This window comes from Pelobates fuscus, chromosome 3 (genome assembly GCF_036172605.1).
Source record: "Pelobates fuscus isolate aPelFus1 chromosome 3, aPelFus1.pri, whole genome shotgun sequence".
NCBI lineage: Eukaryota > Metazoa > Chordata > Amphibia > Anura > Pelobatidae > Pelobates > Pelobates fuscus.
Genome location: NC_086319.1, coordinates 355,639,543 through 355,710,357, shown reverse-complemented (window position 1 = coordinate 355,710,357; position 70,815 = coordinate 355,639,543). Strand labels below are relative to the sequence as shown.

The following is a 70,815-nucleotide window of genomic DNA, read 5'->3' as shown; positions in this document are numbered from 1 at the left end:
AGTGGAAACAAAATTTTGGTTGTAAAAGCACGCTATAGAGACACCAGATATGAGTGGCAACTGTCAAAGTACGCTGGCAGGGTTGTGCAGGGCACACGCTGAAGGAAGGCCTGACAGAGCCGCTTGAAGGACACTGACTGGCTGCTATTAGCTTACACTGGAAACCTTTTTTCTTTGTAAAAGCACGCTAAAGAGACACCAGATATGATTGGCAACTGTCAAAGCACGCTGGCACAGGTCTGCAGAGCACACGCTGAAGTAGGCCTGACACCCAGACGCTTGCAGACAACTAACTGATCTTCTATTACAGTGAAAAAAAAATGATTTCTTTAAAATTTAAAGCTTAAGCTATTGTTAAAACAGATATGAGTGGTGGCACTGGGCAAGTAGGCACAGTATCCAATGTGAACCTCACACAGAAGCTGGCAGGCAGTCAACTGCTCTTCTATTACAGTGAAAACAAATTATTTATTTTAAACCTAAAGCTTAACCAATTGTTAAAACAGATATGAGTGGTGGCACTGACTGTGCAAATGGGCAAGGCATCCAACCTGACACAGAAGCTGGCAGGCAGGCAAATGCTCTTCTATTACAGTGAAAACAAATTATTTATTTTAAATCTAAAGCTTAACCAATTGTTAAAACAGATATGAGTGGTGGCACTGACTGTGCAAATGGGCAAGGCATCCAACCTGACACAGAAGCTGGCAGGCAGGCAACTGCTCTTCTATTACAGTGAAAACAAATTATTTATTTTAAATCTAAAGTTAACCAATTGTTAAAACAGATATGAGTGGTGGCACTGGGCAAGTAGGCACAGTATCCAATGTGAACCTCACACAGAAGCTGGCAGGCAGGCAACTGCTCTTCTATTACAGTGGAAACAAAATTTTGGTTGTAAAAGCACGCTATAGAGACACCAGATATGAGTGGCAACTGTCAAAGTACGCTGGCAGGGTTGTGCAGGGCACACGCTGAAGGAAGGCCTGACAGAGCCGGTTGAAGGACACTGACTGGCTGCTATTAGCTTACACTGGAAACCTTTTTTCTTTGTAAAAGCACGCTAAAGAGACACCAGATATGATTGGCAACTGTCAAAGCACGCTGGCACAGGTCTGCAGAGCACACGCTGAAGTAGGCCTGACACCCAGACGCTTGCAGACAACAAACTGATCTTCTATTACAGTGAAAAAAAATGATTTCTTTAAAATCTAAAGCTTAAGCTATTGTTAAAACAGATATGAGTGGTGGCACTGACTGTGCAAATGGGCAAGTAATCCAACCTGACACAGAAGCTGGCAGGCAGGCAACTGCTCTTCTATTACAGTGAAAAAAAAATGATTTCTTTAAAATCTAAAGCTTAAGCTATTGTTAAAACAGATATGAGTGGTGGCACTGGGCAAGTAGGCACAGTATCCAATGTGAACCTCACACAGAAGCTGGCAGGCAGGCAACTGCTCTTCTATTACAGTGAAAACAAATTATTTATTTTAAATCTAAAGCTTAACCAATTGTTAAAACAGATATGAGTGGTGGCACTGACTGTGCAAATGGGCAAGGCATCCAACCTGACACAGAAGCTGGCAGGCAGGCAACTGCTCTACTATTACAGTGAAAACAAATTATTTATTTTAAATCTAAAGCTTAACCAATTGTTAAAACAGATATGAGTGGTGGCACTGGGCAAGTAGGCACAGTATCCAATGTGAACCTCACACAGAAGCTGGCAGGCAGGCAACTGCTCTTCTATTACAGTGGAAACAAAATTTTGGTTGTAAAAGCACGCTATAGAGACAACAGATATGAGTGGCAACTGTCAAAGTACGCTGGCAGGGTTGTGCAGGGCACACGCTGAAGGAAGGCCTGACAGAGCCGCTTGAAGGACACTGACTAGCTGCTATTAGCTTACACTGGAAACCTTTTTTCTTTGTAAAAGCACGCTAAAGAGACACCAGATATGATTGGCAACTGTCAAAGCACGCTGGCACAGGTCTGCAGAGCACACGCTGAAGTAGGCCTGACACCCAGACGCTTGCAGACAACTAACTGATCTTCTATTACAGTAAAAAAAAAATGATTTATTTAAAATCTAAAGCTTAAGCTATTGTTAAAACAGATATGAGTGGTGGCACTGACTGTGCAAATGGGCAAGGCATCCAACCTGACACAGAAGCTGGCAGGCAGGCAACTGCTCTTCTATTACAGTGAAAAAAAATGATTTCTTTAAAATCTAAAGCTTAAGCTATTGGTAAAACAGATATGAGTGGTGGCACTGGGCAAGTAGGCACAGTATCCAATGTGAACCTCACACAGAAGCTGGCAGGCAGGCAACTGCTCTTCTATTACAGTGAAAACAAATTATTTATTTTAAATCTAAAGCTTAACCAATTGTTAAAACAGACATGAGTGGTGGCACTGACTGTGCAAATGGGCAAGGCATCCAACCTGACACAGAAGCTGGCAGGCAGGCAACTGCTCTTCTATTACAGTGAAAACAAATTATTTATTTTAAATCTAAAGCTTAACCAATTGTTAAAACAGATATGAGTGGTGGCACTGGGCAAGTAGGCACAGTATCCAATGTGAACCTCACACAGAAGCTGGCAGGCAGGCAACTGCTCTTCTATTACAGTGAAAACAAATTATTTATTTTAAATCTAAAGCTTAACCAATTGTTAAAACAGATATGAGTGGTGGCACTGGGCAAGTAGGCACAGTATCCAATGTGAACCTCACACAGAAGCTGGCAGGCAGGCAACTGCTCTTCTATTACAGTGGAAACAAACTTTTGGTTGTAAAAGCACGCTATAGAGACACCAGATATGAGTGGCAACTGTCAAAGTACGCTGGCAGGGTTGTGCAGGGCACACGCTGAAGGAAGGCCTGACAGAGCCGCTTGTAGGACACTGACTAGCTGCTATTAGCTTACACTGGAAACCTTTTTTCTTTGTAAAAGCACGCTAAAGAGACACCAGATATGATTGGCAACTGTCAAAGCACGCTGGCACAGGTCTGCAGAGCACACGCTGAAGTAGGCCTGACACCCAGACGCTTGCAGACAACTAACTGATCTTCTATTACAGTGAAAAAAAAATGATTTCTTTAAAATCTAAAGCTTAAGCTATTGTTAAAACAGATATGAGTGGTGGCACTGACTGCGCAAATGGGCAAGGCATCCAACCTGGCACAGAAGCTGGCAGGCAGGCAACTGCTCTTCTATTACAGTGAAAAAAAAAATGATTTCTTTAAAATCTAAATCTTAAGCTATTGTTAAAACAGATATGAGTGGTGGCACTGGGCAAGTAGGCACAGTATCCAATGTGAACCTAACACAGAAGCTGTCAGGCAGGCAACTGCTCTTCTATTCCAGTGAAAACAAATTATTTATTTTAAATCTAAAGCTTAACCAATTGTTAAAACAGATTTGAGTGGTGGCACTGACTGTGCAAATGGGCAAGGCATCCAACCTGACACAGAAGCTGGCAGGCAGGCAACTGCTCTTCTATTACTGTGAAAACAAATTATTGATTTTAAATCTAAAGCTTAACCAATTGTTAAAACAGATATGAGTGGTGGCACTGGGCAAGTAGGCACAGTATCCAATGTGAACCTCACACAGAAGCTGGCAGGCAGGCAACTGCTCTTCTATTACAGTGGAAACAAAATTTTGGTTGTAAAAGCACGCTATAGAGACACCAGATATGAGTGGCAACTGTCAAAGTACGCTGGCAGGGTTGTGCAGGGCACACGCTGAAGGAAGGCCTGACAGAGCCGCTTGAAGGACACTGACTGGCTGCTATTAGCTTACACTGGAAACCTTTTTTCTTTGTAAAAGCACGCTAAAGAGACACCAGATATGATTGGCAACTGTCAAAGCACGCTGGCACAGGTCTGCAGAGCACACGCTGAAGTAGGCCTGACACCCAGACGCTTGCAGACAACTAACTGATCTTCTATTACAGTGAAAAAAAAATGATTTCTTTAAAATCTAAAGCTTAAGCTATTGTTAAAACAGATATGAGTGGTGGCACTGACTGTGCAAATGGGCAAGGCATCCAACCTGACACAGTAGCTGGCAGGCAGGCAACTGCTCTTCTATTACAGTGAAAAAAATGATTTCTTTAAAATCTAATGCTTAAGCTATTGTTAAAACAGATATGAGTGGTGGCACTGACTGTGCAAATGGGCAAGGCATCGAACCTGACACAGAAGCTGGCAGGCAGGCAACTGCTCTTCTATTACAGTGAAAAAAATGATTTCTTTAAAATCTAAAGCTTAAGCTATTGTTAAAACAGATATGAGTGGTGGCACTGACTGTACAAATGGGCAAGGCATCCAACCTGACACAGAAGCTGGCAGGCAGGCAACTGCTCTTCTATTACAGTGAAAAAAATGATTTATTTAAAATAGAATGCTTAAGCTATTGTTAAAACAGATATGAGTGGTAGCACATACTGTGCAAATGGGCAAGGCATCCAACCTGACACAGAAGCTGTCAGGCAGGCAACTGCTCTTCAATTACAGTGAAAACAAATTATTTATTTTAAATCTAAAGCTTAACCAATTGTTAAAACAGATATGAGTGGTGGCACTGGGCAAGTAGGCACAGTATCCAATGTGAACCTCACACAGAAGCTGGCAGGCAGGCAACTGCTCTTCTATTACAGTGAAAACAAATTATTTATTTTAAATCTAAAGCTTAACCAATTGTTAAAACAGATATGAGTGGTGGCACTGGGCAAGTGGGCACAGTATCCAATGTGAACCTCACACAGAAGCTGGCAGGCAGGCAACTGCTCTTCTATTACAGTGAAAAAAATATTTATTTTAAATGTAAAGCTTAACCTTTTGTTAAAACAGATATGAGTGGTGGCACTGGGCAAGTAGGCACAGTATCCAATGTGAACCTCACACAGAAGCTGGCAGGCAGGCACCTGCAATTACATTACACAGGAAAAAAAAAAAAAAAAAAAAGCAGCCTGATGTTATAGCCCTAAAAAGGGCTTTTTGGGGTGCTGTCCTTACAGCAGAGATCAGATGAGTCCTTCAGGATTGTAGTGGACACTGAATCCCCTAGCCTAGCTATCAATTTCCCTATCTAATCAGCAGCAGCTAAACTTTCCCTCCTCTCACTAAGCATGCAGCTTCAGAATGAATCGAAAATGGATGCTGGAAGGGAGGTTGGAGGGTGTGGAAGGGAGGGAGTGCTGCTGATTGGCTGGAATGTGTCTGCTGACCGAGAGGCACAGGGTCAAAGTTTGCCCAATGATGACGAATAGGGGGTGGATCGAACTGCGCATGTGTCCGCCCGCCGCGGCGAACGCGAACACGCTAAGTTCGCCGGGAACTGTTCACCGGCGGACAGTTCGGTACATCACTAGCGTGCATTTAAAACCAAAAAAAAACTTTTTTCACTGTTATAGATTGAATAGCAGTTACTTGTCTTCAAGCGGGTGTGTCAGGCCTACAGCCTGTGCTCTGCATACCTGTGCCAGTGCACATTGCCACTCATATCTGGTGTCTCTTTAGCGTGCTTTTACAAAGAAAAAAAGGTTTCCAGTGTAAGCTAATAGCATTCAGTGTCCTTAAAGCGGGTGTGTCAGGCCTACAGCGTGTGCTCTGCCGAACTGTGCCAGTGCACATTGCCACTCATATCAGGTGTCACAATTTTGTGCATTTAAAACCAAAAAACGTTTTTCACTGTTATAGATTGAATAGTAGTTACTTGTCTTCAAGCGGGTGTGTCAGGCCTACAGCCTGTGCTCTGCACACCTGTGCCAGTGCACATTGCCACTCATATCTGGTGTCTCTATAGCGTGCTTTTACAATGAAAAAAAAGGTTTCCAGTGTAAGCTAATAGCAGTCAGTGTCCTTAAAGCGGGTGTGTCAGGCCTACAGCGTATGCTCTGCAGAACTGTGCCAGTGCACATTGCCACTCATATCTGGTGTCACAATAGCATGCATTTAAAACCAAAAAACTTTTTTCACTGTTATAGATTGAATAGCAGTTACTTGTCTTCAAGCGGGTGTGTCAGGCCTACAGCCTGTGCTCTGCAGACCTGTGCCAGTGCACATTGCCACTCATATCTGGTGTCTCTATAGCGTGCTTTTACAAAGAAAAATAGGTTTCCAGTGTAAGCTAATAGCAGTCAGTGTCCTTAAAGCGGGTGTGTCAGGCCTACAGCGTATGCTCTGCAGAACTGTGCCAGTGCACATTGCCACTCATATCTGGTGTCTCTATAGCGTGCTTTTACAAAGAAAAAAAAGGTTTCCAGTGTAAGCTAATAGCATTCAGTGTCCTTAAAGCGGGTGTGTCAGGCCTACAGCGTGTGCTCTGCCGAACTGTGCCAGTGCACATTGCCACTCATATCAGGTGTCACAATTTTGTGCATTTAAAACCAAAAAACTTTTTTCACCGTTATAGATTGAATAGCAGTTACTTGTCTTCAAGCGGGTGTGTCAGGCCTACAGCCTGTGCTCTGCACACCTGTGCCAGTGCATATTGCCACTCATATCTGGTGTCTCTATAGCGTGCTTTTACAAAGAAAAAAAGTTTTCCAGTGTAAGCTAATAGCAGTCAGTGTCCTTAAAGCGGGTGTGTCAGGCCTACAGCGTATGCTCTGCAGAACTGTGCCAGTGCACATTGCCACTCATATCTGGTGTCACAATAGCATGCATTTAAAACCAAAAAACTTTTTTCACTGTTATAGATTGAATAGCAGTTACTTGTCTTCAAGCGGGTGTGTCAGGCCTACAGCCTGTGCTCTGCAGACCTGTGCCAGTGCACATTGCCACTCATATCTGGTGTCTCTATAGCGTGCTTTTACAAAGAAAAAAAGGTTTCCAGTGTAAGCTAATAGCAGTCAGTGTCCTTAAAGCGGGTGTGTCAGGCCTACAGCGTGTACTCTGCAGACCTCTGCCATTGCACATTGCCATTCATATCTGGTCTCACAGTAGCTTGCACGCATAGTACCACTAATCCCCCAAAAAATGACAGGCAGAGGCAGGCCTCCCCGCAGGGGCCATCGTGCTCGTGGTGCTGTGATTCCCTTTGGCCCTAGAATAATGCCCAGTTTTCAGAGGCCACGTACCCTGAACTTGAAAAGTTCTGAGGACATAGTTGACTGGCTAACACAGGACACCCAATCTTCTACAGCCTCCGCTCGGAACCTTGACGCATCATCCTCCTCCAGCTTAGCTTCAGGCACCTTTCAAGATACAACTCACCCGCCTGCCGCCACCACCAAAACTAGCACCACAGCCGCTTTACTTGGTATGTCAGAGGAGTTATTCACAAATCCGTTTGAAGAAATGAGTGATGCGCAACCATTATTGCCAGAGGATGTAGATAACAGGGATATGTCTCAGGCAGGCAGCATTACACACATGGACGTACGGTGTGATGATGATGATGATGTTGTACCCGCTGCTGCTTCCTTTGCTGAGTTGTCAGATACAAGTGAAGCGGTTGATGATGAACATGTGGGTGCCCGCTCGGCAAGAAGAAGAACAGGGTGAAAGTTCAGATGGGGAGACAGAGAGGAGGAGGAGGAGACAAGTTGGAAGCAGGGGGAGGTTGTCGCAAGGAGCTAGTGGCACAGTCAGACAGCATGCATCGGCACCTGGGGTCAGCCCGACAGCACGCCAATCAACGCATGCTGTGTCCACCACCAGAATGCCGTCATTGCAGAGCTCAGCAGTGTGGAATTTTTTTTGTGTGTCTGCCTCTGACAACAGCGATGCCATTTGCAACCTGTGCCAAAAGAAAGAGTTGTGGGAAGTCCAACACCCACCTAGGTACAACTGCATTGCGTAGGCACATGATCTCACATCACAAACGCCTATGGGATCAACACATGAGTACAAGCAGCACGCCTACTCTAAGCCGCCATCCTCCTCCTGGTCCAGCATCTTCAGCCACGTCAACCACTGCTGTCCTCCTTGCCCCATCTCAACCATCCACCACTCCGTCTCCCGCCTTGAGCAGTTCCCGCTCATCTGCCCACAGTCATGTGTCTGTCAAGGACATGTTTGAGCGTAAGAAGCCAATGTCACAAAGTCACCCCCATGCCCAGCGTCTGACAGCTGGCTTGTCCGAACTATTAGCCCGCCAGCTTTTACCATACAAGCTGGTGGAGTCTGAGGCGTTCAAAAAATGTGTAGCTATTGGGACACCACAGTGGAAGGTACCCGGCCAAAATTTATTTTCACAAAAGGCAATCCCCAACCTGTACTCGATTGTGCAAAAGGAAATAATGGCATGTCTGGCACACAGTGTTGGGGCAAGGGTCCATCTGACCACTGATACCTGGTCTGCAAAGCATGGTCAGGGCAGGTATATCACCTACACTGCGCATTGGGTAAACCTGCTGACTGCTGCCAAGCATGGAATGCATGGCTCTGCAGAGGAGTTGGTGAAACCGCCACGACTTGCAGGCAGTCCTGCTGCCACCTCCTCTACTCCTCCTACTCCATCCTCTTCCATAACCTCCTCGGCTGAGTCCTCTTCTGCTGCTGCGTCTTGCTCCACATCAACGGCACCCCCCCCCCAGCTCCCCAGGTACTATTCCACATCCCGGATACGGCAGTGTCATGCCGTCTTGGGTTTGACTTGCTTGAAAGCAGAGAGTCACACTGGACAAGCACTCCTGTCCGCCCTGAACGCACAGGTGGAAAAGTGGATATCGGCAAAGTGGTTTGTGACAACGGAAAAAAATTGTTAGTGGCATTGAAGTTGGGCAAGTTGACACATGTGCCATGCATGGCACATGTGTGTAATCTGATCGTACAACGCTTTGTGCATAAGTACACAGGCTTACAGAACGTCCTGAAGCAGGCCAGAAAGGTCTGTGGCCATTTCAGGCGTTCCTACATGGCCATGGCTCACTTTGCCGATATCCAGCGGCGAAACAACATGCCAGTGAGGCGCTTGATTTGCGACAGCCCAACATGTTGGAATTCAACACTCCTATTGTTCGACCGCCTGCTCCAACAAGAAAAAGCTGTTAATGAATATTTGTATGACCGGGGTGCTAGGACAGCCTCTGGGGAGCTGGGAATTTTTTTGCCACGTTACTGGACGCCCATGCGCAATGCCTGTAGGCTCATGCGTCCTTTTGAGGAGGTGACAAACCTAGTCAGTCGCACCGAAGGCACCATCAGCGACATCATACCATTTGTTTTCTTCCTGGAGCGTGCCCTGCGAAGAGTGCTGGATCAGGCCGTAGATGAGCGTGAAGAGGAAGAAGAAGAGTTGTGGTCACCATCACCACCAGAAACAGCCTTATCAGCATCGCTTGCTGGACCTGCGGCAACGCTGGAAGAGGATTGTGAGGAAGAGGAGTCAGAGGAGGAATGTGGCTTTGAGGAGGAGGAGGAGAAAGACCAACCACAACAGGCATCCCAGGGTGCTCGTTGTCACCTATCTGGTACCCATGATGTTGTACGTGGCTGGGGGGAAGAACATACCTTCATTGACATCTGTGAGGAGGAGGAACGGGAAATGAGTAGCTCGGCATCCAACCTTGTGCAAATGAGGTCTTTCATGCTGTCGTGCCTGTTGAGGGACCCTCGTATAAAAAGGCTGAAGGAGAACGACCTGTACTGGGTGTCCACGTTACTAGACCCCCGGTATAAGCAGAAAGTGTCGGAAATTTTACCAAATTACAACAAGTCGGAAAGGATGCAGCATTTGCAAAATAAATTAAAAAGTTTGCTTTACATAGCGTATAAGGGTGATGTCACAGCACAACGGGAATCTAACAGGGGGAGAGGTGGAAGTCATCCTCCTCCTCCCACAACCACGCCGGCAAGGACAGGACGCTTTAAAGACGTGTTGTTGATGGAGGACATGTGGACCTTTTTAAGTCCTACGCATCGCCACAGCCCTTCGGGATCCACCCTCAGAGAGCGACTCGACCGACAGGTAGCAGACTACCTCGCCTTAACTGCAGATATCGACACTCTGAGGAGCGATGAACCCCTTGACTACTGGGTGTGCAGGCTTGACCTGTGGCCTGAGCTATCCCAATTTGCGATAGAACTTCTGGCCTGCCCCGCTTCAAGTGTCCTGTCAGAAAGGACCTTCAGTGCAGCAGGAGGTATTGTCACTGAGAAGAGAAGTTGCCTAGGTCAAAAAAGTCTAGATTACCTCACCTTTATTAAGATGAATGAGGGATGGATCCCGAAGGGACTGACACTGGGCGATACATTCAATTAAAAAAGGCCTGATGAGATGAGCTGCCTTGGGCTAAAAATGGTCCACACGCTGCTGTATTTTAGCTCTGAATGCCGGTTGACTTGCGTGACTTATCCGCCACCAACTAGGGTTCAAGCCACCATGTTTTAGGGCACTTTCTGCCTGTGAAACAAACATCATTTTTTCTGGCCGCTGCAACAATACCACAATTTTAAGGAATGTGTACATGCCTAATTTTTAGGCCCTTTGGTGCTGCACTGTGGCTTCAAAAAACAAACCAAAAAAAAAAAAGATGCATAAGATGCCTGGGATGTGTAACCTGCGGTCACTTGATCCCCTGTAAAACTTTCAATCACCCACATACGGGACAAACCTTTAAAATACAACACAGAATCACCTGCCGGACGGACTTTGTAATTTATAAACTCTCATGCCCATGCGGACTCAACTACGTTGGGAAAACTGAGACGGCCCTCTGTGAGAGGATCAGGGGACATAGGTCCAGCATCAGACTGGCCTATAGGGACAACAAGTCTGACAAACCAGTCGCACGTCACTTTTTGGAAAAAGGGCATCCTCTCACAACATTGAAGTGTGTGGCCATAGATCATGTCCCCGTCTCAAGGAGAGGTGGTAATAGACAGGAACGTTTACTACAAAGAGAAACATGGTGGATCAAGAAGTTGGGAACATTAGCCCCACATGGACTAAATACAAAATTGTCGTTTATAGCCTTCTTGTGATAAAATTTACAAGAGAAGGGGCCTTAGAAACCATGTTACGGTAATCTATGGAATGGGTCTTGGTATCCAGCTGTGTAAGGGTGCCAACCCCTCCTTGTGATGAGTTTAAATTTTCCTCTATTTTTAATTCACATTAATTAGGATTTAATGTTTAATATTATGCTCACTCTATCTCTTGGATTGGGAAACCCCATTTGGGTATCTGGTCGCCATACTATAACTCTCTTTACATTGGTCTCAGTATAGGTATTCGCATGGGAGGTGTTAGCCCTCTCGCTTGGGAGTCTGGGACTACCCTTATCTTAACTTCTTAGGAAGGATGGAACGTTAACCCGTTCAGCTGCTCACTGCAGTATATTTCTCGGGCACTTTTTTAGTTCACGTTTGAATTGGTTTTTAGTTCACGTTTGCATTCTTATCTACACTGCAGCACTATGCACCTTATGTGTAAATTAGCACTCACATATATATTAGTAAAGTTGCATTTTTGTAACTGATATCAGTATACATTGAGATTACATCCACCAGGATGTTTACCACACATGGTGTTACACACGCTTAAAAAGCAGGCATGATTTTATCCTGCTGACTATGACACTTTGGCAATAATCCTCAATATGGTGGGTGATACTGCCCTTTAATAGCTCTGTCCATCCCTATTGGGATGGCTCACCACATAGTAATAGCATTGAGCACTGTTTTATAGAAGACCTGAATGATGTGTCTTTGATTCCACTATACCTTTAAATAAAAAAAAATTTGTCACGGGAGGATATGTCCAACTCTTGGTACTATTGGGGTAGCTAGAAGTCCATAGGCACCTCTCTGTATATATTTCTCTAGCTTTGTCTATGTTTGAAGCCAGATACTTTGACAGATACCTACTCGTATTCATTACGAGAATGTATCCGGATTACGGAATAGCAGACCTAGTGCGCATGCGCAGTACGTTCCCATAGTGATGGGAAACGCGATCTACCAGGAAGTAACTGGAGGGCGGATCATTAGACGCAAATGGCGTCTCGATCTCCATAGTGATCGGTTACGTCACGTGGTCACTCGGATCACGTGACAGCGCGAGCAATAGCCGGAAGGAGATGTTTCCCGGCGTTTTGGCGTCTAGAGGCTGGAATCTATCATGAATTAGCTGGCGTCAGACCTGAATGGTGAGTCCCAATCTAATTGATGTTCTTATTTAAGCAATGTATTTTCATTTATGTTTTGTATGCTGTCCTGATGAAAGCACACAAGAGGTGCTGAAACGTTGACTACGGAGTAAAGTAATATTTTTCAATTTATTTGAAAATCCTGAGAGTGCTGGTCTTTTTTGGCTTTATATATATATATATATATATATATATATATATATATATATATATATATATATATATATGTGATATGTTATTGTTCAAACACGACCCCCTCCTCCTCCTTCCTCAGATATGCCTCCCATATGTTCCTGGCTTCTACTATGTGGTGTGGGCGGTGTAGCCGCTGGCAGGTTTTTGTTTCATATGCTAGGTTTAGGGAGATCTGATGGAGAAGGCTAGATCTCTCCGGTGGCTGTTGTTGTTTCCACCCTCTGGCTATTAATAAGTTGGCAGCAATCAAAATATGATATGTTAGGTCGGCATGTGCTTTTGGGAATGGGTCAATCGAGATGAAGAGTAGGGCATTTTCTGATCTCAGGTTGGTTCTCGTGACCAGTGCCCCTTGTATCATCCCCTTAACTGCCTTCCAGTATCCTCTGATGGCCGAGCAGGCCCACCAGATGTGGAGAATTGTGCCCTACTCTATTAAACATCTCCAGCAAAGTCTCGAGGTGTTGGGATATATGGTCGCTAGTCTAGTCGGTACCAAGTACCACCTATATTGTATCTTGCGCATTAGCTCTAGGTGGGATGCGCATCTGGATCTACCTTTATGGGCTATGAAGGCTTGGTTCCATTGTTCTTCTGAGAAGACTGTACTCAAATCCTTATGCCATGCCTCCCAGGTGTGCGGTTCCTAAAATCGCTGCCATATACACGTCCACTGATAGGAGACGCAACAGGTATTAAACTGATAAGAATAATACTAAACACACCACTCCTATCTGGTGGCACATTAGATTGCACGCGCAGTGCCCCAAATTTGAAGTAGGAGGACCGACCAAGCATCTTCTTCCATCTCGCTGTTCCAAAAATCGCTACCATATACACGTCCACTGAGAGGAGTTTGGTCTGTCACTGTGAAGCGGGCGTAACCCTTACACTGCCTGATCGATACAACATCATACAGTAGGTCCCCCCCCTCATTATTTTTATGGCCCCCACTCACCGCTCTCGGGTGGGGGCGGGGGGGAGGACAGTAGGTCCCCCCCATTGTGATTTATGCCCCCCACCCACCGCGCAGGGGTGGGGGCCGGGTGGGAGGACAGTAGGTCCCCCACCATATCCTTATTTACTGAATATTATATTTTTTGTGTGCCCACACAAAGCTAGTGAGAGTCCATTGTAGACGTCGCAAGTACACATTGGGTAATGGGATCTGTAGCGTTCTAGTCAGGTATTGGAATTTTCGGCAGCAGCCGTTTCCACTTTTTTTTAAGAATTTGCCAGTAATCTTTTTTTGAAGTTGTTCCCCTCCTCTTGACACGATCAATGACCTGAGAGTCTCCGTAAGCAGGGTTGACCTGTTAGTCCCGTTTTCCATTCAAGTTGTGCATGATGTCCAGGCTAGGTTTCCAGGGACAAATGTTGTAGCCTGTTGAACGAGGTAACCTTGCTCGGGTCCCAGGTGTGCGGTTCCTAAAATTGCTGCCAAATACACGTACACTGATAGGAGACGCAACAGGTATTAAACAGATAAGAATAATACTAAACACACCACTCCTATCTGGTGGCACATTAGATTGCACGCGCAGTGCCCCAAATTTGAAGTAGGAGGACCGACCAAGCATCTTCTTCCATCTCCCTGTTACAAAAATCACTGCCATATCCATATAAGTTGTACATGATGTCCAGGATAGTTTTCCAGGGACAAATGTTGTAGCCTGTTGAACGAGGTGACCTTGCTCGGGTCCCAGGTGTGCGGTTCCTAAAATTGCTGCCATATACACGTCCACTGATAGGAGACGCAACAGGTATTAAACTGATAAGAATAATACTAAACACACCACTCCTATCTGGTGGCAAATTAGATTGCACGCGCAGTGCCCCAAATTTGAAGTAGGAGGACCGACCAAGCATCTTCTTCCATCTCCCTGTTACAAAAATCGCTGCCATATACATATAAGTTATGCATGATGTCCAGGATAGTTTTCCAGGGACAAATGTTGTAGCCTGTTGAATGAGGTGACCTTGCTCGGGTCCCAGGTGTGCGGTTCCTAAAATCGCTGCCATATACACGTCCACTGATAGGAGACGCAACAGGTATTAAACTGATAAGAATAGTACACCACTCCTATCAGTAGGTACCCCCCATTGTGATTTATGCCCCCCACCCACCGCCCAGGGGTGGGGGCCGGGGGGGGAGGATAGTAGGTCCCCCACCTTATCCTTATTTACTGAATATTCCCCTGTATAACAATGTTTGGCATTTAGTGAATATTACCCATTCTGCTCTGTGTCAGTGTGTATCAGGGGCTTTGAGGACCGGTGTCAATCCATACCTGCCAAGTGACCCTATGTATGGGGAACAGTCCCTATTCTGCTCTGTGTCCGTGTGCATCAGGGGCTCTGAGGACAGGTGTCAATCCATATGTCAAGGTGTCAATATGTCATATGTCAGGTGTCAATCCATATTCATTGCGATTTAGGAATGTTAGGTGATTTCTGCTCTTTATGGATTAAAGCCAGACTCTGCATCAACTGTGTAATTTCCCATGGGAGTTTGGCCATGGATCCCCCTCCAGCATGCCACAGTCAAGGTGTTAGTCCCCTTGAAAATTTTGTGTTCGCGACATCACTACTGAGAGGTCAGTTTATAGGGAAAACTGTTGCCTGGAGGAAATTCTAAAACAATTTCCATATGTCCTTTGCAGACTTTACATGCTGGAAAAGCACAGGTGCCAACTGCTGTGGCTTTCTGCAGTGTGCATACCGGCAAGGAGGGCAGGGTTGAGGAGTGGGTGGAAGATGATGTGGAGGATGATGAGGTCCTAGACCCCACATGGAATCAAAGTCATACGAGTGACGTGTGCAGTTTGGAGGAAGATGCGCTGTGGCACAGAGGCACCAGCACAGAGGGAGCAGGGTGCAAAAGCGGAGCGGCCGTCCCCTAGCGCTCGTTGGCATGTATTAGCTCGAGAATTACCAGTTATCCAAGTAATCCATGTAGCAGTGGCGGATCCAGAGACTGATCTCGGGAGGGGCACTTTTATATTATTATAAGTATTTCTTAATATATTAAGAAATAATCCATGCACAATAACCATTACAGCTCTGTGTAGTGGTTATGGTGCCAGGACCCCCTCCCAGAGTAAGTAGTCAAACTGTTTAAAAACAGTTTGACAACTTACAGTGTATGTGTGTGTGGGGGCAGTGTGTGTATTGGGGGGCAGTGTGTGTATGGGGAGGCATTGTATGTATGGGGGCAGTGCATGTGTATGGGGCAGTGTGTGTATGGGGGACAGTGTATGTGTATGGGGGGCAGTGTGTGTGTGGGGAGGGCAGTGTATGTGTGTGGGGGCAGTGTATGTGTACGGGGTGGCAGTGTATGTGTATGGGGGCAGTGTGTATATGGGGGGCAGTGTAAGTGTGGGGGGGCAGTGTATGTGTGTGGGGGCAGTGTATGTGTATGGGGTGGCAGTGTGTGTATGGGGGCAGTGTGTGTGTGGGGGGCAGTGTATGTATTTGTTGGTTAGTGTGTGTATGGGGAGGCAGTGTGTGTGTGTGTGTGGGGGGGGCAGTTTATGATGGGCAATGTCTTGCCACGGTCACCGCCTTCTCAACCTATGGGTCACTTAGTATAAGCTAGGTACACATTAGCAGAGGCTTGTGAAGGCCTTTTCTCCATGCATCAGGACTGCAAGAAATGCACCGCAGGCCACACATGTTTCTTTATTTGTATGTCCCAATATTTTGTGGGCAACCACAATTAATAAACAAACAAAAAAAAACCATAAAATACAGTGTTGGCTACCTCATCCTCCTCCTCCACCGCTGCTTCCTCTTCCACCGCCATGGTCACCACCTCCTCAACCTATAAGTTTGGGCGACAATGTTCCCCAATACAGGGATCCTTAGGACAGGTGTCAATCCATATCTGCCAAGTGACCCTATGTAGGGGGGAACAGTCCCTATTCTGCTCTGTGTGAGGAGGAGGAACGGGAAATGAGTAGCTCGGCATCCAACCTTGTGCAAATGGGGTCTTTCATGCTGTCGTGCCTGTTGAGGGACCCTCGTATAAAAAGGCTGAAGGAGAACGACCTGTTCTGGGTGTCCACGCTACTAGACCCCCGGTATAAGCAGACAGTGGCGGAAATGTAACCGAATTACAAGTCGGAAAGGATGCAGCATTTGCAAAATAAATTTAAAAAAAGTATGCTTTACACAGCGTATAAGGGTGATGTCACAGCACAACGGGAATCTAACTGGGGAAGAGGTGAAAGTCATCCTCCTCCTCCTCCCACGACCACGCCATATCTGCCAAGTTTCCCTATGTAGGGGGAACAGTCTCTATTCTGCTCTGTGTCAGTGTTTATCATGGTCTCTGAGGACAGGTGTCAATCCATATCTCCCAAGTGACCCTATGTAGGAGGAACAGTCCCTATTCTGCTCTGTGTCCGTGTGCATCATGGTCTCTGAGGACAGGTGTCAATCCATATCTGCCAAGTGAACCTATGTAGGGGGAACAGTCCCTATTCTGCTCTGTGTCAGTGTGTATCAGGGTCTATGAGGACAGGTGTCAATCCATATGTCAAGGTGTCAATATGTCAGGTGTCAATCCATATCCATTGTGATTTAGGAACGTTAGGTGATTTCTGCCCTTTATGGATTAAAACCAGTCTCTGCATCAACTATGTAATTTTCCATGGGAGTTTTGCCATGGATCCCCCTCCTGCATGCCACAGTCCAGGTGTTAGTCCCCTTGAAACAACTTTTCCATCACTTTTGTGGCCAGAAAGAGTCCCTAAAGAGTTGGTTTTAAAATTCGCCTGCCCATTGAAGTCAAAGGCGGTTTGCCCGGTTCGCCGGTTAGCGAACATTTGAGGAAGTTCGCGTTCGCCGTTCGCGAACCGAAAATTTCGGGTTCGCGACATCACTACTCAGCACACTCTGTATTCCCTCTCCAGCTGCAGCTCACATTCCCAAGACCCGCAGTTGTCAGAGCATTGCTAGGGTTACCATGGCAATGCTCCGCACAGAACACAGGCAAGTCTTGCGAGAGTTAGAGATGGAGAGGGAACACAGAGTGTGCTGGGCCCCCGTGTGCAGCGGCTGGCTCCCTCCACCATACCACTAGACCACCAGGTGATCTCCCTCCTCCCTGACAAGGTAAGAAGCAGGGAGGAGGGAATACATTAAAAAAAAAATACACACCCATAAATTGGAAAACATAAATGCTTCCCCCCCCAACACATACACACATCATCCAGCACACACACACACACACACACACACACATCATCCAACACACACCATCCAGCACACACACACACACACACACATCATCCAACACACACACACACACACACACATCATCCAACACACACACACACACACATCATCCAACACACACACACACATCATCCAACACACAAACACACACACACACATCATCCAGCACACACACATACACACCATCTAGCACACACACACATCATCCAACACACACACATCATCCAACACACACACATTATCCAGCACACACACACATCATCCTGCACACACACATCATCCAGCACACAGACACACAAAAAGCCCTTTCTCCAGTCTAATACATGGGACATAGTCATGGGGCAAGAGGCTGGCAACCAAGCCCCTACAACAACTTGTGACAAACTCACAGGAAAAGGGGAGTTTGTCACAGGGTGTTGTTCAGGCATATTCGAGAGCCATGCATTATGTGCTATGGTTCGATTCAGGCGGCTATAGGCATGTAGTGATGCTTTGGTCATTGACTAATAATAGAGATATAGTTGTAACACGCTGCCTATGGAATACATTGTGTCTGTGTGCACCGTATCCAGTTAATAGGTAGTTTTGATGCTCCATTACTTGTAGCAATTTATGTTAGTTTCAAGTCATTTCTGACTGACACCCTGTGCTGCTAGTTCATCTGCTACAATTGTTACAGATTCGACTTTTGAGCTACAGTTGCAATATATTTCCTGCTAAATACCATACCTCCTTTATCTACAAGTTGGCTGATATTCACATGTTGAACAATATGCAACCAGAATTTAGGTAGGATAAACAGTTTTTTTTCTACCGACTGTAATCTCCAACAACATCTGCTTGAGCTATACCTACTGCCGGGATTAATGATACAAAGACATGGTAAGACTGCATTCCTTTACTCGGAACAATATATAAGAAGATGTTGCCAACCAAAAACAAACATTTCTCTAGGCAAAGAGAGTCTGTTAAAGCTACATTCTAAGTATATGTGGTTTAAATACTATTACTAATACTACACATATTGAGTCACAATTTACAATCTGAGCAGTGATTTGGTATCTGCCCCTCACCCACGTGCTCTCACAGGAGAGTCTGTATATGGCTTTCGTTTTGAGCGCCAAAAGGACAATGACTCTCTTTCGCCCTTCCTAGTTGTTGTGCAGTTCCCCATCAGGTCCGTCTGCACGCTATATAAAGCCTCGCTCGGGACTCGGGCTCTTCATTCGTCTGTCATCATTACAGAAGCAAGTCATGTCTGGAAGAGGCAAAGGCGGAAAGGGTCTCGGGAAAGGTGGCGCTAAGCGTCACAGGAAGGTTCTCCGTGATAATATCCAGGGTATTACCAAGCCTGCAATTCGCCGCTTGGCTCGCAGAGGAGGTGTCAAGCGAATCTCCGGTCTCATCTATGAGGAAACCCGCGGAGTGCTCAAGGTCTTCTTGGAGAATGTCATCCGCGACGCTGTCACGTACACCGAGCATGCCAAGAGGAAGACTGTGACCGCCATGGATGTAGTCTACGCTCTTAAGCGCCAGGGCCGCACTCTTTATGGCTTCGGAGGTTAAAATTAAGCTGCACCCGGTTTCCGTGATCCTCTATAAAAGGCCCTTTTAAGGGCCACCCACCCAATCTTAATAGAGCTTTGTCTGTCACTGCACTGCCCGCTTTACATACTGTGTGTGTGTGTTAGCACGCTTTAATGCTGCTTTCCTCTTACTTGGTTACACTGGAGAGAGCACCCGCCGGTCACTGCACATCCTCTTTTCTGCCTTCACTGAGGGTTTGTAATACTCCGCAGTTCGTTGTAAAGAAGCCTTTAACCCCATCCGTTTCGTGTGTACGTACTCTGTGCTCTTTAACGAAACCCGCGGGAAGCACTAAGTGCGATCCATTGCCGCCACCTTGTGGTAATCTGTGGGATCCCCCCAGTGAAGCTGAGCAGAGAGAAGAGCATTTCCCTTGTGAGCACTTCAGGATTCATGATATTCTGATCGGAGACCAATAATGAATTGCGCGTGTTTTCAGAGCTGGGGACAGCTCGTAATGTGACTATTTTGAGGCAAAAAAAGGTTTCAATGATTTAATTAAAGCATCGTTGAACAGGCAGTTGGCAAATAGCGATTGGAGACAGACTAAGCCGTGCATGAATAGAGCAAGAGACATGATTTGTGTGTGTGACTTACTAGATAGATAATTGGGAGACAGCATGCATACCTAATACTGGATGGTTTAGATGAGGAGGATTAAAGCTCTGAGACAGACCATGTGGGTGGCTCTTAAAAGAGCCTTTGTGTTAACAGAGGGGGGGAATAAGGCGATTACTTGGCGCTGGTGTACTTGGTGACAGCCTTGGTGCCCTCGGACACGGCGTGCTTTGCCAGCTCTCCGGGTAGCAGCAGGCGCACGGCGGTCTGGATCTCCCGGGAAGTGATGGTGGAGCGCTTGTTGTAGTGAGCCAGGCGAGAGGCTTCTCCTGCGATGCGCTCAAAGATATCATTAACAAAGGAGTTCATGATCCCCATGGCCTTGGAGGAGATACCGGTGTCGGGGTGGACCTGCTTCAGCACCTTGTACACGTAGATGGCATAGCTCTCCTTCCTGGTCTTCCTACGCTTCTTGCCATCTTTCTTCTGAGTCTTGGTCACGGCTTTCTTAGAGCCTTTCTTGGCGGCTGGTGCAGACTTGGCTGGATCAGGCATGATCTACCCTGTTTGCTGGATATACAATGACGGTCTGCGCGCTCCGGCGGCTCTATTTATAGGCATGCCATGCAAATCAAGCCCTTCCACTTCCCGTGATGGGATTGGTCAACACAGACAGGTGACATAACGATGTCATAGTTTCAGCAATTGATTGGTTCCCTGTACAGCGAGTGTCTAATTGGCTGCTTGTAAAGCCATCCAATCACAGAGCAGAGTGTGTCTATAAATAGCCCGTGTTAGGGTGGGAGGAGTCATCATTAACAGCGACATTCTACAACCAACATGTCAGGCCGAGGAAAGCAAGGAGGAAAGACCCGTGCAAAGGCGAAGACTCGCTCATCCCGAGCTGGCCTTCAGTTCCCAGTCGGCAGAGTCCATCGTCTGCTGAGGAAGGGGAATTATGCAGAGCGGGTGGGAGCCGGTGCCCCCGTCTATCTGGCTGCAGTGCTGGAGTACCTGACCGCTGAGATCCTGGAGCTGGCAGGCAATGCCGCCAGAGATAACAAGAAAACCCGCATCATTCCCCGCCATCTCCAGCTCGCTGTCCGTAACGACGAAGAGCTCAACAAACTGCTGGGAGGAGTGACTATCGCACAGGGAGGTGTCCTGCCCAACATCCAGGCTGTGCTGCTGCCCAAGAAAACCGAGAGCCACAAGTCAAAGAGCAAGTAAATCATCAAACACAGATTCTTCATACCCAAAGGCTCTTTTAAGAGCCACCCACTATTTCCTAACTGAGCTGAATGATCTTACCACTGACTCTGCACCATTTAAAAAAAAAAAAAAATTATATCATCCGTTTCAGGCTGATTTCAACCACTGAATAAATATAAACAATGAGAAATACTGTGTAATCTAGTTGGAAGAGACGGCAGGGGGTCATTTAATAGAATTTTAAGATTCTAAACTGCAAATTTTACATTTGAATTCCGTGCTTGCTATTCTTCCCTTAGACGGTTATTCACTAAATAGCTCCAAGTCAGCTATTTCTTCCGTCCGAGTAACTGAAAGCACTCATGGCAGTTCCTGTGTTTAGGATTATATTCACACAGGTGTAAAAGGGCTACATGGAGGGGGAAGGATTTAGGCTCATTCGAGTGCAGATTTGGTGGCTCTTAAAAGAGCCTTTGTGGTGTTTGTGTGAGCAGGTTAAAAGTTTAAGCTCTCTCTCCTCGGATCCTACGGGCCAGCTGGATGTCTTTGGGCATGATGGTGACCCTCTTGGCGTGAATGGCGCACAGGTTGGTATCCTCAAAGAGACCCACCAGGTAAGCCTCGCTAGCCTCTTGCAGAGCCATGACGGCAGAGCTCTGGAAGCGCAGATCAGTCTTGAAATCCTGAGCGATCTCACGGACAAGACGCTGGAAGGGCAGCTTGCGGATGAGCAGCTCAGTGGATTTCTGATAACGGCGGATCTCCCGGAGAGCCACAGTTCCCGGCCGGTAACGGTGAGGCTTCTTCACTCCGCCGGTAGCTGGAGCGCTCTTCCTGGCAGCTTTGGTGGCTAGCTGCTTGCGGGGAGCCTTGCCTCCGGTGGATTTACGGGCGGTCTGCTTAGTTCTGGCCATGTCTTCGCGATCACAGAAAGGAAAATCGAATGAATACAAAGGGCCACAGTCTTCTATTTATAGGCCGCAGGGCGCATTCTGATTGGCCCGTTCTCTGTACTCATTCTGATTGGCCCGTTCTCTTTACTCATTTTGATTCGCTGCTTTTTATCCGCATTCTGATTGGACGACAAAATTAACTGTTCCTGAGTTCAAACTGGGCGCCAAAATTTCCATCCTCACAGATTATAGAGACGGAACTAGATCTGCTTTTATATAAGTGGTACTATTAGCGCTCTATCCGCTGCAGTGATTCATTGAACTATTCCGCGATTAGGGAGAAGGGAGATTAAAGCGGACTCCCTGACATATCATCAGTCCTACTCCTGCGTGTTTGTAGATTTGTGTCAGTGGGCGTTCATTATGGGCCGGGCCAGGCCGGCCCGGTCCCTCTGTTTATGGCTCTTACAGCTTTGCGTTTCAGCATAAAGTGACTCCTTACAATAGGCCGCTAGATGGCGACATTGCATTAAATATGCCAGTGGAAAACACCGTTGCTTGGGGGAAATGTACTTTTATTACAAGTCTCCAAACTGAGACGGGGAGTATCTAATTCCTTTCAGAACTCCGTCACACATTGTAATGGCACCAACAGCATGATAGATACTCCCAAATCTGTATTGTAGGCAATGGATGTGTTTACAAAACTAAACCTATTGGCAGCGATAGCTGAACAATCTAAAGTGGAACGTCCGAGCATTCCATTCCTAATCTAAACGAATATCCCCTTCCTCAACATACAGCGTGTAAAAGCTAATACACTCAAAACCCACGATTCCCCTGTGGTCATAGCTCTGAAAGGACAAGGTGGTGGCTCTTAGAAGAGCCTTTGGGGGTTTTCTAAAAAGTAAAATACACAAGCAGTTCTTATTTCTTCTTGGGAGCTGCCTTTTTAGCCTTTGCTGGACTCTTAGCGGCTTTGGGCTTGGCTGCCTTTTTAGCCGGGCTCTTTGTTGCTTTTTTAGCCGGACTCTTCACTGCCTTCTTGGGCTTGGCGGCTTTGACTTTCTTGGGGCTCTTGGTGGCTTTTTTAGCGGAGACTGCCGGCTTCTTGGCCTTCTTCGGGCTCTTCGCGGCTACCTTCTTGGCTTTAGCCGGAGACTTGGAGGCTTTCTTTGGGGCGGGCTTCTTGACTTTAGCCGGTGCCTTCTTGGGTTTTGCAGCCTTGTCTTTGCTCTCCGCCTGCTTCTTGTTGAGCTTGAAGGAGCCGGAGGCTCCGCTACCTTTGACCTGGACGAGAGTCTCTTTAGTCACCAAGCCCTTGAGAGCCAGCTTGAGGCGGCTGTTATTTTTCTCCACATCGTAACCAGCGGCGGTCAAAGCCTTCTTCAGGGCTGCCAGGGACACCCCGCTGCGCTCTTTAGAGGCGGACACAGCTTTAACAAGGAGTTCGGACACGCTGGGACCGGACGGCTTGGCGGCTTTCTTGGCGCTGGATGCCTTCTTGGGCTGCTTCTTCTTGGAGTCGATTTCAACCGCAGGAGCAGTTTCAGCCATTTCTCTTTTTCTCTGAGATTAGACGATAATAAGAATTAAACCTTGGCCTGTGCCAGTCTCTCTTATATAGCTCCAACTGACACCCGATTGGCTGTTCAGCACCATTTCTGATTGGCTCAAACTGACAGACTCAGCTCCCCGCACTCTCTCCCATCTCCTGCTTCACATCGCTCTCTGCTCTGGCTCCGTGTTTCCTGCTCTGTAAAACTTATGTTTTATGTTAAATGTGGCCACTAAAATCGAGGCATTTTCCCCTGAAATGCACGAAGACACCGCATTTGACCTTCCATAGGAATTGCTTGGCTGCTGCCTGCTAAGAGATCATAATTCACTCAGTGAAAGTTTGCAGAAAACAAATGGAGTCTGCTCGATTCATTTCAGACCTCTGACTTTATATACATTTAAAATACAATACGGTAAATGTTTTACCGCTCAATGTCATGCAAGATAAAGAAGGCCCCCCTGAGGATGTAATGTGAGGATTAAAGTGTTAGGAAGACCAGAGCAGGATAATGTGTTTCTCTTATTCTTTCACACAGTTAACACAGGCAGCAGTGATTCTTGCTGGTGCTATCTCCAACTGCCTTCATACATATTTAGTTGTCTGTTCCAGTTGTGGATAATCAATTACATTTGTATGTCTATTAAATAACATTAACCGTGTTCATCAGTTGTAATACATTTGATTGTTAGAATGGTTTCTACTCAGTGATATAAGAGGAGTAACAGGGAGGGAGCAGTGTAGCTGAAAGAGGGCAAACCGCAACAATCTGTCTCTTGCCTTTTATTATAAGGAGGCCAGTAACAAGCCCCAAACCCAAAATGTTACTATTTAACAATTATTATTTTTTGGTTAGCCATTGCTTCTTTCGAATTAAACATCACTCCTTATCTCTCGTTTGATCAATCTTTTTTGTCTTCTGATTGTATGATATGCTAATTTGTTTAATCTCAGATGGTCAGATACTTGTCTCTTCTCTGTAAACTTCATGCACATTCAGTCCCCCCATTAGATTTGTAGCTCCCATAAATGTAGGATTTTTTTAGAGAGCCCCAGAAGGATAATGGTTATCACAATTTACAGGGTTAAGGCAGCAGGTTTCTCAGATTGGATGAGCTTACTCATTCTAAAATAAATACATTTAAACCGGTATATAAAATGTAACAGGGGCAGAAATGGAACCCAGATCAACATTTTACAGGGGAGTGAGGTTCCCCAATACACCACCAATGAAGCTTCAATTCAAATGTTTGAAATAAGGAATGTAATGCAATCATGTTTCATATAGTACAAGTAAATATAAACGCTCTTAAATTAATCGCATGAACAAATATTTTTGTGATGCCAACTTTACACTTAAAATTATTCAAAATTAAAAGTTATGTGCTCCCTGAATTCTGTAAACGAGATATTAATTCAGAGAAACAATGTGTTGTAGTTCAGATACAGCTAGTGGAGTTTGAGATGCATTGCCTGCAATAAAGGATGTCGCATTTTCCTGCAAAACAAACCGATGATCAATTAAAGTGTAGGATAAGAGCATAAGACTGAACATAACTAAGAAAGGTCAGCACTACCACGTGGTCAGAATCAAGCTTTTTTCCGATGAAGTCTGGCTTTGCATGTCTGCCTCGGTCGGCTGCCGGACCCCGCCCCTATGTCTGTTGATTTTTATAGACGCTATGTTTTTTTTATTATTTTTATTAACGCTACGCCTGTTGATTTTTATTGACGCTATGTCTGTGGATTTTTACTGACGCTATGTCTGTGGATTTTCACTGACGCTAGATCTGTTGGTTGATTTTCACTGACGCTATGTCTGTTGATTTTCACTGAGTTATGTCGCTTGATTTTCACTGTCGCTATGTCTGTTGATTTTTATTAATGCCATGTCTGTTGATATTCAGTGACGCTATGTCTGTTGATTTTCACTGATGCTATGTCTGTTGATATTGACTGACGCTATGTCTGATGATTTTCACTGACGCTATGTCTGTTGGTTGATATTCACTGATGCTATGTTTGTTGATTTTTATTTACGCTATGTCTGTTGATTTTTATTGACGATACGCCTGTTGATTTTCACTGACGCTACGTCTGTTGATTTTTAGTGACGCTATGTCTGTTGGTTTTTACTGATTAGGGGGGTGCCCAAGTTTAGTCTTATCTAGGGCAGCACAAAACCAAGATACACCACTTCCTGTAGCCCCTCTAGCAGCTGGTCTGTCAGATAGGTAGCTGGGACGCTATTCATCCCGAACAGCATGACCTTTAATTGGTACAAGCCGAACGGAATGATGAAGGCTGACTTGGGGATGGCATCTGCTGTCAGGCGTATCTACCATTAACCCCGGCTCAGGCCAAGAGTGGAGACCCCGGCAGCGCTAGACAGTCGGTCAAGAAGTTTGTCCATTCAGTGCATGATGTAGGCGTCGGTAATAGTTTTGTCATAAAGCCACCTATAATCCACACAGAACTGGGTCGTTGCATCCTTTTTGGGTACCTGAACAACTGGGGATGCCCAGGGGCTGTGTGACGGCTCTATGACCCAGAGTGCCCACATTTCCTCTAGCACCTTGCGGATTTGCCCCCTAATTCCCTAACCCCCTTAACTGCCTTAATGGTGAGCAATTGTAGTGGCTCCTGATTGGGCAGAGAACAACTGGGGCTGCCACTGTAAAATAGCCTGAATCTGGGATTGTTCCTCGGGGCTCAGTTGGAGTCATATCTTCATCTGGGCAAGGTCTCTTCCGGCCTTTGCCTCAGCTAGTGGGCTAAAAAAGGGGGCTCCCTCCATTTCACTGGGAGCGATTGTTCAGGAGGATTGGGTTAACATAACTTTCAAAGATCGCCTTCATAGCTCTTTGATACAAGGGTGAAAAGGGAGTGGGGTGAGGTGGTTGCCCATAGCCGCTCTAGAGTTCCAGAGAGAGAGAGTTCATATCTCCTGCTGGTCGGGTAAACATTCTGATTGACTCACGGCTGAGATGGGCTGAAACACAGGGTTTGCTGAAATAGTTGTATGTGGGGAAAGGTGTAACAGGGAGAGAGTGAGAGGGAATATAGTCTTTTGAGACAGAGTTTCTTACACTAACAAATGCTTTATCGTCCATATAGACGCTTCCGTGTTTGGACTGGGGGCAGTTTTGAGTCAAGTCGGCGAGGACGGCAGGAAACATCCAGTTGCCTATCTAAGCCGAAAGCTGTTGCTATGAGCAGTAAGCTATGCAGCAATTGAAAAATAATGTTTAGTTCTGGAATGGGCTCTGAATAAATTTACTCCATACTTATCCGGACAAGCTTTCACCCTGATCACTGACCACAACCCGTTGGTGTGGCTTAACTGGGTCACAGGAGACAATGCAAACCTACAAACCTTTGACTTTACTATTCATTAGCGACCCGATAAGCAGAATGAGAACGCTGATGGGTTGTCCCGGCAGATCGAGCTTGTGAACTAAAGAACTTTTCCAGAACATCCCCAAGTTGACCCAAACGTGTCAAGCTGTGTCTGCCAGAGTACTGACAAGGGGGAGAGCAGCAAGACAGTGTCCTCATGTTAAAGACTAGTTTAAGTTCGAACACTCAAACTATAGACTGTAACTAGATCCCGTTCAGGTGTTAACTTGCCCTACCTCCCCGCGAGTCAGATCCATGGTTCCCCTGGTTCTCTGCCTTCCCTCTCCTGAATTCATCTTAACACTCGCTCTCTGGCAGTCGTTTCTGCGTAACATTTTGTGAACAGGCTTCAGCGGGACATAGCTGCGACCGCTGTGGAACTCAAATCAGCTATGGGTTGTCGCGGTTCCTGGTTATTTTTACCTAATGTACTGACCCGTTTACCCACGTGCCAGAAGAGCGCTTTTTGGAGAGAAGGTACCTGAAGGGGAGGAGAACAATTGCTCCCTGAGTCGGGAGGGATACTATTTACTTTGGGCACTGGAGCCACCTGACAGTTGACCAGCCAAAGCTCTGATGACTCTGGAACTCTTTTGGGCATGGACCACGTGTGCGGCCAGTCAAACCATTACCACAGTGGCATTTGGTCAATTCTCCATGGATCCATGGGTGCTATTTAGACAGATTAGGTGTTCAGAGGCAAGCTATCCTGTGGTATAGGACATGTTTGATACTGTATTGCATGAATTTTCAAGGTTTTTGTATGTTGAAACCTCTATGTTCGGGCAGTAATTGGTCTACCGGTTATCAACTCAATTATACCCCAGACACAGAGATGCCTGGGTGGGTTTATGGGTCCATAAATGGAGACCCCATGCTGGAGGTCTGTGTATAAATTTTGTGTGCTTTGCCTGAATAAACCAGACCTACTCCCAGCATTAAGTCTCGGCTAATGCATGGGGGGGGAAAGCTATGTCAGCTATAACCACTACTTCATCTGTACAGGGATATTACACTACAGGAAAGGGAATCTACCTAGACAGGTCCTGTGGTTCCCGAAATGTGCGACAGCTTTCCAAGCTCTGAAGCAAGCACTAATTATTGCCGCTGTCCTGGCTGCCACAGATCATAATAAATGTTTTATCAACCATACAGACGATTCCATGTTTGGACTGGGGGCAATTTTGAGTCAAGTTTGCAAAAATGGCGGGATGCATCCGGTTGCCTATCTAAGCTGAAAACTTTTTCCTTGAGAATTAAGCTATGCAGCAATTGAAAAATAATGCCTGATCTTGGTATGGGCTCTGAAAAAGCTTACCCCTTATTTATACAGAAAAGCCTTCACCCTGATCATCGACCACAACCCATTGGTGTGGCTCAACCAGGTAGCAGGAGACAACGCATGGTTGCTGAGGTGGAATCTGGCCCCTACAACCATATGACTTCACCATTCATTATTGACCTAATAAGCAGAATGGGAAAGCCATTGGATTGTCCCGGCTGACCATGCTCGTGAACTAAACAACTTTTTTCACCGTCTGTTCACCGTCCACAGAGACCATGATACACACTGACACAGAGCAGAATAGGGACTGTTCCCCCTACATAGGGTCACTTGGCAGATATGGATTGACACCTGTCCTCAAAACCCCTGATACACACTGACACAGAGCAGAATAGGGACTGTTCCCCCTACATAGGGTCACTTGGCAGATATGGATTGACACCTGTCCTCAAAACCCCTGATACATACTGACACAGAGCAGAATAGGGACTGTTCCCTGTCCACAGAGTCCATGATACACACTGACACAGAGCAGAATAGAGACTGATCCCTGTCCACAGAGACCATGATACACACTGACACAGAGCAGAATAGAGACTGTTCACCGTCCACAGAGACCATGATACACACTGACACAGAGCAGAATAGGGACTGTTCCCCCTACATAGGGTCACTTGGCAGATATGGATTGACACCTGTCCTCAAAACCCCAGATACACACTGACACAGAGCAGAATAGAGACTGTTCCCTGTCGGTATCCTTCGGTAGTGTCTAGCAGCCAAATGGGACACAGGACTCCAGGTGAGTAATGGTAGAAAATATTTGTAGTTTTATTTTCTTTAAAAGGTGATACAAAACCAAGCAGATAAAATATAAAAGTGCAGCAGTAGGTCCGTAGGAGGGCCTACTGCTGCACTTTTATATTTTATCTGCTTGGTGTTGTATCACCTTTTAAAGAAAATAAAACTACAAATATTTTCTACCATTACTCACCTGGAGTCCTGTGTCCCATTTGGCTGCTAGACACTACCGAAGGATACCAACATCCCCCCATATTTCCTGGGGAGGCACCTTGAATGCTGTTTTACCTTTACTATCTCGTGAGTGCATCCATTTAAGCGCACATTTTCACTGTATATACTGTATCACACTATTGTTTTTTTTTCCTTGTATGTTCCCTATATAGACTGTACAGCCGTATCCCACTTCTGTTTGTGGTTCTATAATCCACACAGAACTGGGTCGTTGCATCCTTTTTGGGTACCTGAACAACTGGGGATGCCCAGGGGCTGTGTGACGGCTCTATGACCCAGAGTGCCCACATTTCCTCTAGCACCTTGCGGATTTGCCCCCTAATTCCCTAACCCCCTTAACTGCCTTAATGGTGAGCAATTGTAGTGGCTCCTGATTGGGCAGAGAACAACTGGGGCTGCCACTGTAAAATAGCCTGAATCTGGGATTGTTCCTCGGGGCTCAGTTGGAGTCATATCTTCATCTGGGCAAGGTCTCTTCCGGCCTTTGCCTCAGCTAGTGGGCTAAAAAAGGGGGCTCCCTCCATTTCACTGGGAGCGATTGTTCAGGAGGATTGGGTTAACATAACTTTCAAAGATCGCCTTCATAGCTCTTTGATACAAGGGTGAAAAGGGAGTGGGGTGAGGTGGTTGCCCATAGCCGCTCTAGAGTTCCAGAGAGAGAGAGTTCATATCTCCTGCTGGTCGGGTAAACATTCTGATTGACTCACGGCTGAGATGGGCTGAAACACAGGGTTTGCTGAAATAGTTGTATGTGGGGAAAGGTGTAACAGGGAGAGAGTGAGAGGGAATATAGTCTTTTGAGACAGAGTTTCTTACACTAACAAATGCTTTATCGTCCATATAGACGCTTCCGTGTTTGGACTGGGGGCAGTTTTGAGTCAAGTCGGCGAGGACGGCAGGAAACATCCAGTTGCCTATCTAAGCCGAAAGCTGTTGCTATGAGCAGTAAGCTATGCAGCAATTGAAAAATAATGTTTAGTTCTGGAATGGGCTCTGAATAAATTTACTCCATACTTATCCGGACAAGCTTTCACCCTGATCACTGACCACAACCCGTTGGTGTGGCTTAACTGGGTCACAGGAGACAATGCAAACCTACAAACCTTTGACTTTACTATTCATTAGCGACCCGATAAGCAGAATGAGAACGCTGATGGGTTGTCCCGGCAGATCGAGCTTGTGAACTAAAGAACTTTTCCAGAACATCCCCAAGTTGACCCAAACGTGTCAAGCTGTGTCTGCCAGAGTACTGACAAGGGGGAGAGCAGCGTGACAGTGTCCTCATGTTAAAGACTAGTTTAAGTTCGAACACTCAAACTATAGACTGTAACTAGATCCCGTTCAGGTGTTAACTTGCCCTACCTCCCGGCGAGTCAGATCCATGGTTCCCCTGGTTCTCTGCCTTCCCTCTCCTGAATTCATCTTAACACTCGCTCTCTGGCAGTCGTTTCTGCGTAACATTTTGTGAACAGGCTTCAGCGGGACATAGCTGCGACCGCTGTGGAACTCAAATCAGCTATGGGTTGTCGCGGTTCCTGGTTATTTTTACCTAATGTACTGACCCGTTTACCCACGTGCCAGAAGAGCGCTTTTTGGAGAGAAGGTACCTGAAGGGGAGGAGAACAATTGCTCCCTGAGTCGGGAGGGATACTATTTACTTTGGGCACTGGAGCCACCTGACAGTTGACCAGCCAAAGCTCTGATGACTCTGGAACTCTTTTGGGCATGGACCACGTGTGCGGCCAGTCAAACCATTACCACAGTGGCATTTGGTCAATTCTCCATGGATCCATGGGTGCTATTTAGACAGATTAGGTGTTCAGAGGCAAGCTATCCTGTGGTATAGGACATGTTTGATACTGTATTGCATGAATTTTCAAGGTTTTTGTATGTTGAAACCTCTATGTTCGGGCAGTAATTGGTCTACCGGTTATCAACTCAATTATACCCCAGACACAGAGATGCCTGGGTGGGTTTATGGGTCCATAAATGGAGACCCCATGCTGGAGGTCTGTGTATAAATTTTGTGTGCTTTGCCTGAATAAACCAGACCTACTCCCAGCATTAAGTCTCGGCTAATGCATGGGGGGGAAAGCTATGTCAGCTATAACCACTACTTCATCTGTACAGGGATATTACACTACAGGAAAGGGAATCTACCTAGACAGGTCCTGTGGTTCCCGAAATGTGCGACAGCTTTCCAAGCTCTGAAGCAAGCACTAATTATTGCCGCTGTCCTGGCTGCCACAGATCATAATAAATGTTTTATCAACCATACAGACGATTCCATGTTTGGACTGGGGGCAATTTTGAGTCAAGTTTGCAAAAATGGCGGGATGCATCCGGTTGCCTATCTAAGCTGAAAACTTTTTCCTTGAGAATTAAGCTATGCAGCAATTGAAAAATAATGCCTGATCTTGGTATGGGCTCTGAAAAAGCTTACCCCTTATTTATACAGAAAAGCCTTCACCCTGATCATCGACCACAACCCATTGGTGTGGCTCAACCAGGTAGCAGGAGACAACGCATGGTTGCTGAGGTGGAATCTGGCCCCTACAACCATATGACTTCACCATTCATTATTGACCTAATAAGCAGAATGGGAAAGCCATTGGATTGTCCCGGCTGACCATGCTCGTGAACTAAACAACTTTTTTCACCGTCTGTTCACCGTCCACAGAGACCATGATACACACTGACACAGAGCAGAATAGGGACTGTTCCCCCTACATAGGGTCACTTGGCAGATATGGATTGACACCTGTCCTCAAAACCCCTGATACACACTGACACAGAGCAGAATAGGGACTGTTCCCCCTACATAGGGTCACTTGGCAGATATGGATTGACACCTGTCCTCAAAACCCCTGATACATACTGACACAGAGCAGAATAGGGACTGTTCCCTGTCCACAGAGTCCATGATACACACTGACACAGAGCAGAATAGAGACTGATCCCTGTCCACAGAGACCATGATACACACTGACACAGAGCAGAATAGAGACTGTTCACCGTCCACAGAGACCATGATACACACTGACACAGAGCAGAATAGGGACTGTTCCCCCTACATAGGGTCACTTGGCAGATATGGATTGACACCTGTCCTCAAAACCCCAGATACACACTGACACAGAGCAGAATAGAGACTGTTCCCTGTCCACAGAGACCATGATACACACTGACACGGAGCAGAATAGGGACTGTTCCCCCTACATAGGGTCACTTGGCAGATATGGATTGACACCTGTCCTCAAAACCCCTGATACACACTGACACAGAGCAGAATAGAGACTGTTCACCGTCCACAGAGACCATGATACACACTGACACAGAGCAGAATAGAGACTGTTCCCCGTCCACAGAGACCATGATACACACTGACACAGAGCAGAATAGAGACTGTCCCCCCTACATAGGGTCACTTGGCAGGTATGGATTGACACCTGTCCTCAAAGCCCCTGATACACACTGACACAGAGCAGAATAGGGACTGTTCCTCCTACATAGGGTCACTTGGCAGATATGGATTGACACCTGTCCTCAAAACCCCTGATACACACTGACACAGAGCAGAATAGGGACTGTTCTCCCTACATAGGGTCACTTGGCAGATATGGATTGACACCTGTCCTCAAAACCCCTGATACACACTGACACAGAGCAGAATAGAGACTGTTCCCTGTCCACAGAGACCATGATACACACTGACACAGAGCAGAATAGAGACTGTTCACCGTCCACAGAGACCATGATACACACTGACACAGAGCAGAATAGGGACTGTTCCCCCTACATAGGGTCACTTGGCAGATATGGATTGACACCTGTCCTCAAAACCCCTGATACACACTGACACAGAGCAGAATAGAGACTGTTCCCTGTCCACAGAGACCATGATACACACTGACACAGAGCAGAATAGAGACTGTTCACCGTCCACAGAGACCATGATACACACTGACACAGAGCAGAATAGGGACTGTTCCCCCTACATAGGGTCACTTGGCAGATATGGATTGACACCTGTCCTCAAAACCCCTGATACACACTGACACAGAGCAGAATAGAGACTGTTCCCTGTCCACAGAGACCATGATACAAACTGACACAGAGCAGAATAGAGACTGTTCACCGTCCACAGAGACCATGATACACACTGACACAGAGCAGAATTGGGACTGTTCCCCCTACATAGAGTCACTTGGCAGATATGGATTGACACCTGTCCTCAAAACCCCTGATACACACTGACACAGAGCAGAATAGGGACTGTCCCCCCTACATAGGGTCACTTGGCAGGTATGGATTGACACCTGTCCTCAAAACCCTTGATACACACTGACACAGAGCAGAATAGAGACTGTTCCCTGTCCACAGAGACCATGATACACACTGACACAGAGTGTCCGCGTGAAATAGGGCCGTGAGTAATGACGTCACGGGTAGCCTGCCCATAGTATCGCATAGGGTGGAAGAGCTGATAGGACATCTGAAACGTATTGGGATGGAGATGCTTAATTGTTCTCCAAAATGCTTGACACCACCCCATAGTGAATCTCTGCAAACTTTAATACCATCAGAGGAGGAAGAATGTGGCAGCCCACTGGGATTATTCGAAAAATTTCAAATTGATGATTTTCCAGACCCTGGGGTTGACATTGTCCAGATTTACATCTAGTGACCCATGAGGATGTTCCAGGCACTACTTGTGAAATAAAGACAGATAATAAAGTGAATGATCCTTCTCCTTGGGACTTGCACCCTGTCGTTGAACGTGGAGTAGGCAATGGCAAGAGCATGCTGTGGGTAGTCAGTGCAAACACTCTCTTCCCGGTGAATAATGAAGAGACTAACTATGATGACGTTATTTGCGTTGAAAGTAATGATGCCAGAGATCTTTTGAAACCATATGGAAGGAACGAATTGGTTAAAAGAAAGGCAAGAGACCACCTGCATATAGACAAGAATATGCATAAGAGAAAGAAGAGAACAGGTGAAAAAGAGAAGCTGCAGACTGCCTATCTGCAAATAGTTGAGTTATGTCCTGAAGATGTCCGTGTTACCACAGTGCAGACTCTGTTTGATACACTACTGAGGAGAGTCAGAGAAACCCCAGATCTTCACGTATTGGATGAGTCGGTGCGTGGAGTTGCAGAGAACGTAGAACAAGAAATATTTAAACTTTTCCTGTGTACTGACAGCAGATATAAGAATAAATACCGGATCCTCCTTTTCAATTTGAAGGACCCTAAAAATCAGATCCTGTTCCATTGTGTGGTCCTTGGTGAAATCACCCCACAGTGTTTGGTTCTAATGAGTGCAACGTAAATGGCTGCACAGGAGCTGGCCAAGCTTTGTGTTGTTGAATTTCAGTGATTTCTTTTCTGTTGCATGTGTACAGTTGTACTGTAAAATGGGTAAAGCATGGAATATGTTTTTACATTTGTATACTAAAAATTTTAATATACGTTGAAAAAAAAAAAAAAAGGATGCATGAGCCTACAAGCATTGCGCATGAGCGTCCAGTAACGTGGCAAAAAAATTCCAAGCTCCCCAGAGGCTGTCCTAGCACCCCGGTCATACAAATATTCATTAACAGCTTTTTCTTGTTGGAGCAGGCGGTCGAACATTAGGAGTGTTGAATTCCAACGTGTAGGGCTGTCGCAAATCAAGCGCCTCACTGGCATGTTGTTTCGCCGCTGGATATCGGCAAAGTGAGCCATGGCCGTGTAGGAACGCCTGAAATGGCCACACACCTTCCTGGCCTGCTTCAGGATGTCCTGTAAGCCTGTGTACTTATGCACAAAGCGTTGTACGATCAGATTACACACATGTGCCATGCACGGCACATGTGTCAACTTGCCCAACTTCAATGCCGCTATCAAATTTTTTCCGTTGTCACACACCACTTTGCCGATATCCAGTTGCTGCGGAGTCAGCCACTTTTCCACCTGTGCGTTCAGGGCGGACAGGAGTGCTTGTCCGGTGTGACTCTCTGCTTTCAAGCAAGTCAAACCCAAGACGGCGTGACACTGCCGTATCCGGGATGTGGAATAGTACCTGGGGAGCTGGGGGGGTGCCGTTGATGTGGAGCAATAAGCAGCGGCACAAGAGGACTCAGCCGAGGAGGTTATGGAAGAGGATGGAGTAGGAGGAGTAGAGGAGGTGGCAGCAGGACTGCCTGCAATTCGTGGCGGTGTCACCAACTCCTCTGCAATGCCACGCATTCCTTGCTTGTCAGCCATCAGCAGGTTTACCCAATGCGCAGTGTAGGTGATATACCTGCCCTGACCATGCTTTGCAGACCAGGTATCAGTGGTCAGATGGACCCTTGCCCCAACACTGTGTGCCAGACATGCCATGACTTCCTTTTGCACAATCGAGTACAAGTTGGGGATTGCCTTTTGTGAAAAGAAATTCCGGCCGGGTACCTTCCACTGCGGTGTCCCAATAGCTACAAATTTTTTGAACGCCTCAGACTCAACCAGATTGTATGGTAAAAGCTGGCGGGCTAATAGTTCGGACAAGCCAGCTGTCAGACGCTGGGCAAGGGGGTGACTTGGTGACATTGGCTTCTTACGCTCAAACATGTCCTTGACAGACACATGACTGTGGGCAGATGAGCGGGAACTGCTCAAGGCGGGAGACGGAGTGGCGGATGGTTGGGAGGGGGCAAGAAGGACAGCAGTAGTTGACGTGGCTGAAGATGCTGGACCAGGAGGAGGATGGCGGCTTAGAGTAGGCGTGCTGCTTGTACTCATGTGTTGATCCCATAGGCGTTTGTGATGTGAGATCATGTGCCTACGCAAAGCAGTTGTACCTAGGTGGGTGTTGGACCTCCCACGACTCAGTTTCCTTTGGCACAGGTTGCAAATGGCATCGCTGTTGTTAGAGGCAGACACACAAAAAAAATGCCACACTGCTGAGCTCTGCAATGACGGCATTCTGGTGGTGGACACAGCATGCGTTGATTGGCGTGCTGTCGGGCTGACCCCGGGTGCCGATGCATGCTGTCTGACTGTGCCACTAGCTCCTTGCGACGACCCCCCCCTGCTTCCAACTCGTCTCCTCCTCCTCTCTGTCTCCCCATCTGAACTTTCGCCCTGTTCTTCTTCTTGCCGAGCGGGCACCTCGTGACATCCATGGACGCATCGTCATCATCAACCGCTTCGCTTGTATCTGACAACTCACAAAAGGAAGCAGCAGCGAGTACAACATCATCATCATCACACCGTTCCTCCATGTGTTTAATGCTGAATGCCTGAGACATATCCCTGTTATCTACATCCTCTAGCAATAATGGTTGCGCATCACCGCTTGAAGACAAGTAACTGCTATTCAATCTATAACATTGAAAAATACATTTTGGTTTTAAAAGCACGCTATAGAGACACCAGATATGATTGGCAATGTGCACTGGAACAGTTCTGCAGAGCACACGCTGAAGGAAGGACTGACACACCCGCTTGAAGACAAGTAACTGCTATTCAATCTATAACAGTGAAAAATTAATTTTGGTTTTAAAAGCACGCTATAGAGACACCAGATATGATTGGCAATGTGCACTGGAACAGTTCTGCAGAGCACACGCTGAAGGAAGGACTGACACACCCGCTTGAAGACAAGTAACTGCTATTCAATCTATAACAGTGAAAAATAAATTTTGGTTTTAAAAGCACGCTATAGAGACACCAGATATGATTGGCAATGTGCACTGGAACAGTTCTGCAGAGCACACGCTGAAGGAAGGACTGACACACCCGCTTGAAGACAAGTAACTGCTATTCAATCAATAACAGTGAAAAATAAATTTTGGTTTTAAAAGCACGCTATAGAGACACCAGATATGATTGGCAATGTGCACTGGAACAGTTCTGCAGAGCACACGCTGAAGGAAGGACTGACACACCCGCTTGAAGACAAGTAACTGCTATTCAATCTATAACAGTGAAAAATAAATTTTGGTTTTAAAAGCACGCTATAGAGACACCAGATATGATTGGCAATGTGCACTGGAACAGTTCTGCAGAGCACACGCTGAAGGAAGGACTGACACACCCGCTTGAAGACAAGTAACTGCTATTCAATCTATAACAGTGAAAAATAAATTTTGGTTTTAAAAGCACGCTATAGAGACACCAGATATGATTGGCAACTGTCAAAGCACGCTGGAACAGGTCTACAGAGCACACGCTGAAGTAGGCCTGACACCCAGACGCTTGCAGACAACTAACTGCTCTTCTATTACAGTGAAAAAAAAAAATATTTCTTTTAAATCTAAAGCTTAAGCTATTGTAAAAACAGATATGAGTGGTGGCACTGGGCAAGAGGGCACAGTATCCACTGTGAACCTCACACAGAAGCTGGCAGGAAGGCAACTGCTCTTCTATTACAGTGGAAACAAAATTTTGGTTGTAAAAGCACGCTATAGAGACACCAGATATGAGTGGCAACTGTCAAAGTACGCTGGCAGGGTTGTGCAGGGCACACGCTGAAGGAAGGCCTGACAGAGCCGCTTGAAGGACACTGACTGGCTGCTATTAGCTTACACTGGAAACCTTTTTTCTTTGTAAAAGCACGCTAAAGAGACACCAGATATGATTGGCAACTGTCAAAGCACGCTGGCACAGGTCTGCAGAGCACACGCTGAAGTAGGCCTGACACCCAGACGCTTGCAGACAACTAACTGATCTTCTATTACAGTGAAAAAAAATGATTTCTTTAAAATCTAAAGCTTAAGCTATTGTTAAAACAGATATGAGTGGTGGCACTGACTGTGCAAATGGGCAAGGCATCCAACCTGGCACAGAAGCTGGCAGGCAGGCAACTGCTCTTCTATTACAGTGAAAAAAAATGATTTCTTTAAAATCTAAAGCTTAAGCTATAGTTAAAACAGATATGAGTGGTGGCACTGGGCAAGTAGGCACAGTATCCAATGTGAACCTCACACAGAAGCTGGCAGGCAGGCAACTGCTCTTCTATTCCAGTGAAAACAAATTATTTATTTTAAATCTAAAGCTTAACCAATTGTTAAAACAGATTTGAGTGGTGGCACTGACTGTGCAAATGGGCAAGGCATCCAACCTGACACAGAAGCTGGCAGGCAGGCAACTGCTCTTCTATTACAGTGAAAACAAATTATTTATTTTAAATCTAAAGCTTAACCAATTGTTAAAACCGAAATGAGTGGTGGCACTGGGCAAGTAGGCACAGTATCCAATGTGAACCTCACACAGAAGCTGGCAGGCAGGCAACTGCTCTTCTATTACAGTGGAAACAAAATTTTGGTTGTAAAAGCACGCTATAGAGACACCAGATATGAGTGGCAACTGTCAAAGTACGCTGGCAGGGTTGTGCAGGGCACACGCTGAAGGAAGGCCTGACAGAGCCGCTTGAAGGACACTGACTGGCTGCTATTAGCTTACACTGGAAACCTTTTTTCTTTGTAAAAGCACGCTAAAGAGACACCAGATATGATTGGCAACTGTCAAAGCACGCTGGCACAGGTCTGCAGAGCACACGCTGAAGTAGGCCTGACACCCAGACGCTTGCAGACAACTAACTGATCTTCTATTACAGTGAAAAAAAATGATTTCTTTAAAATCTAAAGCTTAAGCTATTGTTAAAACAGATATGAGTGGTGGCACTGACTGTGCAAATGGGCAAGGCATCCAACCTGACACAGAAGCTGGCAGGCAGGCAACTGCTCTTCTATTACAGTGAAGAAAAATGATTTCTTTAAAATCTAATGCTTAAGCTATTGTTAAAACAGATATGAGTGGTGGCACTGACTGTGCAAATGGGCAAGGCATCCAACCTGACACAGAAGCTGGCAGGCAGGCAACTGCTCTTCTATTCCAGTGAAAACAAATTATTTATTTTAAATCTAAAGCTTAACCAATTGTTAAAACAGATATGAGTGGTGGCACTGGGCAAGTAGGCACAGTATCCTATGTGAACCTCACACAGAAGCTGGCAGGCAGGCAACTGCTCTTCTATTACAGTGAAAACAAATTATTTATTTTAAATCTAAAGCTTAACCAATTGTTAAAACAGATATGAGTGGTGGCACTGGGCAAGTGGGCACAGTATCCAATGTGAACCTCACACAGAAGCTGGCAGGCAGGCAACTGCTCTTCTATTACAGTGAAAAAAAAATATTTATTTTAAATCTAAAGCTTAACCTATTGTTAAAACAGATATGAGTGGTGGCACTGGGCAAGTAGGCACAGTATCCAATGTGAACCTCACACAGAAGCTGGCAGGCAGGCAGGCACCTGCAATTACATTACACAGGAAAAAAAAAAAAAAACAACAGCCTGATGTTATAGCCCTAAAAAGGGTTTTTTGGGGTGCTGTCCTTACAGCAGAGATCAGATGAGTCCTTCAGGATTGTAGTGGACACTGAATACCCTAGCCTAGCTATCAATTTTCCTATCTAATCAGCAGCAGCTAAACTTTCCCTCCTCTCACTAAGCATGCAGCTTCAGAATGAATCGAAAATGGATGCTGGAAGGGAGGTTGGAGGGTGTGGAAGGGAGGGAGTGCTGCTGATTGGCTGGAATGTGTCTGCTGACCGAGAGGCACAGGGTCAAAGTTTGCCCAATGATGACGAATATGGGGCGGATCGAACTGCGCATGTGTCCGCCCGCCGCGGCGAACGCGAACACGCTAAGTTCGCCGGGAACTGTTCGCCGGCGGACAGTTCGGTACATCACTAGCGTGCATTTAAAACCAAAAAAACTTTTTTCACTGTTATAGATTGAATAGCAGTTACTTGTCTTCAAGCGGGTGTGTCAGGCCTACAGCCTGTGCTCTGCATACCTGTGCCAGTGCACATTGCCACTCATATCTGGTGTCTCTATAGCGTGCTTTTACAAAGAAAAAAAGGTTTCCAGTGTAAGCTAATAGCATTCAGTGTCCTTAAAGCGGGTGTGTCAGGCCTACAGCGTGTGCTCTGCCGAACTGTGCCAGTGCACATTGCCACTCATATCAGGTGTCACAATTTTGTGCATTTAAAACCAAAAAACTTTTTTCACCGTTATAGATTGAATAGCAGTTACTTGTCTTCAAGCGGGTGTGTCAGGCCTACAGCCTGTGCTCTGCACACCTGTGCCAGTGCATATTGCCACTCATATCTGGTGTCTCTATAGCGTGCTTTTACAAAGAAAAAAAGGTTTCCAGTGTAAGCTAATAGCAGTCAGTGTCCTTAAAGCGGGTGTGTCAGGCCTACAGCGTATGCCACTCATATCTGGTGTCACAATAGCATGCATTTAAAACCAAAAAACTTTTTTCACTGTTATAGATTGAATAGCAGTTACTTGTCTTCAAGCGGGTGTGTCAGGCCTACAGCCTGTGCTCTGCAGACCTGTGCCAGTGCACATTGCCACTCATATCTGGTGTCTCTATAGCGTGCTTTTACAAAGAAAAAAAGGTTTCCAGTGTAAGCTAATAGCAGTCAGTGTCCTTAAAGCGGGTGTGTCAGGCCTACAGTGTGTACTCTGCAGACCTCTGCCATTGCACATTGCCATTCATATCTGGTCTCACAGTAGCTTGCACGCATAGTACCACTAATCCCCCAAAAAATGACAGGCAGAGGCAGGCCTCCCCGCAGGGGCCATCGTGGTCGTGGTGCTGTGATTCCCTTTGGCCCTAGAATAATGCCCAGTTTTCAGAGGCCACGTACCCTGAACTTGAAATGTTCTGAGGACATAGTTGACTGGCTAACACAGGACACCCAATCTTCTACAGCCTCCGCTCGGAACCTTGACGCACCATCCTCCTCCAGCTTAGCTTCAGGCACCTCTCAAGATACAACTCACCCGCCTGCCGCCACCACCAAAACTAGCACCACAGGCGATTTACAGGGTATGTCAGAGGAGTTATTCACAAATCCGTTTGAAGAAATGAGTGATGCGCAACCATTATTGCCAGAGGATGTAGATAACAGGGATATGTCTCAGGCAGGCAGCATTACACACATGGACGTACGGTGTGATGATGATGATGATGATGTTGTACCCGCTGCTGCTTCCTTTGCTGAGTTGTCAGATACAAGTGAAGCGGTTGATGATGAACATGTGGGTGCCCTCTCGGCAAGAAGAAGAACAGGGTGAAAGTTCAGATGGGGAGACAGAGAGGAGGAGGAGGAGACAAGTTGGAAGCAGGGGGAGGTTGTCGCAAGGAGCTAGTGGCACAGTCAGACAGCATGCATCGGCACCTGGGGTCAGCCCGACAGCACGCCAATCAACGCATGCTGTGTCCACCACCAGAATGCCGTCATTGCAGAGCTCAGCAGTGTGGAATTTTTTTTGTGTGTCTGCCTCTGACAACAGCGATGCCATTTGCAACCTGTGCCAGAAGAAAGAGTTGTGGGAAGTCCAACACCCACCTAGGTACAACTGCATTGCGTAGGCACATGATCTCACATCAAAAACGCCTATGGGATCAACACATGAGTACAAGCAGCACGCCTACTCTAAGCCGCCATCCTCCTCCTGGTCCAGCATCTTCAGCCACGTCAACCACTGCTGTCCTCCTTGCCCCATCTCAACCATCCACCACTCCGTCTCCCGCCTTGAGCAGTTCCCGCTCATCTGCCCACAGTCATGTGTCTGTCAAGGACATGTTTGAGCGTAAGAAGCCAATGTCACAAAGTCACCCCCATGCCCAGCGTCTGACAGCTGGCTTGTCCGAACTATTAGCCCGCCAGCTTTTACCATACAAGCTGGTGGAGTCTGAGGCGTTCAAAAAATGTGTAGCTATTGGGACACCACAGTGGAAGGTACCCGGCCAAAATTTCTTTTCACAAAAGGCAATCCCCAACCTGTACTCGATTGTGCAAAAGGAAGTAATGGCATGTCTGGCACACAGTGTTGGGGCAAGGGTCCATCTGACCAATGATACCTGGTCTGCAAAGCATGGTCAGGGCAGGTATATCACCTACACTGCGCATTGGGTAAACCTGCTGACTGCTGCCAAGCATGGAATGCATGGCTCTGCAGAGGAGTTGGTGAAACCGCCACGACTTGCAGGCAGTCCTGCTGCCACCTCCTCTACTCCTCCTACTCCATCCTCTTCCATAACCTCCTCGGCTGAGTCCTCTTGTGCCGCTGCGTCTTGCTCCACATCAACGGCACCCCCCCCCAGCTCCCCAGGTACTATTCCACATCCCGGATACGGCAGTGTCATGCCGTCTTGGGTTTGACTTGCTTGAAAGCAGAGAGTCACACTGGACAAGCACTCCTGTCCGCCCTGAACGCACAGGTGGAAAAGTGGATATCGGCAAAGTGGTTTGTGACAACGGAAAAAAATTGTTAGTGGCATTGAAGTTGGGCAAGTTGACACATGTGCCATGCATGGCACATGTGTGTAATCTGATCGTACAACGCTTTGTGCATAAGTACACAGGCTTACAGGACGTCCTGAAGCAGGCCAGAAAGGTGTGTGGCCATTTCAGGCATTCCTACATGGCCATGGCTCACTTTGCCGATATCCAGCGGCGAAACAACATGCCAGTGAGGCGCTTGATTTGCGACAGCCCAACATGTTGGAATTCAACACTCCTATTGTTCGACCGCCTGCTCCAACAAGAAAAAGCTGTTAATGAATATTTGTATGACCGGGGTGCTAGGACAGCCTCTGGGGAGCTGGGAATTTTTTTGCCACGTTACTGGACGCCCATGCGCAATGCCTGTAGGCTCATGCGTCCTTTTGAGGAGGTGACAAACCTAGTCAGTCGCACCGAAGGCACCATCAGCGACATCATACCATTTGTTTTCTTCCTGGAGCGTGCCCTGCGAAGAGTGCTGGATCAGGCCGTAGATGAGCGTGAAGAGGAAGAAGAAGAGTTGTGGTCACCATCACCACCAGAAACAGCCTTATCAGCATCGCTTGCTGGACCTGCGGCAACGCTGGAAGAGGATTGTGAGGAAGAGGAGTCAGAGGAGGAATGTGGCTTTGAGGAGGAGGAGGAGAAAGACCAACCACAACAGGCATCCCAGGGTGCTCGTTGTCACCTATCTGGTACCCATGATGTTGTACGTGGCTGGGGGGAAGAACATACCTTCATTGACATCTGTGAGGAGGAGGAACGGGAAATGAGTAGCTCGGCATCCAACCTTGTGCAAATGAGGTCTTTCATGCTGTCGTGCCTGTTGAGGGACCCTCGTATAAAAAGGCTGAAGGAGAACGACCTGTACTGGGTGTCCACGTTACTAGACCCCCGGTATAAGCAGAAAGTGTTGGAAATTTTACCAAATTACAACAAGTCGGAAAGGATGCAGCATTTGCAAAATAAATTAAAAAGTTTGCTTTACATAGCGTATAAGGGTGATGTCACAGCACAACGGGAATCTAACAGGGGGAGAGGTGGAAGTCATCCTCCTCCTCCCACGACCATGCCGGCAAGGACAGGACGCTTTAAAGACGTGTTGTTGATGGAGGACATGTGGACCTTTTTAAGTCCTACGCATCGCCACAGCCCTTCGGGATCCACCCTCAGAGAGCGACTCGACCGACAGGTAGCAGACTACCTCGCCTTAACTGCAGATATCGACACTCTGAGGAGCGATGAACCCCTTGACTACTGGGTGTGCAGGCTTGACCTGTGGCCTGAGCTATCCCAATTTGCGATAGAACTTCTGGCCTGCCCCGCTTCAAGTGTCCTGTCAGAAAGGACCTTCAGTGCAGCAGGAGGTATTGTCACTGAGAAGAGAAGTTGCCTAGGTCAAAAAAGTCTAGATTACCTCACCTTTATTAAGATGAATGAGGGATGGATCCCGAAGGGACTGACACTGGGCGATACATTCAATTAAAAAAGGCCTGATGAGATGAGCTGCCTTGGGCTAAAAATGGTCCACACGCTGCTGTATTTTAGCTCTGAATGCCGGTTGACTTGCGTGACTTATCCGCCACCAACTAGGGTTCAAGCCACCATGTTTTAGGGCACTTTCTGCCTGTGAAACAAACATCATTTTTTCTGGCCGCTGCAACAATACCACAATTTTAAGGAATGTGTACATGCCTAATTTTTAGGCCCTTTGGTGCTGCACTGTGGCTTCAAAAAACAAACCCCCCCAAAAAGGCACTATGTAGGGGGAACGGTCCCTATTCTGCTCTGTGTCAGTGTGTATCATGGTATCTGAGGACGGGGAACAGTCTCTTTTCTGCTCTTGCATTTCTATTTCTTCTTAGATAACAATAAAAATTCTGAGACGACATTGGCAGGGCTATTCACTTGTGTGATCTGTCATGAATTGTCATTTGAATGTTAATTTGAACTGTGGGGCACAAGAACTTGAATCTGACAATTTTTATTTTATCAGAGAACTTGTTCGGGATACAGAAAAGAAAAAAGGGAGGGTAAGCGGTTAAGGTACATCGTTCTTATTCACATCTTATACATTCAAGAGCAAACTGGTTATTCATTCTCGTGGGAGTTTTTCCGCTGCCCTTGTGCCTTTGGTCTAGTACCATGTCATGGTTGTCTTTCTCTCCTAAACCTGGGTTTGGTCCGGGGTATGGGAAGGGGGAAACCTGGGGACAGGCTACGGTAGGGGAAGAAGAACGGGGAAAATAGACGTCGGAAGCCCCTCATCTCCCTTTGTCTCCTTCTTAGTTAGCACGCTGTGTGCGGTCACCGGGTCTATTCCCTTATCTAACTACTTAACTAGGTACAATGTGGGTGTTTGTTCCGTTATGCCCTGTAGATTGTTTAAACTCAGCTTGGTATACCTCAATGTTGGCTGTTGTACCATGGTGTTTGGAGTCGTTGTCTCTCTGCGTCAGAGCAGTTAGGTCTTAGGAGTGGTACTGTTCATCCTTCGTGTATATATATATATGTGATATGTTATTGTTCTAACACGACCCCCTCCTCCTCCTTCCTCAGATATGCCTCCCATATGTTCCTGGCTTCTACTATGTGGTGTGGGCGGTGTAGCCGCTGGCAGGTTTTTGTTTCATATGCTAGGTTTAGGGAGATCTGATGGAGAAGGCTAGATCTCTCCGGTGGCTGTTGTTGTTTCCACCCTCTGGCTATTAATAAGTTGGCAGCAATCAAAATATGATATGTTAGGTCGGCATGTGCTTTTGGGAATGGGTCAATCGAGATGAAGAGTAGGGCATTTTCTGATCTCAGGTTGGTTCTCGTGACCAGTGCCCCTTGTATCATCCCCTTAACTGCCTTCCAGTATCCTCTGATGGCCGAGCAGGCCCACCAGATGTGGAGCATTGTGCCCTACTCTATTAAACATCTCCAGCAAAGTCTCGAGGTGTTGGGATATATGGTCGCTAGTCTAGTCGGTACCAAGTACAACCTATATTGTATCTTGCGCATTAGCTCTAGGTGGGATGCGCATCTGGATCTACCTTTATGGGCTATGAAGGCTTGGTTCCATTGTTCTTCTGAGAAGACTGTACTCAAATCCTTATGCCATGCCTCCCAGGTGTGCGGTTCCTAAAATCGCTGCCATATACACGTCCACTGATAGGAGACGCAACAGGTATTAAACTGATAAGAATAATACTAAACACACCACTCCTATCTGGTGGCACATTAGATTGCACGCGCAGTGCCCCAAATTTGAAGTAGGAGGACCGACCAAGCATCTTCTTCCATCTCGCTGTTCCAAAAATCGCTGCCATATACATGTCCACTGAGAGGAGTTTGGTCTGTCACTGTGAAGCGGGCGTAACCCTTACACTGCCTGATCGATACAACATCATACAGTAGGTCCCCCCCCTCATTATTTTTATGGCCCCCACTCACCGCTCTCGGGTGGGGGCGGGGGGGAGGACAGTAGGCCCCCCCCATTGTGATTTATGCCCCCCACCCACCGCGCAGGGGTGGGGGCCGGGTGGGAGGACAGTAGGTCCCCCACCATATCCTTATTTACTGAATATTATATTTTTTGTGTGCCCACACAAAGCTAGTGAGAGTCCATTGTAGACGTCGCAAGTACGCATTGGGTAATGGGATCTGTAGCGTTCTAGTCAGGTATTGGAATTTTCGGCAGCAGCCGTTTCCACTTTTTTTTAAGAATTTGCCAGTAATCTTTTTTTGAAGTTGTTCCCCTCCTCTTGACACGATCAATGACCTGAGAGTCTCCGTAAGCAGGGTTGACCTGTTAGTCCCGTTTTCCATTCAAGTTGTGCATGATGTCCAGGCTAGGTTTCCAGGGACAAATGTTGTAGCCTGTTGAACGAGGTAACCTTGCTCGGGTCCCAGGTGTGCGGTTCCTAAAATTGCTGCCAAATACACGTACACTGATAGGAGACGCAACAGGTATTAAACAGATAAGAATAATACTAAACACACCACTCCTATCTGGTGGCACATTAGATTGCACGCGCAGTGCCCCAAATTTGAAGTAGGAGGACCGACCAAGCATCTTCTTCCATCTCCCTGTTACAAAAATCACTGCCATATCCATATAAGTTGTACATGATGTCCAGGATAGTTTTCCAGGGACAAATGTTGTAGCCTGTTGAACGAGGTGACCTTGCTCGGGTCCCAGGTGTGCGGTTCCTAAAATTGCTGCCATATACACGTCCACTGATAGGAGACGCAACAGGTATTAAACTGATAAGAATAATACTAAACACACCACTCCTATCTGGTGGCAAATTAGATTGCACGCGCAGTGCCCCAAATTTGAAGTAGGAGGACCGACCAAGCATCTTCTTCCATCTCCCTGTTACAAAAATCGCTGCCATATACATATAAGTTATGCATGATGTCCAGGATAGTTTTCCAGGGACAAATGTTGTAGCCTGTTGAATGAGGTGACCTTGCTCGGGTCCCAGGTGTGCGGTTCCTAAAATCGCTGCCATATACACGTCCACTGATAGGAGACGCAACAGGTATTAAACTGATAAGAATAGTACACCACTCCTATCAGTAGGTACCCCCCATTGTGATTTATGCCCCCCACCCACCGCCCAGGGGTGGGGGCCGGGGGGGGAGGATAGTAGGTCCCCCACCTTATCCTTATTTACTGAATATTCCCCTGTATAACAATGTTTGGCATTTAGTGAATATTACCCATTCTGCTCTGTGTCAGTGTGTATCAGGGGCTTTGAGGACCGGTGTCAATCCATACCTGCCAAGTGACCCTATGTATGGGGAACAGTCCCTATTCTGCTCTGTGTCCGTGTGCATCAGGGGCTCTGAGGACAGGTGTCAATCCATATGTCAAGGTGTCAATATGTCATATGTCAGGTGTCAATCCATATTCATTGCGATTTAGGAATGTTAGGTGATTTCTGCTCTTTATGGATTAAAGCCAGACTCTGCATCAACTGTGTAATTTCCCATGGGAGTTTGGCCATGGATCCCCCTCCAGCATGCCACAGTCAAGGTGTTAGTCCCCTTGAAAATTTTGTGTTCGCGACATCACTACTGAGAGGTCAGTTTATAGGGAAAACTGTTGCCTGGAGGAAATTCTAAAACAATTTCCATATGTCCTTTGCAGACTTTACATGCTGGAAAAGCACAGGTGCCAACTGCTGTGGCTTTCTGCAGTGTGCATACCGGCAAGGAGGGCAGGGTTGAGGAGTGGGTGGAAGATGATGTGGAGGATGATGAGGTCCTAGACCCCACATGGAATCAAAGTCATACGAGTGACGTGTGCAGTTTGGAGGAAGATGCGCTGTGGCACAGAGGCACCAGCACAGAGGGAGCAGGGTGCAAAAGCGGAGCGGCCGTCCCCTAGCGCTCGTTGGCATGTATTAGCTCGAGAATTACCAGTTATCCAAGTAATCCATGTAGCAGTGGCGGATCCAGAGACTGATCTCGGGAGGGGCACTTTTATATTATTATAAGTATTTCTTAATATATTAAGAAATAATCCATGCACAATAACCATTACAGCTCTGTGTAGTGGTTATGGTGCCAGGACCCCCTCCCAGAGTAAGTAGTCAAACTGTTTAAAAACAGTTTGACAACTTACAGTGTATGTGTGTGTGGGGGCAGTGTGTGTATTGGGGGGCAGTGTGTGTATGGGGAGGCATTGTATGTATGGGGGCAGTGCATGTGTATGGGGCAGTGTGTGTATGGGGGACAGTGTATGTGTATGGGGGGCAGTGTGTGTGTGGGGAGGGCAGTGTATGTGTGTGGGGGCAGTGTATGTGTACGGGGTGGCAGTGTATGTGTATGGGGGCAGTGTGTATATGGGGGGCAGTGTAAGTGTGGGGGGGCAGTGTATGTGTGTGGGGGCCGTGTATGTGTATGGGGTGGCAGTGTGTGTATGGGGGCAGTGTGTGTGTGGGGGGCAGTGTATGTATTTGTTGGTTAGTGTGTGTATGGGGAGGCAGTGTGTGTGTGTGTGTGGGGGGGGCAGTTTATGATGGGCAATGTCTTGCCACGGTCACCGCCTTCTCAACCTATGGGTCACTTAGTATAAGCTAGGTACACATTAGCAGAGGCTTGTGAAGGCCTTTTCTCCATGCATCAGGACTGCAAGAAATGCACCGCAGGCCACACATGTTTCTTTATTTGTATGTCCCAATATTTTGTGGGCAACCACAATTAATAAACAAACAAAAAAAAAACATAAAATACAGTGTTGGCTACCTCATCCTCCTCCTCCACCGCTGCTTCCTCTTCCACCGCCATGGTCACCACCTCCTCAACCTATAAGTTTGGGCGACAATGTTCCCCAATACAGGGATCCTTAGGACAGGTGTCAATCCATATCTGCCAAGTGACCCTATGTAGGGGGGAACAGTCCCTATTCTGCTCTGTGTGAGGAGGAGGAACGGGAAATGAGTAGCTCGGCATCCAACCTTGTGCAAATGGGGTCTTTCATGCTGTCGTGCCTGTTGAGGGACCCTCGTATAAAAAGGCTGAAGGAGAACGACCTGTTCTGGGTGTCCACGCTACTAGACCCCCGGTATAAGCAGACAGTGGCGGAAATGTAACCGAATTACAAGTCGGAAAGGATGCAGCATTTGCAAAATAAATTTAAAAAAAGTATGCTTTACACAGCGTATAAGGGTGATGTCACAGCACAACGGGAATCTAACTGGGGAAGAGGTGAAAGTCATCCTCCTCCTCCTCCCACGACCACGCCATATCTGCCAAGTTTCCCTATGTAGGGGGAACAGTCTCTATTCTGCTCTGTGTCAGTGTTTATCATGGTCTCTGAGGACAGGTGTCAATCCATATCTCCCAAGTGACCCTATGTAGGAGGAACAGTCCCTATTCTGCTCTGTGTCCGTGTGCATCATGGTCTCTGAGGACAGGTGTCAATCCATATCTGCCAAGTGAACCTATGTAGGGGGAACAGTCCCTATTCTGCTCTGTGTCAGTGTGTATCAGGGTCTATGAGGACAGGTGTCAATCCATATGTCAAGGTGTCAATATGTCAGGTGTCAATCCATATCCATTGTGATTTAGGAACGTTAGGTGATTTCTGCCCTTTATGGATTAAAACCAGTCTCTGCATCAACTATGTAATTTTCCATGGGAGTTTTGCCATGGATCCCCCTCCTGCATGCCACAGTCCAGGTGTTAGTCCCCTTGAAACAACTTTTCCATCACTTTTGTGGCCAGAAAGAGTCCCTAAAGAGTTGGTTTTAAAATTCGCCTGCCCATTGAAGTCAAAGGCGGTTTGCCCGGTTCGCCGGTTAGCGAACATTTGAGGAAGTTCGCGTTCGCCGTTCGCGAACCGAAAATTTCGGGTTCGCGACATCACTACTCAGCACACTCTGTATTCCCTCTCCAGCTGCAGCTCACATTCCCAAGACCCGCAGTTGTCAGAGCATTGCTAGGGTTACCATGGCAATGCTCCGCACAGAACACAGGCAAGTCTTGCGAGAGTTAGAGATGGAGAGGGAACACAGAGTGTGCTGGGCCCCCGTGTGCAGCGGCTGGCTCCCTCCACCATACCACTAGACCACCAGGTGATCTCCCTCCTCCCTGACAAGGTAAGAAGCAGGGAGGAGGGAATACATTAAAAAAAAAATACACACCCATAAATTGGAAAACATAAATGCTTCCCCCCCCAACACATACACACATCATCCAGCACACACACACACACACATCATCCAACACACACCATCCAGCACACACACACACACACACACACACACATCATCCAACACACACACACACACATCATCCAACACACACACACACACATCATCCAACACACAAACACACACACACACATCATCCAGCACACACACATACACACCATCTAGCACACACACACATCATCCAACACACACACATCATCCAACACACACACATTATCCAGCACACACACACATCATCCTGCACACACACATCATCCAGCACACAGACACACAAAAAGCCCTTTCTCCAGTCTAATACATGGGACATAGTCATGGGGCAAGAGGCTGGCAACCAAGCCCCTACAACAACTTGTGACAAACTCACAGGAAAAGGGGAGTTTGTCACAGGGTGTTGTTCAGGCATATTCGAGAGCCATGCATTATGTGCTATGGTTCGATTCAGGCGGCTATAGGCATGTAGTGATGCTTTGGTCATTGACTAATAATAGAGATATAGTTGTAACACGCTGCCTATGGAATACATTGTGTCTGTGTGCACCGTATCCAGTTAATAGGTAGTTTTGATGCTCCATTACTTGTAGCAATTTATGTTAGTTTCAAGTCATTTCTGACTGACACCCTGTGCTGCTAGTTCATCTGCTACAATTGTTACAGATTCGACTTTTGAGCTACAGTTGCAATATATTTCCTGCTAAATACCATACCTCCTTTATCTACAAGTTGGCTGATATTCACATGTTGAACAATATGCAACCAGAATTTAGGTAGGATAAACAGTTTTTTTTCTACCGACTGTAATCTCCAACAACATCTGCTTGAGCTATACCTACTGCCGGGATTAATGATACAAAGACATGGTAAGACTGCATTCCTTTACTCGGAACAATATATAAGAAGATGTTGCCAACCAAAAACAAACATTTCTCTAGGCAAAGAGAGTCTGTTAAAGCTACATTCTAAGTATATGTGGTTTAAATACTATTACTAATACTACACATATTGAGTCACAATTTACAATCTGAGCAGTGATTTGGTATCTGCCCCTCACCCACGTGCTCTCACAGGAGAGTCTGTATATGGCTTTCGTTTTGAGCGCCAAAAGGACAATGACTCTCTTTCGCCCTTCCTAGTTGTTGTGCAGTTCCCCATCAGGTCCGTCTGCACGCTATATAAAGCCTCGCTCGGGACTCGGGCTCTTCATTCGTCTGTCATCATTACAGAAGCAAGTCATGTCTGGAAGAGGCAAAGGCGGAAAGGGTCTCGGGAAAGGTGGCGCTAAGCGTCACAGGAAGGTTCTCCGTGATAATATCCAGGGTATTACCAAGCCTGCAATTCGCCGCTTGGCTCGCAGAGGAGGTGTCAAGCGAATCTCCGGTCTCATCTATGAGGAAACCCGCGGAGTGCTCAAGGTCTTCTTGGAGAATGTCATCCGCGACGCTGTCACGTACACCGAGCATGCCAAGAGGAAGACTGTGACCGCCATGGATGTAGTCTACGCTCTTAAGCGCCAGGGCCGCACTCTTTATGGCTTCGGAGGTTAAAATTAAGCTGCACCCGGTTTCCGTGATCCTCTATAAAAGGCCCTTTTAAGGGCCACCCACCCAATCTTAATAGAGCTTTGTCTGTCACTGCACTGCCCGCTTTACATACTGTGTGTGTGTGTTAGCACGCTTTAATGCTGCTTTCCTCTTACTTGGTTACACTGGAGAGAGCACCCGCCGGTCACTGCACATCCTCTTTTCTGCCTTCACTGAGGGTTTGTAATACTCCGCAGTTCGTTGTAAAGAAGCCTTTAACCCCATCCGTTTCGTGTGTACGTACTCTGTGCTCTTTAACGAAACCCGCGGGAAGCACTAAGTGCGATCCATTGCCGCCACCTTGTGGTAATCTGTGGGATCCCCCCAGTGAAGCTGAGCAGAGAGAAGAGCATTTCCCTTGTGAGCACTTCAGGATTCATGATATTCTGATCGGAGACCAATAATGAATTGCGCGTGTTTTCAGAGCTGGGGACAGCTCGTAATGTGACTATTTTGAGGCAAAAAAAGGTTTCAATGATTTAATTAAAGCATCGTTGAACAGGCAGTTGGCAAATAGCGATTGGAGACAGACTAAGCCGTGCATGAATAGAGCAAGAGACATGATTTGTGTGTGTGACTTACTAGATAGATAATTGGGAGACAGCATGCATACCTAATACTGGATGGTTTAGATGAGGAGGATTAAAGCTCTGAGACAGACCATGTGGGTGGCTCTTAAAAGAGCCTTTGTGTTAACAGAGGGGGGGAATAAGGCGATTACTTGGCGCTGGTGTACTTGGTGACAGCCTTGGTGCCCTCGGACACGGCGTGCTTTGCCAGCTCTCCGGGTAGCAGCAGGCGCACGGCGGTCTGGATCTCCCGGGAAGTGATGGTGGAGCGCTTGTTGTAGTGAGCCAGGCGAGAGGCTTCTCCTGCGATGCGCTCAAAGATATCATTAACAAAGGAGTTCATGATCCCCATGGCCTTGGAGGAGATACCGGTGTCGGGGTGGACCTGCTTCAGCACCTTGTACACGTAGATGGCATAGCTCTCCTTCCTGGTCTTCCTACGCTTCTTGCCATCTTTCTTCTGAGTCTTGGTCACGGCTTTCTTAGAGCCTTTCTTGGCGGCTGGTGCAGACTTGGCTGGATCAGGCATGATCTACCCTGTTTGCTGGATATACAATGACAGTCTGCGCGCTCCGTCGGCTCTATTTATAGGCATGCCATGCAAATCAAGCCCTTCCACTTCCCGTAATGGGATTGGTCAACACAGACAGGTGACATAACGATGTCATAGTTTCAGCAATTGATTGGTTCCCTGTACAGCGAGTGTCTAATTGGCTGCTTGTAAAGCCATCCAATCACAGAGCAGAGTGTGTCTATAAATAGCCCGTGTAAAGGGGGAGGAGTCATCATTAACAGCGACATTCTACAACCAACATGTCAGGCCGAGGAAAGCAAGGAGGAAAGACCCGTGCAAAGGCGAAGACTCGCTCATCCCGAGCTGGCCTTCAGTTCCCAGTCGGCAGAGTCCATCGTCTGCTGAGGAAGGGGAATTATGCAGAGCGGGTGGGAGCCGGTGCCCCCGTCTATCTGGCTGCAGTGCTGGAGTACCTGACCGCTGAGATCCTGGAGCTGGCAGGCAATGCCGCCAGAGATAACAAGAAAACCCGCATCATTCCCCGCCATCTCCAGCTCGCTGTCCGTAACGACGAAGAGCTCAACAAACTGCTGGGAGGAGTGACTATCGCACAGGGAGGTGTCCTGCCCAACATCCAGGCTGTGCTGCTGCCCAAGAAAACCGAGAGCCACAAGTCAAAGAGCAAGTAAATCATCAAACACAGATTCTTCATACCCAAAGGCTCTTTTAAGAGCCACCCACTATTTTCTAACTGAGCTGAATGATTATCACTGACTCTGCACCATTAAAAAAAAAAAAAATTATATCATCCGTTTCAGGCTGATTTCAACCACTGAATAAATATAAACAATGAGAAATACTGTGTAATCTAGTTGGAAGAGACGGCAGGGGGTCATTTAATAGAATTTTAAGATTCTAAACTGCAAATTTTACATTTGAATTCCGTGCTTGCTATTCTTCCCTTAGACGGTTATTCACTAAATAGCTCCAAGTCAGCTATTTCTTCCGTCCGAGTAACTGAAAGCACTCATGGCAGTTCCTGTGTTTAGGATTATATTCACACAGGTGTAAAAGGGCTACATGGAGGGGGAAGGATTTAGGCTCATTCGAGTGCAGATTTGGTGGCTCTTAAAAGAGCCTTTGTGGTGTTTGTGTGAGCAGGTTAAAAGTTTAAGCTCTCTCTCCTCGGATCCTACGGGCCAGCTGGATGTCTTTGGGCATGATGGTGACCCTCTTGGCGTGAATGGCGCACAGGTTGGTATCCTCAAAGAGACCCACCAGGTAAGCCTCGCTAGCCTCTTGCAGAGCCATGACGGCAGAGCTCTGGAAGCGCAGATCAGTCTTGAAATCCTGAGCGATCTCACGGACAAGACGCTGGAAGGGCAGCTTGCGGATGAGCAGCTCAGTGGATTTCTGATAACGGCGGATCTCCCGGAGAGCCACAGTTCCCGGCCGGTAACGGTGAGGCTTCTTCACTCCGCCGGTAGCTGGAGCGCTCTTCCTGGCAGCTTTGGTGGCTAGCTGCTTGCGGGGAGCCTTGCCTCCGGTGGATTTACGGGCGGTCTGCTTAGTTCTGGCCATGTCTTCGCGATCACAGAAAGGAAAATCGAATGAATACAAAGGGCCACAGTCTTCTATTTATAGGCCGCAGGGCGCATTCTGATTGGCCCGTTCTCTGTACTCATTCTGATTGGCCCGTTCTCTTTACTCATTTTGATTCGCTGCTTTTTATCCGCATTCTGATTGGACGACAAAATTAACTGTTCCTGAGTTCAAACTGGGCGCCAAAATTTCCATCCTCACAGATTATAGAGACGGAACTAGATCTGCTTTTATATAAGTGGTACTATTAGCGCTCTATCCGCTGCAGTGATTCATTGAACTATTCCGCGATTAGGGAGAAGGGAGATTAAAGCGGACTCCCTGACATATCATCAGTCCTACTCCTGCGTGTTTGTAGATTTGTGTCAGTGGGCGTTCATTATGGGCCGGGCCAGGCCGGCCCGGTCCCTCTGTTTATGGCTCTTACAGCTTTGCGTTTCAGCATAAAGTGACTCCTTACAATAGGCCGCTAGATGGCGACATTGCATTAAATATGCCAGTGGAAAACACCGTTGCTTGGGGGAAATGTACTTTTATTACAAGTCTCCAAACTGAGACGGGGAGTATCTAATTCCTTTCAGAACTCCGTCACACATTGTAATGGCACCAACAGCATGATAGATACTCCCAAATCTGTATTGTAGGCAATGGATGTGTTTACAAAACTAAACCTATTGGCAGCGATAGCTGAACAATCTAAAGTGGAACGTCCGAGCATTCCATTCCTAATCTAAACGAATATCCCCTTCCTCAACATACAGCGTGTAAAAGCTAATACACTCAAAACCCACGATTCCCCTGTGGTCATAGCTCTGAAAGGACAAGGTGGTGGCTCTTAGAAGAGCCTTTGGGGGTTTTCTAAAAAGTAAAATACACAAGCAGTTCTTATTTCTTCTTGGGAGCTGCCTTTTTAGCCTTTGCTGGACTCTTAGCGGCTTTGGGCTTGGCTGCCTTTTTAGCCGGGCTCTTTGTTGCTTTTTTAGCCGGACTCTTCACTGCCTTCTTGGGCTTGGCGGCTTTGACTTTCTTGGGGCTCTTGGTGGCTTTTTTAGCGGAGACTGCCGGCTTCTTGGCCTTCTTCGGGCTCTTCGCGGCTACCTTCTTGGCTTTAGCCGGAGACTTGGAGGCTTTCTTTGGGGCGGGCTTCTTGACTTTAGCCGGTGCCTTCTTGGGTTTTGCAGCCTTGTCTTTGCTCTCCGCCTGCTTCTTGTTGAGCTTGAAGGAGCCGGAGGCTCCGCTACCTTTGACCTGGACGAGAGTCTCTTTAGTCACCAAGCCCTTGAGAGCCAGCTTGAGGCGGCTGTTATTTTTCTCCACATCGTAACCAGCGGCGGTCAAAGCCTTCTTCAGGGCTGCCAGGGACACCCCGCTGCGCTCTTTAGAGGCGGACACAGCTTTAACAAGGAGTTCGGACACGCTGGGACCGGACGGCTTGGCGGCTTTCTTGGCGCTGGATGCCTTCTTGGGCTGCTTCTTCTTGGAGTCGATTTCAACCGCAGGAGCAGTTTCAGCCATTTCTCTTTTTCTCTGAGATTAGACGATAATAAGAATTAAACCTTGGCCTGTGCCAGTCTCTCTTATATAGCTCCAACTGACACCCGATTGGCTGTTCAGCACCATTTCTGATTGGCTCAAACTGACAGACTCAGCTCCCCGCACTCTCTCCCATCTCCTGCTTCACATCGCTCTCTGCTCTGGCTCCGTGTTTCCTGCTCTGTAAAACTTATGTTTTATGTTAAATGTGGCCACTAAAATCGAGGCATTTTCCCCTGAAATGCACGAAGACACCGCATTTGACCTTCCATAGGAATTGCTTGGCTGCTGCCTGCTAAGAGATCATAATTCACTCAGTGAAAGTTTGCAGAAAACAAATGGAGTCTGCTCGATTCATTTCAGACCTCTGACTTTATATACATTTAAAATACAATACGGTAAATGTTTTACCGCTCAATGTCATGCAAGATAAAGAAGGCCCCCCTGAGGATGTAATGTGAGGATTAAAGTGTTAGGAAGACCAGAGCAGGATAATGTGTTTCTCTTATTCTTTCACACAGTTAACACAGGCAGCAGTGATTCTTGCTGGTGCTATCTCCAACTGCCTTCATACATATTTAGTTGTCTGTTCCAGTTGTGGATAATCAATTACATTTGTATGTCTATTAAATAACATTAACCGTGTTCATCAGTTGTAATACATTTGATTGTTAGAATGGTTTCTACTCAGTGATATAAGAGGAGTAACAGGGAGGGAGCAGTGTAGCTGAAAGAGGGCAAACCGCAACAATCTGTCTCTTGCCTTTTATTATAAGGAGGCCAGTAACAAGCCCCAAACCCAAAATGTTACTATTTAACAATTATTATTTTTTGGTTAGCCATTGCTTCTTTCGAATTAAACATCACTCCTTATCTCTCGTTTGATCAATCTTTTTTGTCTTCTGATTGTATGATATGCTAATTTGTTTAATCTCAGATGGTCAGATACTTGTCTCTTCTCTGTAAACTTCATGCACATTCAGTCCCCCCATTAGATTTGTAGCTCCCATAAATGTAGGATTTTTTTAGAGAGCCCCAGAAGGATAATGGTTATCACAATTTACAGGGTTAAGGCAGCAGGTTTCTCAGATTGGATGAGCTTACTCATTCTAAAATAAATACATTTAAACCGGTATATAAAATGTAACAGGGGCAGAAATGGAACCCAGATCAACATTTTACAGGGGAGTGAGGTTCCCCAATACACCACCAATGAAGCTTCAATTCAAATGTTTGAAATAAGGAATGTAATGCAATCATGTTTCATATAGTACAAGTAAATATAAACGCTCTTAAATTAATCGCATGAACAAATATTTTTGTGATGCCAACTTTACACTTAAAATTATTCAAAATTAAAAGTTATGTGCTCCCTGAATTCTGTAAACGAGATATTAATTCAGAGAAACAATGTGTTGTAGTTCAGATACAGCTAGTGGAGTTTGAGATGCATTGCCTGCAATAAAGGATGTCGCATTTTCCTGCAAAACAAACCGATGATCAATTAAAGTGTAGGATAAGAGCATAAGACTGAACATAACTAAGAAAGGTCAGCACTACCACGTGGTCAGAATCAAGCTTTTTTCCGATGAAGTCTGGCTTTGCATGTCTGCCTCGGTCGGCTGCCGGACCCCGCCCCTATGTCTGTTGATTTTTATAGACGCTATGTTTTTTTTATTATTTTTATTAACGCTACGCCTGTTGATTTTTATTGACGCTATGTCTGTGGATTTTTACTGACGCTATGTCTGTGGATTTTCACTGACGCTAGATCTGTTGGTTGATTTTCACTGACGCTATGTCTGTTGATTTTCACTGAGTTATGTCGCTTGATTTTCACTGTCGCTATGTCTGTTGATTTTTATTAATGCCATGTCTGTTGATATTCAGTGACGCTATGTCTGTTGATTTTCACTGATGCTATGTCTGTTGATATTGACTGACGCTATGTCTGATGATTTTCACTGACGCTATGTCTGTTGGTTGATATTCACTGATGCTATGTTTGTTGATTTTTATTTACGCTATGTCTGTTGATTTTTATTGACGATACGCCTGTTGATTTTCACTGACGCTACGTCTGTTGATTTTTAGTGACGCTATGTCTGTTGGTTTTTACTGATTAGGGGGGTGCCCAAGTTTAGTCTTATCTAGGGCAGCACAAAACCAAGATACACCACTTCCTGTAGCCCCTCTAGCAGCTGGTCTGTCAGATAGGTAGCTGGGACGCTATTCATCCCGAACAGCATGACCTTTAATTGGTACAAGCCGAACGGAATGATGAAGGCTGACTTGGGGATGGCATCTGCTGTCAGGCGTATCTACCATTAACCCCGGCTCAGGCCAAGAGTGGAGACCCCGGCAGCGCTAGACAGTCGGTCAAGAAGTTTGTCCATTCAGTGCATGATGTAGGCGTCGGTAATAGTTTTGTCATAAAGCCACCTATAATCCACACAGAACTGGGTCGTTGCATCCTTTTTGGGTACCTGAACAACTGGGGATGCCCAGGGGCTGTGTGACGGCTCTATGACCCAGAGTGCCCACATTTCCTCTAGCACCTTGCGGATTTGCCCCCTAATTCCCTAACCCCCTTAACTGCCTTAATGGTGAGCAATTGTAGTGGCTCCTGATTGGGCAGAGAACAACTGGGGCTGCCACTGTAAAATAGCCTGAATCTGGGATTGTTCCTCGGGGCTCAGTTGGAGTCATATCTTCATCTGGGCAAGGTCTCTTCCGGCCTTTGCCTCAGCTAGTGGGCTAAAAAAGGGGGCTCCCTCCATTTCACTGGGAGCGATTGTTCAGGAGGATTGGGTTAACATAACTTTCAAAGATCGCCTTCATAGCTCTTTGATACAAGGGTGAAAAGGGAGTGGGGTGAGGTGGTTGCCCATAGCCGCTCTAGAGTTCCAGAGAGAGAGAGTTCATATCTCCTGCTGGTCGGGTAAACATTCTGATTGACTCACGGCTGAGATGGGCTGAAACACAGGGTTTGCTGAAATAGTTGTATGTGGGGAAAGGTGTAACAGGGAGAGAGTGAGAGGGAATATAGTCTTTTGAGACAGAGTTTCTTACACTAACAAATGCTTTATCGTCCATATAGACGCTTCCGTGTTTGGACTGGGGGCAGTTTTGAGTCAAGTCGGCGAGGACGGCAGGAAACATCCAGTTGCCTATCTAAGCCGAAAGCTGTTGCTATGAGCAGTAAGCTATGCAGCAATTGAAAAATAATGTTTAGTTCTGGAATGGGCTCTGAATAAATTTACTCCATACTTATCCGGACAAGCTTTCACCCTGATCACTGACCACAACCCGTTGGTGTGGCTTAACTGGGTCACAGGAGACAATGCAAACCTACAAACCTTTGACTTTACTATTCATTAGCGACCCGATAAGCAGAATGAGAACGCTGATGGGTTGTCCCGGCAGATCGAGCTTGTGAACTAAAGAACTTTTCCAGAACATCCCCAAGTTGACCCAAACGTGTCAAGCTGTGTCTGCCAGAGTACTGACAAGGGGGAGAGCAGCGTGACAGTGTCCTCATGTTAAAGACTAGTTTAAGTTCGAACACTCAAACTATAGACTGTAACTAGATCCCGTTCAGGTGTTAACTTGCCCTACCTCCCCGCGAGTCAGATCCATGGTTCCCCTGGTTCTCTGCCTTCCCTCTCCTGAATTCATCTTAATACTCGCTCTCTGGCAGTCGTTTCTGCGTAACATTTTGTGAACAGGCTTCAGCGGGACATAGCTGCGACCGCTGTGGAACTCAAATCAGCTATGGGTTGTCGCGGTTCCTGGTTATTTTTACCTAATGTACTGACCCGTTTACCCACGTGCCAGAAGAGCGCTTTTTGGAGAGAAGGTACCTGAAGGGGAGGAGAACAATTGCTCCCTGAGTCGGGAGGGATACTATTTACTTTGGGCACTGGAGCCACCTGACAGTTGACCAGCCAAAGCTCTGATGACTCTGGAACTCTTTTGGGCATGGACCACGTGTGCGGCCAGTCAAACCATTACCACAGTGGCATTTGGTCAATTCTCCATGGATCCATGGGTGCTATTTAGACAGATTAGGTGTTCAGAGGCAAGCTATCCTGTGGTATAGGACATGTTTGATACTGTATTGCATGAATTTTCAAGGTTTTTGTATGTTGAAACCTCTATGTTCGGGCAGTAATTGGTCTACCGGTTATCAACTCAATTATACCCCAGACACAGAGATGCCTGGGTGGGTTTATGGGTCCATAAATGGAGACCCCATGCTGGAGGTCTGTGTATAAATTTTGTGTGCTTTGCCTGAATAAACCAGACCTACTCCCAGCATTAAGTCTCGGCTAATGCATGGGGGGGAAAGCTATGTCAGCTATAACCACTACTTCATCTGTACAGGGATATTACACTACAGGAAAGGGAATCTACCTAGACAGGTCCTGTGGTTCCCGAAATGTGCGACAGCTTTCCAAGCTCTGAAGCAAGCACTAATTATTGCCGCTGTCCTGGCTGCCACAGATCATAATAAATGTTTTATCAACCATACAGACGATTCCATGTTTGGACTGGGGGCAATTTTGAGTCAAGTTTGCAAAAATGGCGGGATGCATCCGGTTGCCTATCTAAGCTGAAAACTTTTTCCTTGAGAATTAAGCTATGCAGCAATTGAAAAATAATGCCTGATCTTGGTATGGGCTCTGAAAAAGCTTACCCCTTATTTATACAGAAAAGCCTTCACCCTGATCATCGACCACAACCCATTGGTGTGGCTCAACCAGGTAGCAGGAGACAACGCATGGTTGCTGAGGTGGAATCTGGCCCCTACAACCATATGACTTCACCATTCATTATTGACCTAATAAGCAGAATGGGAAAGCCATTGGATTGTCCCGGCTGACCATGCTCGTGAACTAAACAACTTTTTTCACCGTCTGTTCACCGTCCACAGAGACCATGATACACACTGACACAGAGCAGAATAGGGACTGTTCCCCCTACATAGGGTCACTTGGCAGATATGGATTGACACCTGTCCTCAAAACCCCTGATACACACTGACACAGAGCAGAATAGGGACTGTTCCCCCTACATAGGGTCACTTGGCAGATATGGATTGACACCTGTCCTCAAAACCCCTGATACATACTGACACAGAGCAGAATAGGGACTGTTCCCTGTCCACAGAGTCCATGATACACACTGACACAGAGCAGAATAGAGACTGATCCCTGTCCACAGAGACCATGATACACACTGACACAGAGCAGAATAGAGACTGTTCACCGTCCACAGAGACCATGATACACACTGACACAGAGCAGAATAGGGACTGTTCCCCCTACATAGGGTCACTTGGCAGATATGGATTGACACCTGTCCTCAAAACCCCAGATACACACTGACACAGAGCAGAATAGAGACTGTTCCCTGTCCACAGAGACCATGATACACACTGACACGGAGCAGAATAGGGACTGTTCCCCCTACATAGGGTCACTTGGCAGATATGGATTGACACCTGTCCTCAAAACCCCTGATACACACTGACACAGAGCAGAATAGAGACTGTTCACCGTCCACAGAGACCATGATACACACTGACACAGAGCAGAATAGAGACTGTTCCCCGTCCACAGAGACCATGATACACACTGACACAGAGCAGAATAGAGACTGTCCCCCCTACATAGGGTCACTTGGCAGGTATGGATTGACACCTGTCCTCAAAGCCCCTGATACACACTGACACAGAGCAGAATAGGGACTGTTCCTCCTACATAGGGTCACTTGGCAGATATGGATTGACACCTGTCCTCAAAACCCCTGATACACACTGACACAGAGCAGAATAGGGACTGTTCTCCCTACATAGGGTCACTTGGCAGATATGGATTGACACCTGTCCTCAAAACCCCTGATACACACTGACACAGAGCAGAATAGAGACTGTTCCCTGTCCACAGAGACCATGATACACACTGACACAGAGCAGAATAGAGACTGTTCACCGTCCACAGAGACCATGATACACACTGACACAGAGCAGAATAGGGACTGTTCCCCCTACATAGGGTCACTTGGCAGATATGGATTGACACCTGTCCTCAAAACCCCTGATACACACTGACACAGAGCAGAATAGAGACTGTTCCCTGTCCACAGAGACCATGATACACACTGACACAGAGCAGAATAGAGACTGTTCACCGTCCACAGAGACCATGATACACACTGACACAGAGCAGAATAGGGACTGTTCCCCCTACATAGGGTCACTTGGCAGATATGGATTGACACCTGTCCTCAAAACCCCTGATACACACTGACACAGAGCAGAATAGAGACTGTTCCCTGTCCACAGAGACCATGATACAAACTGACACAGAGCAGAATAGAGACTGTTCACCGTCCACAGAGACCATGATACACACTGACACAGAGCAGAATTGGGACTGTTCCCCCTACATAGAGTCACTTGGCAGATATGGATTGACACCTGTCCTCAAAACCCCTGATACACACTGACACAGAGCAGAATAGGGACTGTCCCCCCTACATAGGGTCACTTGGCAGGTATGGATTGACACCTGTCCTCAAAACCCTTGATACACACTGACACAGAGCAGAATAGAGACTGTTCCCTGTCCACAGAGACCATGATACACACTGACACAGAGTGTCCGCGTGAAATAGGGCCGTGAGTAATGACGTCACGGGTAGCCTGCCCATAGTATCGCATAGGGTGGAAGAGCTGATAGGACATCTGAAACGTATTGGGATGGAGATGCTTAATTGTTCTCCAAAATGCTTGACACCACCCCATAGTGAATCTCTGCAAACTTTAATACCATCAGAGGAGGAAGAATGTGGCAGCCCACTGGGATTATTCGAAAAATTTCAAATTGATGATTTTCCAGACCCTGGGGTTGACATTGTCCAGATTTACATCTAGTGACCCATGAGGATGTTCCAGGCACTACTTGTGAAATAAAGACAGATAATAAAGTGAATGATCCTTCTCCTTGGGACTTGCACCCTGTTGTTGAACGTGGAGTAGGCAATGGCAAGAGCATGCTGTGGGTAGTCAGTGCAAACACTCTCTTCCCGGTGAATAATGAAGAGACTAACTATGATGACGTTATTTGCGTTGAAAGTAATGATGCCAGAGATCTTTTGAAACCATATGGAAGGAACGAATTGGTTAAAAGAAAGGCAAGAGACCACCTGCATATAGACAAGAATATGCATAAGAGAAAGAAGAGAACAGGTGAAAAAGAGAAGCTGCAGACTGCCTATCTGCAAATAGTTGAGTTATGTCCTGAAGATGTCCGTGTTACCACAGTGCAGACTCTGTTTGATACACTACTGAGGAGAGTCAGAGAAACCCCAGATCTTCACGTATTGGATGAGTCGGTGCGTGGAGTTGCAGAGAACGTAGAACAAGAAATATTTAAACTTTTCCTGTGTACTGACAGCAGATATAAGAATAAATACCGGATCCTCCTTTTCAATTTGAAGGACCCTAAAAATCAGATCCTGTTCCATTGTGTGGTCCTTGGTGAAATCACCCCACAGTGTTTGGTTCTAATGAGTGCAACGTAAATGGCTGCACAGGAGCTGGCCAAGCTTTGTGTTGTTGAATTTCAGTGATTTCTTTTCTGTTGCATGTGTACAGTTGTACTGTAAAATGGGTAAAGCATGGAATATGTTTTTACATTTGTATACTAAAAATTTTAATATACGTTGAAAAAAAAAAAAAAAAGGATGCATGAGCCTACAAGCATTGCGCATGAGCGTCCAGTAACGTGGCAAAAAAATTCCAAGCTCCCCAGAGGCTGTCCTAGCACCCCGGTCATACAAATATTCATTAACAGCTTTTTCTTGTTGGAGCAGGCGGTCGAACATTAGGAGTGTTGAATTCCAACGTGTAGGGCTGTCGCAAATCAAGCGCCTCACTGGCATGTTGTTTCGCCGCTGGATATCGGCAAAGTGAGCCATGGCCGTGTAGGAACGCCTGAAATGGCCACACACCTTCCTGGCCTGCTTCAGGATGTCCTGTAAGCCTGTGTACTTATGCACAAAGCGTTGTACGATCAGATTACACACATGTGCCATGCACGGCACATGTGTCAACTTGCCCAACTTCAATGCCGCTATCAAATTTTTTCCGTTGTCACACACCACTTTGCCGATATCCAGTTGCTGCGGAGTCAGCCACTTTTCCACCTGTGCGTTCAGGGCGGACAGGAGTGCTTGTCCGGTGTGACTCTCTGCTTTCAAGCAAGTCAAACCCAAGACGGCGTGACACTGCCGTATCCGGGATGTGGAATAGTACCTGGGGAGCTGGGGGGGTGCCGTTGATGTGGAGCAATAAGCAGCGGCACAAGAGGACTCAGCCGAGGAGGTTATGGAAGAGGATGGAGTAGGAGGAGTAGAGGAGGTGGCAGCAGGACTGCCTGCAATTCGTGGCGGTGTCACCAACTCCTCTGCAATGCCACGCATTCCTTGCTTGTCAGCCGTCAGCAGGTTGACCCAATGCGCAGTGTAGGTGATATACCTGCCCTGACCATGCTTTGCAGACCAGGTATCAGTGGTCAGATGGACCCTTGCCCCAACACTGTGTGCCAGACATGCCATGACTTCCTTTTGCACAATCGAGTACAAGTTGGGGATTGCCTTTTGTGAAAAGAAATTCCGGCCGGGTACCTTCCACTGCGGTGTCCCAATAGCTACAAATTTTTTGAACGCCTCAGACTCAACCAGATTGTATGGTAAAAGCTGGCGGGCTAATAGTTCGGACAAGCCAGCTGTCAGACGCTGGGCAAGGGGGTGACTTGGTGACATTGGCTTCTTACGCTCAAACATGTCCTTGACAGACACATGACTGTGGGCAGATGAGCGGGAACTGCTCAAGGCGGGAGACGGAGTGGCGGATGGTTGGGAGGGGGCAAGAAGGACAGCAGTAGTTGACGTGGCTGAAGATGCTGGACCAGGAGGAGGATGGCGGCTTAGAGTAGGCGTGCTGCTTGTACTCATGTGTTGATCCCATAGGCGTTTGTGATGTGAGATCATGTGCCTACGCAAAGCAGTTGTACCTAGGTGGGTGTTGGACCTCCCACGACTCAGTTTCCTTTGGCACAGGTTGCAAATGGCATCGCTGTTGTTAGAGGCAGACACACAAAAAAAATGCCACACTGCTGAGCTCTGCAATGACGGCATTCTGGTGGTGGACACAGCATGCGTTGATTGGCGTGCTGTCGGGCTGACCCCGGGTGCCGATGCATGCTGTCTGACTGTGCCACTAGCTCCTTGCGACGACCCCCCCCTGCTTCCAACTCGTCTCCTCCTCCTCTCTGTCTCCCCATCTGAACTTTCGCCCTGTTCTTCTTCTTGCCGAGCGGGCACCCACGTGACATCCATGGACGCATCGTCATCATCAACCGCTTCGCTTGTATCTGACAACTCACAAAAGGAAGCAGCAGCGAGTACAACATCATCATCATCACACCGTTCCTCCATGTGTTTAATGCTGAATGCCTGAGACATATCCCTGTTATCTACATCCTCTAGCAATAATGGTTGCGCATCACCGCTTGAAGACAAGTAACTGCTATTCAATCTATAACATTGAAAAATACATTTTGGTTTTAAAAGCACGCTATAGAGACACCAGATATGATTGGCAATGTGCACTGGAACAGTTCTGCAGAGCACACGCTGAAGGAAGGACTGACACACCCGCTTGAAGACAAGTAACTGCTATTCAATCTATAACAGTGAAAAATTAATTTTGGTTTTAAAAGCACGCTATAGAGACACCAGATATGATTGGCAATGTGCACTGGAACAGTTCTGCAGAGCACACGCTGAAGGAAGGACTGACACACCCGCTTGAAGACAAGTAACTGCTATTCAATCTATAACAGTGAAAAATAAATTTTGGTTTTAAAAGCACGCTATAGAGACACCAGATATGATTGGCAATGTGCACTGGAACAGTTCTGCAGAGCACACGCTGAAGGAAGGACTGACACACCCGCTTGAAGACAAGTAACTGCTATTCAATCAATAACAGTGAAAAATAAATTTTGGTTTTAAAAGCACGCTATAGAGACACCAGATATGATTGGCAATGTGCACTGGAACAGTTCTGCAGAGCACACGCTGAAGGAAGGACTGACACACCCGCTTGAAGACAAGTAACTGCTATTCAATCTATAACAGTGAAAAATAAATTTTGGTTTTAAAAGCACGCTATAGAGACACCAGATATGATTGGCAATGTGCACTGGAACAGTTCTGCAGAGCACACGCTGAAGGAAGGACTGACACACCCGCTTGAAGACAAGTAACTGCTATTCAATCTATAACAGTGAAAAATAAATTTTGGTTTTAAAAGCACGCTATAGAGACACCAGATATGATTGGCAACTGTCAAAGCACGCTGGAACAGGTCTACAGAGCACACGCTGAAGTAGGCCTGACACCCAGACGCTTGCAGACAACTAACTGCTCTTCTATTACAGTGAAAAAAAAAAATATTTCTTTTAAATCTAAAGCTTAAGCTATTGTAAAAACAGATATGAGTGGTGGCACTGGGCAAGAGGGCACAGTATCCACTGTGAACCTCACACAGAAGCTGGCAGGAAGGCAACTGCTCTTCTATTACAGTGGAAACAAAATTTTGGTTGTAAAAGCACGCTATAGAGACACCAGATATGAGTGGCAACTGTCAAAGTACGCTGGCAGGGTTGTGCAGGGCACACGCTGAAGGAAGGCCTGACAGAGCCGCTTGAAGGACACTGACTGGCTGCTATTAGCTTACACTGGAAACCTTTTTTCTTTGTAAAAGCACGCTAAAGAGACACCAGATATGATTGGCAACTGTCAAAGCACGCTGGCACAGGTCTGCAGAGCACACGCTGAAGTAGGCCTGACACCCAGACGCTTGCAGACAACTAACTGATCTTCTATTACAGTGAAAAAAAATGATTTCTTTAAAATCTAAAGCTTAAGCTATTGTTAAAACAGATATGAGTGGTGGCACTGACTGTGCAAATGGGCAAGGCATCCAACCTGACACAGAAGCTGGCAGGCAGGCAACTGCTCTTCTATTACAGTGAAGAAAAATGATTTCTTTAAAATCTAATGCTTAAGCTATTGTTAAAACAGATATGAGTGGTGGCACTGACTGTGCAAATGGGCAAGGCATCCAACCTGACACAGAAGCTGGCAGGCAGGCAACTGCTCTTCTATTCCAGTGAAAACAAATTATTTATTTTAAATCTAAAGCTTAACCAATTGTTAAAACAGATATGAGTGGTGGCACTGGGCAAGTAGGCACAGTATCCTATGTGAACCTCACACAGAAGCTGGCAGGCAGGCAACTGCTCTTCTATTACAGTGAAAACAAATTATTTATTTTAAATCTAAAGCTTAACCAATTGTTAAAACAGATATGAGTGGTGGCACTGGGCAAGTGGGCACAGTATCCAATGTGAACCTCACACAGAAGCTGGCAGGCAGGCACCTGCAATTACATTACACAGGAAAAAAAAAAAAAACAACAGCCTGATGTTATAGCCCTAAAAAGGGTTTTTTGGGGTGCTGTCCTTACAGCAGAGATCAGATGAGTCCTTCAGGATTGTAGTGGACACTGAATACCCTAGCCTAGCTATCAATTTTCCTATCTAATCAGCAGCAGCTAAACTTTCCCTCCTCTCACTAAGCATGCAGCTTCAGAATGAATCGAAAATGGATGCTGGAAGGGAGGTTGGAGGGTGTGGAAGGGAGGGAGTGCTGCTGATTGGCTGGAATGTGTCTGCTGACCGAGAGGCACAGGGTCAAAGTTTGCCCAATGATGACGAATATGGGGCGGATCGAACTGCGCATGTGTCCGCCCGCCGCGGCGAACGCGAACACGCTAAGTTCGCCGGGAATTGTTCGCCGGCGGACAGTTCGGTACATCACTAGCGTGCATTTAAAACCAAAAAAACTTTTTTCACTGTTATAGATTGAATAGCAGTTACTTGTCTTCAAGCGGGTGTGTCAGGCCTACAGCCTGTGCTCTGCATACCTGTGCCAGTGCACATTGCCACTCATATCTGGTGTCTCTATAGCGTGCTTTTACAAAGAAAAAAAGGTTTCCAGTGTAAGCTAATAGCATTCAGTGTCCTTAAAGCGGGTGTGTCAGGCCTACAGCGTGTGCTCTGCCGAACTGTGCCAGTGCACATTGCCACTCATATCAGGTGTCACAATTTTGTGCATTTAAAACCAAAAAACTTTTTTCACCGTTATAGATTGAATAGCAGTTACTTGTCTTCAAGCGGGTGTGTCAGGCCTACAGCCTGTGCTCTGCACACCTGTGCCAGTGCATATTGCCACTCATATCTGGTGTCTCTATAGCGTGCTTTTACAAAGAAAAAAAGGTTTCCAGTGTAAGCTAATAGCAGTCAGTGTCCTTAAAGCGGGTGTGTCAGGCCTACAGCGTATGCCACTCATATCTGGTGTCACAATAGCATGCATTTAAAACCAAAAAACTTTTTTCACTGTTATAGATTGAATAGCAGTTACTTGTCTTCAAGCGGGTGTGTCAGGCCTACAGCCTGTGCTCTGCAGACCTGTGCCAGTGCACATTGCCTCTCATATCTGGTGTCTCTATAGCGTGCTTTTACAAAGAAAAAAAGGTTTCCAGTGTAAGCTAATAGCAGTCAGTGTCCTTAAAGCGGGTGTGTCAGGCCTACAGCGTGTACTCTGCAGACCTCTGCCATTGCACATTGCCATTCATATCTGGTCTCACAGTAGCTTGCACGCATAGTACCACTAATCCCCCAAAAAATGACAGGCAGAGGCAGGCCTCCCCGCAGGGGCCATCGTGGTCGTGGTGCTGTGATTCCCTTTGGCCCTAGAATAATGCCCAGTTTTCAGAGGCCACGTACCCTGAACTTGAAAAGTTCTGAGGACATAGTTGACTGGCTAACACAGGACACCCAATCTTCTACAGCCTCCGCTCGGAACCTTGACGCACCATCCTCCTCCAGCTTAGCTTCAGGCACCTCTCAAGATACAACTCACCCGCCTGCCGCCACCACCAAAACTAGCACCACAGGCGATTTACAGGGTATGTCAGAGGAGTTATTCACAAATCCGTTTGAAGAAATGAGTGATGCGCAACCATTATTGCCAGAGGATGTAGATAACAGGGATATGTCTCAGGCAGGCAGCATTACACACATGGACGTACGGTGTGATGATGATGATGATGTTGTACCCGCTGCTGCTTCCTTTGCTGAGTTGTCAGATACAAGTGAAGCGGTTGATGATGAACATGTGGGTGCCCTCTCGGCAAGAAGAAGAACAGGGTGAAAGTTCAGATGGGGAGACAGAGAGGAGGAGGAGGAGACAAGTTGGAAGCAGGGGGAGGTTGTCGCAAGGAGCTAGTGGCACAGTCAGACAGCATGCATCGGCACCTGGGGTCAGCCCGACAGCACGCCAATCAACGCATGCTGTGTCCACCACCAGAATGCCGTCATTGCAGAGCTCAGCAGTGTGGAATTTTTTTTGTGTGTCTGCCTCTGACAACAGCGATGCCATTTGCAACCTGTGCCAAAAGAAAGAGTTGTGGGAAGTCCAACACCCACCTAGGTACAACTGCATTGCGTAGGCACATGATCTCACATCACAAACGCCTATGGGATCAACACATGAGTACAAGCAGCACGCCTACTCTAAGCCGCCATCCTCCTCCTGGTCCAGCATCTTCAGCCACGTCAACCACTGCTGTCCTCCTTGCCCCATCTCAACCATCCACCACTCCGTCTCCCGCCTTGAGCAGTTCCCGCTCATCTGCCCACAGTCATGTGTCTGTCAAGGACATGTTTGAGCGTAAGAAGCCAATGTCACAAAGTCACCCCCATGCCCAGCGTCTGACAGCTGGCTTGTCCGAACTATTAGCCCGCCAGCTTTTACCATACAAGCTGGTGGAGTCTGAGGCGTTCAAAAAATGTGTAGCTATTGGGACACCACAGTGGAAGGTACCCGGCCAAAATTTCTTTTCACAAAAGGCAATCCCCAACCTGTACTCGATTGTGCAAAAGGAAGTAATGGCATGTCTGGCACACAGTGTTGGGGCAAGGGTCCATCTGACCACTGATACCTGGTCTGCAAAGCATGGTCAGGGCAGGTATATCACCTACACTGCGCATTGGGTAAACCTGCTGACTGCTGCCAAGCATGGAATGCATGGCTCTGCAGAGGAGTTGGTGAAACCGCCACGACTTGCAGGCAGTCCTGCTGCCACCTCCTCTACTCCTCCTACTCCATCCTCTTCCATAACCTCCTCGGCTGAGTCCTCTTGTGCCGCTGCGTCTTGCTCCACATCAACGGCACCCCCCCCAGCTCCCCAGGTACTATTCCACATCCCGGATACGGCAGTGTCATGCCGTCTTGGGTTTGACTTGCTTGAAAGCAGAGAGTCACACTGGACAAGCACTCCTGTCCGCCCTGAACGCACAGGTGGAAAAGTGGATATCGGCAAAGTGGTTTGTGACAACGGAAAAAAATTGTTAGTGGCATTGAAGTTGGGCAAGTTGACACATGTGCCATGCATGGCACATGTGTGTAATCTGATCGTACAACGCTTTGTGCATAAGTACACAGGCTTACAGGACGTCCTGAAGCAGGCCAGAAAGGTGTGTGGCCATTTCAGGCATTCCTACATGGCCATGGCTCACTTTGCCGATATCCAGCGGCGAAACAACATGCCAGTGAGGCGCTTGATTTGCGACAGCCCAACATGTTGGAATTCAACACTCCTATTGTTCGACCGCCTGCTCCAACAAGAAAAAGCTGTTAATGAATATTTGTATGACCGGGGTGCTAGGACAGCCTCTGGGGAGCTGGGAATTTTTTTGCC

At 46.8% G+C, this 70,815-nt stretch overlaps 9 protein-coding genes across 9 annotated transcripts; 4 read left to right on the top strand and 5 right to left on the bottom strand.

Moving 5' to 3' along the window:
* The first annotated feature begins 18,781 nt into the window (after positions 1-18,781).
* LOC134603338 (histone H4) lies at positions 18,782-19,128 on the top strand. Its single transcript, XM_063449201.1, has one exon. The coding sequence runs from the start codon at positions 18,798-18,800 to the stop codon at positions 19,107-19,109; it is 312 nt and encodes a 103-aa protein (XP_063305271.1). The 5' UTR covers positions 18,782-18,797; the 3' UTR covers positions 19,110-19,128.
* Positions 19,129-19,851: 723 nt separating this feature from the next.
* LOC134603337 (histone H2B-like) lies at positions 19,852-20,258 on the bottom strand. Its single transcript, XM_063449200.1, has one exon. The coding sequence runs from the start codon at positions 20,241-20,243 to the stop codon at positions 19,863-19,865; it is 381 nt and encodes a 126-aa protein (XP_063305270.1). The 5' UTR covers positions 20,244-20,258; the 3' UTR covers positions 19,852-19,862.
* A 258-nt stretch (positions 20,259-20,516) lies between these two features.
* Positions 20,517-20,980, top strand: LOC134603336 (histone H2A type 2-C). The gene has a single exon (XM_063449199.1). The coding sequence runs from the start codon at positions 20,529-20,531 to the stop codon at positions 20,916-20,918; it is 390 nt and encodes a 129-aa protein (XP_063305269.1). The 5' UTR covers positions 20,517-20,528; the 3' UTR covers positions 20,919-20,980.
* A 1,634-nt stretch (positions 20,981-22,614) lies between these two features.
* Positions 22,615-23,350, bottom strand: LOC134601821 (histone H1B-like). Its single transcript, XM_063446321.1, has one exon. It carries the CDS (start codon positions 23,348-23,350, stop codon positions 22,721-22,723), a length of 630 nt encoding a protein of 209 aa, XP_063302391.1. The 3' UTR covers positions 22,615-22,720.
* A 27,981-nt stretch (positions 23,351-51,331) lies between these two features.
* On the top strand, positions 51,332-51,678 carry LOC134601276 (histone H4). The gene has a single exon (XM_063445749.1). It carries the CDS (start codon positions 51,348-51,350, stop codon positions 51,657-51,659), a length of 312 nt encoding a protein of 103 aa, XP_063301819.1. The 5' UTR covers positions 51,332-51,347; the 3' UTR covers positions 51,660-51,678.
* A 723-nt stretch (positions 51,679-52,401) lies between these two features.
* On the bottom strand, positions 52,402-52,808 carry LOC134601275 (histone H2B-like). Its single transcript, XM_063445747.1, has one exon. It carries the CDS (start codon positions 52,791-52,793, stop codon positions 52,413-52,415), a length of 381 nt encoding a protein of 126 aa, XP_063301817.1. The 5' UTR covers positions 52,794-52,808; the 3' UTR covers positions 52,402-52,412.
* A 257-nt stretch (positions 52,809-53,065) lies between these two features.
* LOC134601274 (histone H2A type 2-C) lies at positions 53,066-53,489 on the top strand. The gene has a single exon (XM_063445746.1). It carries the CDS (start codon positions 53,078-53,080, stop codon positions 53,465-53,467), a length of 390 nt encoding a protein of 129 aa, XP_063301816.1. The 5' UTR covers positions 53,066-53,077; the 3' UTR covers positions 53,468-53,489.
* Positions 53,490-53,895: 406 nt separating this feature from the next.
* On the bottom strand, positions 53,896-54,378 carry LOC134601273 (histone H3). Its single transcript, XM_063445745.1, has one exon. It carries the CDS (start codon positions 54,357-54,359, stop codon positions 53,949-53,951), a length of 411 nt encoding a protein of 136 aa, XP_063301815.1. The 5' UTR covers positions 54,360-54,378; the 3' UTR covers positions 53,896-53,948.
* A 781-nt stretch (positions 54,379-55,159) lies between these two features.
* LOC134601820 (histone H1B-like) lies at positions 55,160-55,895 on the bottom strand. Its single transcript, XM_063446320.1, has one exon. The coding sequence runs from the start codon at positions 55,893-55,895 to the stop codon at positions 55,266-55,268; it is 630 nt and encodes a 209-aa protein (XP_063302390.1). The 3' UTR covers positions 55,160-55,265.
* Between the last annotated feature and the right edge of the window lie 14,920 nt (positions 55,896-70,815).

Coding starts and splice junctions, on each gene's coding strand:
- LOC134603336 (XM_063449199.1), top strand. CDS start 20,529: ATGTCAGGCCGAGGAAAGCAAGGAGGAAAGACCCGTGCAAAGGCGAAG.
- LOC134601273 (XM_063445745.1), bottom strand. CDS start 54,359: ATGGCCAGAACTAAGCAGACCGCCCGTAAATCCACCGGAGGCAAGGCT.
- LOC134601820 (XM_063446320.1), bottom strand. CDS start 55,895: ATGGCTGAAACTGCTCCTGCGGTTGAAATCGACTCCAAGAAGAAGCAG.
- LOC134601276 (XM_063445749.1), top strand. CDS start 51,348: ATGTCTGGAAGAGGCAAAGGCGGAAAGGGTCTCGGGAAAGGTGGCGCT.
- LOC134601821 (XM_063446321.1), bottom strand. CDS start 23,350: ATGGCTGAAACTGCTCCTGCGGTTGAAATCGACTCCAAGAAGAAGCAG.
- LOC134603337 (XM_063449200.1), bottom strand. CDS start 20,243: ATGCCTGATCCAGCCAAGTCTGCACCAGCCGCCAAGAAAGGCTCTAAG.
- LOC134603338 (XM_063449201.1), top strand. CDS start 18,798: ATGTCTGGAAGAGGCAAAGGCGGAAAGGGTCTCGGGAAAGGTGGCGCT.
- LOC134601275 (XM_063445747.1), bottom strand. CDS start 52,793: ATGCCTGATCCAGCCAAGTCTGCACCAGCCGCCAAGAAAGGCTCTAAG.
- LOC134601274 (XM_063445746.1), top strand. CDS start 53,078: ATGTCAGGCCGAGGAAAGCAAGGAGGAAAGACCCGTGCAAAGGCGAAG.